Source organism: Eleutherodactylus coqui, chromosome 10 (assembly GCF_035609145.1).
Source record: "Eleutherodactylus coqui strain aEleCoq1 chromosome 10, aEleCoq1.hap1, whole genome shotgun sequence".
Taxonomy (NCBI): Eukaryota; Metazoa; Chordata; class Amphibia; order Anura; family Eleutherodactylidae; genus Eleutherodactylus; species Eleutherodactylus coqui.
Genome location: NC_089846.1, coordinates 54,082,422 through 54,154,510, shown reverse-complemented (window position 1 = coordinate 54,154,510; position 72,089 = coordinate 54,082,422). Strand labels below are relative to the sequence as shown.

Here is a 72,089-nt window from a genome sequence, read left to right as displayed (position 1 = left end):
ACGCTGGACACGTGACGCGACACCCCGCCCCCCGTTGTCAAAGGGCTTCCTGGAGCGCCACGCTGTGACTATAGGAGGAGGAGGGGGGCTGAGGCTCCCGCTTTGTACCCCCCATGGGCCGCCGCGGGAGGAACCTGGCCCGGGGGCTACCACCCCATGTGGCGTCCCGGGAGTCGTCTGGCTGGGAAGGGAGGGCAGGCTGACCCACTGCCCTCCGATCCGCCCGATCTGCTTTGGCTGGCTTCTCCACCAGCCCCTCTCAGAGATCCTGCCTCCTGGCAGGACAGGAAGACACTGAGGAAAGTGGGGAAGGGGGGGAGCTTTTAACCTCTCAGTATGTTCCTTTCCTATCAGGAGGAGGCAATCTCTCAATTGGTGCTGTCGTGGAGACGACTGGGGAATATGATGATTGCAGTAAACATTTTTGTGTTGTAATAGCTGGTCATCAATATGTCAGTTTTAATCCTTGGGAGGTGAGCAGGCTACTTGAGAGTCTAGACAAATGGAAACCTCTTCTGGGAAATCATAGAATCTGACTTGGCTGCCCTCTACCACAAGTATTCTAGAAGGTTATAGGATTGTGTATTTTAGGTTTACTGTTAGCAGATGTGTCTTAACATCTCAAAATTGGGCTTTTCTGTGGAGATTTGCAGGGTTCCTTGTTCAAAGGCAACACGCAGAACCTTGTGATTCGAGAATTATGCTCTGAAAGTTCTGGGAGGAGCCCCTTCTAATGCAAATTAGGTGAAATTCGGTGAGCTCTGTCAACCACAATATCGCCTGAAAATGGGTTGCAATGAAATGGTGTTATAAGGTGTTCCAGGAATGTAGAGAGGTTCTACCTCTCTACTCTCGAGGGTCCCCACAAATCGCAAGTTACATGTGAAGCCTGTTCTCTGGGTCTTCCATCTTTAGGTGGAGTCTGTAAAGACAGGAGGTCACTTCAGCGAGTGTAGCTTGCATGAGGTTTTGGCGATCTTCCAGGTCACTCACATGTTGCACTACCTCAGTGACCCTCCCTCTCGAGTATGTTAGGCACTGGTTTGTAATTAGATAAATAAATTCTATAAAAATAAACAGCCACAGTAGTTCTTAGGATCACTTCTGGAGGGCTGTTTCAATAGAATATTTTTTGCTGGTTTAACCCTTTGCAATCCAATTTTGGATTCAAGGTTTCCTAGGGGGCCTTCTCTTTCTGCCATTATACAATGGCGCCATCTACTGGCAGTATGTGACATACTGGAGAGGCCCCCGAAAACAGAGTGGCCAGTAGTATACAGTCAGAATACCCTGCTGGATGTCTTCCGACTTCAGAGCTGTACAGCCTTCAATCAGAATGTCTTTAGACGTCAGACAGCAGATTGGAAAGGGTTAATAGGGCCTATGGACAATGGGTTGTCTTTGAGAGACATATTTTAGTAGCACTGCATATCTCTGATGTAAACTTCTTTAAAACATTTCTATGCCTACTATAATCTCCCTGTATAATTCTCTCCAGATGATGTAGACCGTGGAACTAGGGACGTCAGCTTACACTTGGAAGACATCATGGAAAAGTTAAGAAATGCTTTTCCAAGTACAAGAGATAAGGAATTATGTGGTATGTATACATTTGTATTAATGTTCATAAAATAAATAAGTTCAAAGGGGGGTTCCTGTTTTTTGATATTGATGGGCTATCCTTATGATAAGTCATCAATATCAGATCGCTTTGTCTGCCTCCTGCCACCATCACCAATAACCATGTCTCCATTGTTTACAAGTCACAGCATCATACTGCAGCTCTATTCCGTTGAAGTGGAGTCTGTTGGCCATAGTGGTTCTCATTGTGGAGAGCACCATGACTAGGGATGCAAACCAATCCAGAATACTCATGTACAAACAGCTGTTTGGGCGTTTTTAATCCCTCATCAGTGTGCAGTAGAGTTTTCATTGGCTGGGTAAGAGGCCATTAATATGAGTCCAGAGGAGTAGTGTTTCTCCTTGTGGAGAACACCAGGAGGATGTAAGAAGGTCTATATAGGCCATGCAATGCTCTCTGGGAAAAAGCTATGCAAATCAACATTGGAATAATTACTCTCACAGCACCTTTTATTGGATAGTAGCTACCCTATCTGAGCTTTTAAAAAGGCCTTGGAACATGACCAGGACTGTAAGCCAAAGCAGAAGACTCATGTTCAAACAACTGTTTCAAGGTTTTTCAAGAATCTGTATAAAAAGATGATTAACTACCATCCAATAGGTGGCGCTTTGCAGTTTATTCATTGATGGGATAATTCCTCCAACCAGCTGCAGTAGCAGTCTGCGGTACAGCAGAGCTGTGGTTGGTTAACAGCTAAGGAAATGTTAGTGTTCACCAAAGCACTGCAGTTCCCACAATACGCTGATTGGTAAGGGGTCAAAGAGTCAGACCCCCTACTAATCTGATATTAATGGATAGACTTGAACATCAAACTCCAGGAAAACCTCTTTATTTAAACCTTACATAACGACCTTGTACTTGTCTGCGTTAGGCTGCATTCACACAAGTATGGATGCAACCCATTGTTTTTAGCTGACCCCAGCTAGAGGTTTCCAAAGCCAGACCTACAGTGATTATTACTGTTATTAAAGTGCTTGTCCTGAGACACCTTTTAAAGGGCATCTGTCACTTACTTTTAGCCTTGTAGGTTAAGCGTATAGATTGAAATTAGGTGAACCTCTGAGCTCAGGGATGTAAGGTGTTCTACTTGCCTTCCCTGTCGTTTCCCCAATGTGAATGCTGAAAGCACAGCGCATTGAGTGGTGCGCTAAATAGTCCCCCACCCCCATGCTAAATAGTCCCCCCCCCCCCTCATTGTAATTAATGGGTGGACTACTTATCAACTCCGCTCAATGCACTGTAGCGGCGGCTTCCAGGGATCACACTGGGGGAACGATGGGGAGGTAGGTATAACACTTTTAGTCCTATAAACTAAGCCTACAGGCTGCAAGTAGATGATCTACTTATGGGGCTACAAGTAGGTGACAGGGCCTCTTTAAGAATGTAAGATTTAGTTTGGGGTTCTTACTAATCTTTTTTTCATATTGCAGATGCTGACTCTGAAAACCACGAATCTCCAACCCTGAATTCGTGACACTGGACCTCCTTTCTACACATCGGACAGAAGTATTGTTTGGCTTAAGAAGAACTAACGTTTGCACTTCCCGGTCGATGAAAAGGTGCATGAGAGATCAAAAACTGACAATTTTTACAATTTAAAACAATGATTTATTACGTATATTTTTCAGAGATGTGGAGAAGAGAAACACTTAGTGCGGGCAACACATGGGCAATCTTCTTATTCAGCCTTTACAAGAAGTAGGAAGGCTTTCCTGTGTTACTGAATGCATTTAACAGTCTCAAACAGCTTAATAAAATGCTAGCAGTAGAAGCCTGGATTCACAAACGGCGTTTGCTGCATTTTTTGTGGCATTTGATTTTTTTTTCTTTTAGCTTAAAGACCCTGCAGCCAGATGTTACATTTAAAGTCTACAGTAAAATACTGAAAATCCTACATACACACAGCGTTTTGGGTGTTTTTGTTACATTTTTGAGGTCAGTGGGATTTTTTTTTCAAAAACGCTCTGAACTCTACGTATGGCCCAGAAAAGCCCGTACAAAATGTTATAAAAAAAAACAAAAAACACCATGAACATTTCAATTCATGGTGTTTTTTTACACAGCCTGAAAAAGAGCTGTATGAAGTGGCTCAGTATAACAGCCATCATCCAGTACTAGGCGACCTATGGGGACTTCAATAAAATGTTTTATAACTACTATTCCATGTTTTTGTATAAAGGTAAATCTGTCTTTGGACATTGTACATCTGTTTACTCGAAGAAAGTCCTATTAATAAAGTGCCAGGTCCAATCAGTCCACATGCCTAACAGTTTAACAACTATAACCCCTCTCCTCTTTACTGGTTTAAGTCATTACTGGCTAATTTTGCTAAAATTTAAATTGTTACACCCATTTTCTGAGTTTGTGTGTTATTTCTCAGAAATGAGAAGCGCTGAATGTCATTTCTGCTCATTACTGGCATAACTATAGGGGATGCGGTTGCACCCGGGCCCAGGAGCCCATAAGGCCTCTTCTCTTCATATAGGGAGCCCAGTACTATGAATAAAGAATTACAGTTAGGGGCCCTGTTACAGGTTTTGCATTGAGGCCCAGGAGCTGCAAGTTACACCTCTGCATTTAGTTACGCCCCTGCTGCTCATAATATTTTTGTAAAAGGCCTGCCATATCCAGACCTACAATAGCCAAATAGGCTAATCGCAAATACCATTTTCTCCCGTGGGCAGGACAGTGTGTGCTATTCGGGTCCATTTTTTTAACAGATTAAAAGAGCCTATTCAATTTATAGCAGATCCCCAAATACTAGACTGTCTGGGTGCTGGCCGATGTGATTTGCAACCGCTTTTTAAGCTTGTCAACACGACCATAGGAATAAGCTCTAAGAAATTATATTGGGTTGTACACCATTGTAATACAGAAAACACCGACTGATGTCCCTTTTTTGAATTTCAGACATTTTAACCTGTTCGTTTGTGTTCTTTTCTGCTTTCCTTTCTTAACTGTAAAGGGAACAAACATGATATCTGGCAGAGAGAGAAGGAGCCGAGTCTTGTGGAAGAAGATTCAGTATACATTTTAATTAATTGATTGAAGTCTTTGCTTCACGGTGGGCTTGGAGTTCACTGGGCAGTCATATAAGGGGACTGAGCTGAAATGTATTGATCTGAAAGCTCTGCTCAGTGACAACAATATTCTCATCAGAAATCGGCTGTTAGATTTGTAACACATCCATAATATGGATCTGTGTTACAGATGGCATTACAACCCTCCATCAGCAGGAGTAGGTCAGCAGTATTTACGGTCATTGGCTTCAGTTTTTACTGGACAAATACTGATCTGTATTTGCCCAAAAGAAAAAAAATACCAACACAGAGGAGAGAACAAAAGTCATTATGCATAAAAAAAAACGAAGGCCATGTGGATACATAGATTTACATTAGCTTTGCATTAAGCCCCATTTAGACGGAACGACTGTTGGGCAAACGATGCCCGACACTCGTCCCCGCATGTACTAGCTCCCGTCCTTTTGCACAGCAGCGAGTATCGTTGCTTCACAGCGGGGTGGCAGGAGATTGTAAGGAGAATTTATGTGTTTATCAAAGAGAAGACGATCCCAGATCCCGTGCAGAAGTCTGGGCCCAGGAGAAATACACATCACACCAGCCTGTGCGGTATCAGATGATTTCTAATTTATTCTAAGGTGGTCAAGCTAATATATATCATAAATGACATCACAGCAAAAGTATATACCTCCAAGATTAATAAGGATACATAATAGGCTAAAACATAAGTTACACCTCCCTTAGTGTATCTATTACATACAATAAGACCGTCATAAATTCAGGAGAAAGGAAGGCATGGGAAGGCGCCCTACAGTCTAGTCACTTTTCCCTGTATATGTTATTCTATAAACATACATGGGTGATTTAATAGACTGTCTTATCTTCTAATCTTTCTTCCTCAGAAGACATGCAGGCCTATAGAAGGGTTTCGTTTAACCCTTTCACTACTTATACTAGCAGCAGGCTATATCTTTCTAGTCTACAATGCAATATAGAATAATTAACTGATACATTGATCTACAATTTTCTTAACATTCCCCACTTTAGATCAATACATCAACTCATAATAATAGTAAATACACATATAAAATGACTCTACCACAGACCCCCTGGCTTCATCAGGCCCAAAACTTTATTGCCAGAAGATCCGGGTTCACACTTCAAAACTAAGTATGTAATTATTTCATATAAAAATATTTCATTGATGCAAATATATCTTTATAAAGTTCTTCCACCAATTGTACCCACAATTAGGCCCGCCTCCAAGAGAAGCTTGGCCTTGATTTATTATCCAATTGATGCTTCTTTCTTCATATGTAAATGATTGTCCATCATGATATAAAATCTTACTCATTGAAGTGTCAATCAGTTATTTAGCGCAATCCTCCGGTACAATCAGGACACACTGGAATCAAAATGTCACACTTTAAAATCATCAAAGTAAAATGGCGCTTGCTTTTACCCATCACTTGTCAGACAGAGGTGGTCACCTGACCCAGTAAGCCATCTTGTTCTTCGTCATCTTGTATATTTTGGAACATCGTTTTGGTGATGGAAGTGTTAATAAGGTTTTGTAACAGTCCTCGGATACACGGAATACAGCAGCAACCACAGAGTACTAGAATGGAGGCACATACTGACATAGAGACTAACGTGGAGTATATGACTTGTGACCAATGTCCGAACAAGCTTTCAACCAGTCCCTGAATGGATCGTCTATGCCAGAGTTATCAGCTAGGTCATTTTATTATGCATTGGTGCAGTGTTATTAGGAATGATAGTACAACAATGTCCTCCAATCATTTTACAAACTCTGCTAGTAACATATAACAAGAGTCATTCTATTTTGCCATGCAATAAGTGTAAGGTGTGTCCTAGTTGTTCCTCTAGGCCCCTGATTGCATCTCTTGTATAATTAACAAATCTCTGTTGGTTATAATATATATATAATCCAGTCTACATCTTTATTCACTGTTACCCACCATACGAGAAGAGACTCAAACCCCCTGCAGCCATCTGATTTCTCGCCCCATACTCGTCCGGTACCCCCCTTGGGACCCCGATGGGTCAGAGGAACTTTTGGGGAAGGCGTTCCTAGTTCTCCAGACACGGCCCTTGCTGTTGCCCTAGGAGGTCATGAGGTGCATAGGCATTATCAGTTGTACCAAGCACAATCCCGTTAGGGGCTGTACCTGGCACCTTTTCTAGGCCCGGTCACCACACAACCATCACACGTCTGTGCGTGCTTTCTGTAGCTCAGGCTATATCCCAGAGACAGCGTGCCCTTACGGTTCTCCTCTCCGCACAGCATCCCTCAGGCAGTCTCCCGTAGTCTGCCTTAGTCTCATTACCAGGTAGCGCGAAGCAAGTATAACCCCAGGATCAGAGGCAACAGCAGGTATTTGGTCCCTGCTCACAGGTGGAAACAGCAAACTCAATGTATAACATGGATCACTTATCTGTGGGGTGTAGGTACAGTTAAGAAGCTTAATCACACATTTTACGTTCATCACAGCTTGAAGACTTGTCATTAACTTTTATCTATCGTGGGATCAAGTCTTTCTACCTCATATAATTATTAACATTATCTATACACAATATTTACTGCATAACATTAAGATTCACACAACTACTACTACTCCAATCATCTGCAGTCGCTTGATCCTCCAACCTTAACACCCCCCCTCAGGAATTTCTCTTATCAGGGAGAGGTGATGGAGTAAGATAAACAGAGCTTTAGCTGTGTCTGGACTCCTACAGATAACTGCAGCATCCTTGTGCTATCCTTCCCGTAATAGGGACACTCAGCTCTCACATTATCAACAACTTCATTATTATTTTTCTCTTAATGACATTATCACATTGAAAACACCATTTAACAATCAAAATCACTGCAAACCAATCACAGAACGGACATGTACACAAATAACAGCAAGAATGGACGTTCCCTATTCACACAGGTTTATACTAAACTTCATTCCTGATCATCTTCATTACAGGTCTATTCATATCAAGCAAGCAGAGCATTGCTAGTCAGTCACACTCCCCCTCCCTTCTTCTCACGGAACTCTAAAGCTGAAAGGTGGGGGTGAAAAAGCATTCCAGTGTAACAGATGATGTAACCATTTGTGAGCTGACCCCAGCACACAGAGCAGCACTCAGGCCGTTGTCATCTTCATCTAATACTACTGTAAACCTCCATTCCCTCACTGTCTGATCCCAGGACTGTCTGCATCATGTAATCATCCCTTCTGTCCTGCTGCCTACTATCCCTGATCCTTGTCAGCAATACCGTCACCCATAGCAACCTGTCGCCTCACTACCGTCACCCATAGCAACCTGTCGCCTCACTACAGTCACCCATAGCACCCCGTTCCCTCACTACCTGACACTTATCTGAAGGAGACCGTACATATTCCTCGCTATCCTGCAGTATCATACTGACCCTATCTTATAGCTCACACTTAATAAGGTAGACAACATATCATCAACACACAGAAGACAGTGATGGAGGCTTCTGACTATTCCTATGCAGTTCAGAGAAGGCACTAATCACTGGTGTTGTGTACTACAAGTGCAAGCATTGGGATGCCAGGTAGAAGGTACAGCTATGGGATGTAAGGAGCCAAGATGGCACCTGGGCGGCGGCTGAAGGTATTACAGCAGGTACTAAAATGGCTGCAGGCCATGACTGGCACTAAGATGGCCGCCAGGGACGTGGCCTGACTAGGAGTACTATCAAGCCGGGCAAGCATCTAGCCACGCCTTACCCCTTTGTGTGCAATGCCAACAAGTCCCTCATCTGACACACATCTATAATAATCTTTGTGTATAATGCCAACATATCCCGCAGCGCTTACATAGACAGGGGGGATACAGAAAGACAAACATTACAGAACCACGGTTGCATAGTAATCAGCTGATGCGAACAGTAGGGGTGAGGGTCCTGCTCCAACGAGCTTACATACTACAAGTAATGGGGGGTACAGGAGGTAAAGGGGCTGGAGATGTGCGCGGTATGGGAAGGTGGAGATGTGCACGGTATGGTGGGGTGGAGATGTGCACGGTATGGCGAAGTAGAGAGTGAGAGATGCTATACACATAGACAATGGTCAGACATTTAGCCGTGTGACGGCAGAAACTGTGTGACTGCAGGAGCGGTTTATGATGGGTAGCAGGGATTGCAGTCAGTAGGTCAGGGAGCAGATCTACCAGTATGGCGCTCGTCACTCCTTCTATAGAAGTTACACTCCGCGCTCTCCCAGCATCCCCCATGTGTAGGATCGGGTCCCCTGCTGGTCTTATACTCCCTTCTGCATTGTTTAGCACAAATAATACAAAACAGAAAAAAAAATTTAGAGTAGTTTGTAAACCCCTAGGCTGTGAATACTGTCCATATGAGTGCTACCATCCCCCCTGTTGAGACATGACGCAGGCCATGGCTCAAAACTGCTGCACATCTGAAGAACGATTTAGGTAAGATTGTTTTTTTTTTGTTTTGTTTTTTTTTTCTCTACGGAGATGTACAGTCCATCTACAAAGAGTGTATTCAGCATCCACAAGAGATACCTCCTGCAGATCTGGTCTGAGTAACACCTCATGTGCCATCTCTCCTAGACAGTTGTATGGAGGACCGTCTGAAGAAATAGGCAGTAAGGTAGATGGATGGAGCGTAGTACATCCCTAGGTTATCAGGTGTGGCTGTGAGAGCAGTAGTGTCCTGCAGGGGGATGTCTAGAAGGACTAAGATGTGAGTATAACTGTATGCGGTACTCAGTGTGTGGGGGGACAGCACTATAGTGGCAGAAGGTCTGACTACCGCTTGTACACAGGGTGGGAGCGTTCGGCCACTGGATCTAGTCTGCAGAGTAGTATGCCAGCGGTCTGCTTCCCACCGTGTTCCTGAGTTAACACAGAGGTGATATATCCATCTCCTGAGTCAACAGTTAGCACAAAGGGCTTGCTGTAGTTCAGCAGCCCCCCAGACTGATGTGCCCACCAGAGTCTCGTAAGAAGCGCTGTCAGAGATGCAGAATTTGGGATCCAGGAGCTGCAGAAGTTTGTCTGTTACGATCGTGTGGGCAGGCAAAACACGGAACCCACATGATCATGACCAAAGGGGACGCACACGGGTATCACCAGGGTCACACGGGACTCACACCGGTTTCAGGCAACTGACCCTGTGCTACAAGGGAGGATGACAGTGGCCCTACCTAAGCGGGGACATTGCCCTAATAAGGGCAGCCCAGCGGTCTTCGGATCTGGGCCCTAGCTGATCCTAAGAGCCACACACCAGAACAGGATGCATTCACATGCCACATGACAGACCCAGAATACACTGCACACAACATGCAACCACTAGTAACAGATTGGAAGCTGAATATAAATACCAGGTATTGGTTGACATGTTGTACAATATGTTGAAACTAGCAGGCCACTTCACGGCTCCTGGTTATACTGCTAGTCCCTACACTAACCAGGAGTCCAGCAGAACCGGACACCGTTCACACCGCACGCTGCAACCGGACAGGACACAGATAGCAGGACACACAGCAAACTAACACAAAACTGACAGAATATAAACGTACAAACGGACATAAACCAGATCACACTGCAAACCTCGCCAGACAAGCATTCATGACTGCTCACCTGAGGGGCCATACAGGCTGACCAGGGGATTGGCTAGCAGACAGCACAACACCCAGCCAGCTCAATCATTAACCCTGTGAGTGCTGTGCTGCTGGAAACACAATAGAACAACTTATCTCAGCAGCACACGTAACATTGTCATTCCCCAAGAGGACATCATTTGCTCATAGTTTTGGGACCTCCAGAATTGCTTGCCTACCATCATCTGACAGGTTATACCCCAAATATTTAACCGTTTGCTGACCGTATTGGAGTTTCTACATGTTTACTTTATGGCCTTGCTCATAAATAAACCTCAAGAGTACGACTGTGTCCCCCCCACAATTCTCTCCACTGTCTGCTGCTGGCTACCAACATACAGTAGTAGCTGACTACCTCTAAGAGGCTGGAACTGGGCTAAGTGTGCTGACATAGCATGGGAGAAAATTGTTGGAGATTCACAGCAGCCCTGAGGTACTCTGGTGAAGGTATACCTAATTTTATCATAATATCTCATTACAACACATTTACTGGACATATTCGGGACTATATAATCTGACATTCACAGGCTTATTTGTCTCTAGGTCTGTTAAAACTGGTTCCGAGAGGGATTCCCTGTGGGTCCTGCCATTAACCCCTCTTACCATGATATGACTATTACTACATTTAACATTGGCTACATATTGGGATGTATTAATGTCCTGGTGGCTCCTTAGCCCACCAGGAAAGTAATCATCCGCCCATTCACCTGGAGATCTATCTCAGGCAGTGGAAATTGCCATGAGATCCTCCAAGTGTTGTACATCGACCCCTCCTAGTCATTTTTCCCCAATGTGCCTGAGAACATTGTTTCTCAGGGCACTCTCGGGCAAAATCACTAGACTTCCCATAATTCCAACACACATTTAAATCCCCGAGCTGCATCCCACCTCTGCTTCTTCTTCTGTCTCTACTTTCACATCCTCTCGCTGTCCAATGACCTCTCTGACTTTCTTGAACCATCATATCACATTCTTCTCCCCATATAAAAACCTCACTTTCTCACCCTTTTCTTTGTAACACTTTTCTGCATGTTTTGCATATTCTGCAAAACATCCTGCAAGGATCCCATCCTCAGGGTAACCATGTATCTCATTATATAACCTCCTATTTCCTTCTTTACTGTACTTACTAACGTGTTCCTTAATGGCTGATTATATGCAGCATTAGGATCATCTGTCATTCCCCCTGATTATACTATGGAAGGGGTCTACCATCTCCTCCCCTCCCATTCTAATTTCCTTCTACAGAACTCCAATCTGGCCATAGAATTCTTCTATCTGCTCTCTCTATTTTTCATTCTATTGTTCATCAAACTGTCGGGGGTCTATTTTTATATGGGCGTGACAGTTTGGGGCTTCTTTTAACCAGACTTCAGCAGCGGATAATCCGTATTTTATCACATAATTCTTTACAACTAGGAACTCTTAATTTATTTATTTATTCCACTCATCTCAATCACTCACACATTCGCTTCATGCAATATAAGACAGCAATACAAATAGTACATTATGTTAGTAGGCGGCCGCCCTCTTCATATTCTTAGTTACTCTATAACACAATATCAAAGAAAAAGTAATAGAAAGATAAGAAGTAAAGTTCCTGGACACCCCTGTGTCCCATGACGTCATCTAACCACTTTTTACGTGTCGCACGGAGTTAATTCTTTCCTGTAGCCTTCTCACAATGGCTATGGTCTCACATAGACTACTGCTATTGCCCCTTTGGCAACCCATTCGTCTATACTTCTCATTTACCTTACACATTTCACATAGACTACTGCTATTGTCCCTTGACAACCCATTCGTCTATACTTGCCTCTCATTTACAATACACATTGTAAATTCTACTAACACTAAAGTATACAGAAGAAGAGGAAGAGAGAAGAGAAGTTTAACCATTGTTATACTTACTACACGTTATCTGGGAGGCTTCCAAATTCTCCGGCTAGTTCGGAAAAACGTCACTGTTTCAGACAGGATGCCCGACTGGCCTCTAATGACGTCTAAGCAAGACGGAGGTCTTTTAATGATCGGAGAGTACTTCAGACCCACCTTTTCACAGCCAGGCTGTCCTCTCCCTCTGCAGTGAGTCTTTCCGGCTCGAAGGACCAAAAATGTAAGGAGAATTTATGTGTTTATCAAAGAGAAGACGATCCCAGATCCCGTGCAGAAGTCTGGGTCCAGGAGAAATACACATCACACCAGCCTGTGCGGTATCAGATGATTTCTAATTTATTCTAAGGTGGTCAAGCTAATATATATCATAAATGACATCACAGCAAAAGTATATACCTCCAAGATTAATAAGGATACATAATAGGCTAAAACATAAGTTACACCTCCCTTAGTGTATCTATTACATACAATAAGACCGTCATAAATTCAGGAGAAAGGAAGGCATGGGAAGGCGCCCTACAGTCTAGTCACTTTTCCCTGTATATGTCATTCTATAAACATACATGGGTGATTTAATAGACTGTCTTATCTTCTAATCTTTCTTCCTCAGAAGACATGCAGGCCTATAGAAGGGTTTCATTTAACCCTTTCACTACTTATACTAGCAGCAGGCTATATCTTTCTAGTCTACAATGCAATATAGAATAATTAACTGATACATTGATCTACAATTTTGTTAACAGAGATTTCACTTCTTACTCTCCCACGCCCCTCTCCATTCACTTAACACTGCGGTGGTTCAGTAGTGAACAGCTGCTATTTACACTGAGCAATCAGCGGTCAGGATTTTATGCGGCTGTGAAGCAACGATACTCACTCAGGGTTCAGACTGTTTTATTTTACGCTCTGTTTTACAGTCCCAGGGTTCCATTTGATTAGTCAAATACGACATTCAGAGGGAATCCAAAATGGAACTATTTACTTTGGAGAATCAGGGTAAAAGATGCAAACTTTGGTCTACGTTTGACTGGCTTTAATGTAGTCTTTTTGGAGGATAATAACATGGTTAACTGCTTGTTAAAGGGGTTATTTCACCAAGATCCAATGTTCCCCAGGTAAAACCGTATGACCAAAAAATAAATAAAAAAGGGAAAACTAGTATTACATGTAGGCCATTCAAATGAACGGACGTCCATATGACCTAATAAGGAGCTTCTCTTATCACCTTCCCAACATGTACATCATATCGAAGGGAAGTATGTGGAGTGAGCTCAGGAGTGGAGCATGCTCCATAGGTAACTGCATATTACAGTCAGCACCTGCTAACCCCTGCTTGATCCTGGCCATTTAACCCTTTCCAATCCACTGTCTGACCTGTTAAGACATTATGATTTAAGGCTGCACAGCTCTGATGTTAAAAGACGTCCGTCGGGGTTCTCTTACTGTATATTGCCAGCCTCTCTGCTGTTCGAGCCTACCCAATGTATCACCTCATGCAGTACTGGCTTTGGCCAGCAGATAGCGCTGTTGTATAATTGCAGAAAAAGAGGAAGCCCCCTAGGAAAACCAGGATACAAATTGGATTGGAAAGGGTTAGCCCACAGATACTAGTGTCAAGAGCGACTGCAATATCTAAGCAGAGACAGAGGGAGGTGGTTCCCTTTATTACCCAATCACCCGCTAGCTGACAGGCATAATATATTGCAATACAAAGGTATTGCAGTGTATTATACAACTGATTGCATGTTCCACTTCTCTGGGATTAAGACATATACATGTAATATTTACAAAATAGTGCTTAAAAAAACAAACAAAATGGTTACAAACCCCACCCACCCCTTTTTACATTTGTTATGCAGAGAATATAAATAAACGTAATTGCTATCGCTGTGCCCATAAAGTCTGAACAACTGAAATAGCACGCTATGTATCCCCATATGGTGAATGCCGATAAGTAAAGCACACAATGCCAGAATTGCTGTTTGTTTGGTCACCTTACCACCCCAAAAGAGCAGAATAAAAAGTCATCAAAAAGTTGTGCATGCCAATTAAAACTACAGCTTGCTTCACAAAAAACAAACCCTCACACGGCTCCATTGAGGAAAATAATAAGTTATGAATCGGAGACCATAAAAGGTGGAAAGCCAAATTTTATTTTGTAAAATATAAAAAAAATTCAAAGTTGTCAAGCAGAATTAAAGGGGTTGTCCCGCGGCAGCAAATGGGTCTATACACTTCTGTATGGCCATATTAATGCACTTTGTAATGTACATTGTGCATTAATTATGAGCCATACAGAAGTTATCAAAAGTTTTATACTTACCTGCTCCGTTGCTGGCGTCCTCGTCTCCATGGTGCGGACTAATTTTCGGCCTCCGATGGCCAAATTAGCCGCGCTTGCGCAGTCCGGGTCTTTTCCTGTCTTCAATGGGGCCGCTCGTGCAGAATGCCGGATCCGTGTAGCTCCGCCCCGTCACGTGCCGATTCTAGCCAATCAGGAGGCTGGAATCGGCAATGGACCGCACAGAAGAGCTGCGGTCCACGGAGGAAGAGGATCCCGGCGGCCATCTTCAGCCGGTAAGTATAGAAGTCACCGGAGCGCGGGATTAAGGTAAGCGCTGAGCGTTTTTTTTTTTTACGTCCCTGCATCGGGGTTGTCTCGCGCCGAACGGGGGGGGGGGGGGGTTGAAAAAAAAAAAAACCGTTTCGGCGCGGGACAACCCCTTTAAGTTAACATGACAACTTCACTGTACGGCAAAACACAAATAACAATGGACAATTGTATTGTTTCCCCCATCTACCCCCTAAACATTATTTTAAACATTTTTAGTACATTAAGTGAGAAAAATTGGCTTCTACCTCATTGGGGGGTTTTGGCCTTCCTCTGGATCAAGGTCTTTTTTCGGCCTTACATTCTATGTTATTAAACTGATAAGATATAAGAATTGTATTCTGGTTGGATTTACAGCCTTTGGATAAGTTTATCCTACAATGCCTACTTTGTATTCATTAGTGGAACAGGCAAGACTACTGAAAGGTCTTGCTCACAGTGGGCAATAGTTTGGCGGTTCATTACTATCCAAGCAAAGGAAAAAAAATTGGCAAAAAATATTTCTATTAAAAGGTTGCTAAAATGGTCTTTATGAAAATGCATGTATTGCAGTTTTCCAAATGAAGCAGTGAAGTTAGTTCAAATCAGAAACTTTGCTATTAACCCTTTGCAATCCAATTTTGGATTCAGGGTTTCCTAGGGGGCTCTCTCTTTCTGCCATTATACAATGGCACCATCTGCTGGCTAGAGCCAGTACTGCGGTATGGGACATGCTGGAGAGACCCCCAACAGAGCAGCCGGTAATATACAGTAAGAATACCCTGCCGGACGACTTCTGACATTGACATCTGAAGACATTCAGATTGAAGGCTGTACAGCTTCAGACAGTGGATTGGCAAGGGTTAAAGTAATACTAAAAACATATTCACTTAACATAGCGGCCGTTCAGTGTTGAATGTATCAAGTATAGGCCTTTTTAGGTCACTGCTAAAAAATGTTTGATTTTGTAATGATATAGTGGATCTTTGACGGGTGGTTTTATATTCTTAAGTGAATTAAATGTTTGAGGCCCTTTTACACGCAAAGATAATCTTTCAGACCAATGAAAGCTTTAGCAATTTGCATAACGTCTTAATGGCCATTAACACTTTATCATCTTCATTTGCATGTAAAAGGTCCTCTACAAGTTGTTTGCAGAGCCCAGCATGTTTAAAAGCGTGCCCAGCTGTGCAAACAGCTGCCAGAACATTCCATTGTTCTCCTCCAGGCTGCTGGCAGATTGCCTTGTTCTCCTATTGGTTAGTATAAACATGCCACAGGGAGAACATCCTGCAGTCTATTGAAAGATGAACGAAATACAATCACATGGAATGTATTTGCTCAGTCTTTCAGCGGCTGAACGATGGATTTTAAGTGAACCAAAATCCATTGTTCAAAACAAGAAGTGAACAAGGCCTGTGTTTACATGGGACAATTATGGCTCATGTTCAGCTGCTTGGACGAATGGGGAGCGATAATCGTTGCGTCTAAAAGGGCCTTAAAGGGGTTGTCCGGCCATAAACATTAGGTCTCATTACTTCTGTTTGCCCAATACAATGCACTTTGTAATATACATTGTGCATTGTAAATTAGGCAAACAGAAGTTATTCACTTACCTCTTGGCTGCCCCCCCCCTGTGTTGCTCCTCGGTTGCCATGGTTCCTGGTTCCGACAAGTCTCTTCTCCTCTTCTTGTCGGGACGACCGGGGACGCGCCTCTCCAGCACAGCTCTGCGCATGTGCAGAAGAACTTCAGCCTGGGAAGCTGCCTGCAGGGGAGGCGTGTCTGCTGGCTCTTCAACTCCAAGGTAAGAATGAGAGGAGGGGCGGGCTCTCGTGGGGGGGGGGGGAGGAGGGAGGGAGGGGGGAGGATGGATGGATGGATGTGTGTGTGCAAGTGGCTGTCAGAAGTCCCGGGAGGGGGGGGTGCGGGAGCGAGCGAGCGGCAGTGATGTGTGTGTGTGTACAATGTCCAGGAGACCGGCTGTCAGAAGTCCCGGGGGGAGGGGGGAGGGGGGGGGGTGCTGTTAGTGTACTTGTGTGTGGGCACTGTAAAGGGGGACTCTGTGGGGGAGGTCACAGGGGGGGCACTGTATAGGGACGCTGTGGATGGGGGGCATGTGGAGGGGGGCTACTTTGGAGTGCAGTGGGGGGGACAGTGGGGGGGTGGCATGTGTAGGGGGGGTACTGCGGAGGGCACTGTGGGGGGGGAATACTGGGGGGGCACTGTTGAGGGGGGACTGTGGAGAATGCTGTGGTTGGGGGGAATGAGGGGGGCTACTTTGGAGGGCACCGTAGGGGTGACACTGGGGGGCATGTGTAGGGGGTACTGTAGAGGGCACTGTTTGTGGCACTGTGGGGGATCATTAGGGGGGCACTGTGGGAGAGTGCACTGTGGGGGGGGGGTCATTGTGAGGGGGGGGGTCGCTGTGGGAGGGGGACTATGAGGGCATGTGTGTGGGGGGAAATGTTTTGTTTCACTTTAGCAGGGTGGGGGGGAAGTAGGTAGCCTTGCAGTGGGGGGCTGCAGGAGAGTTCTCTCTGGGCTCTCCCCAGCCCCTCTCAATTCACTTTACACAGTGCTAGTGTTTACAGTCATGCCAGGATTTTATCCTGACATGAGTGTATAACGCAGTCTCCCCTGGCCACACCCCCTCTGATTATAGTATGCAGCAGGGGGCGGGGCCTGGGCGGGGAGAGACTGTAGAGCAGTTCAATAGAGGTGGGCGTGTCGTGGGCGGGGCTAGGACGAGAGCTGTGGGAGGCCATGAAATCCTGCCTTTTCATGTCTCTTACTACCATTGGGAGCGCGCACACAGAAGAGGGAGAGCGCAGAGAGGCGCCATCTTTGAAAGCTGCAGTGAAGATCAGAATCTAAGGTAAGAAACTGACATTGCAGCTGATCCGCCGGCCGGTTTGAGCCCCTGTATGCTGTCTGTTACTATCCTTACTGAAAGGAAAGCAGCAGCATTATAAAAATTTTTACCCTGTGTGGCCGGACAACTCCTTTAAGTCTTAATGTAGATTTGCTAATAAGACTTGTTCTTCAGTGATATGCGTTCAATGTAACAGTAACACTGAATAAACCTGGAGCCGTGCAGCAGACATGCTATTAGATCCAATGTGGTGTTATAGAAAGCTGTCATACAAACAAATGACTAAAATTGCCTCTACCAACACTCTGTCCACATCAGCGTTGTAGCTTCCAGTTTTAATTGGAGCCACAATACTGTGCCGGACTAGGACAGCTACTCTTTCTATTGAATGTGACGGACTCTGCAGTAGAGGCTCTGAACCAAACCTTCGGCATAGATGTGAACAGTCTAAAGCCCAATTTACATGCAAAGATGATCACTTAAAATTCGTTCAAAAGAATGGGAGAATGATAGCTTGAGCGATCATTTTGCATAAGCTGCTAATGGGCACAAATGCTCATTAGTAGCTTATTAGCTTCTTTTGCATGCAAATGAGCCTCCCTTCACTGTATGCAGACAACAGCAGGTGGTCTGTTATCTGCATACAGCCCCTTCGTTCTGCCACAGAACTGCAGCTGAAAACAAGGTCATCATCGCTCCCGTGGAGAATCAGAGCGTGCGGTCCCTGCCATCAGCTGCCCGGCCAAATGATGGATTTTAATCTTAACATAAAATCATCGATCGGCTGAAAAGCAAACGATCACTACTCAAAAAATTGTTTGAGCGACTTTTGAGTCATAATCATCCCATGTAAATGGGGCTTAAGACATGTAGGGGGGTTAAAGAGCATTTTGTTATTTCAGTGTGCTGCCTACAGACGCTACGCATCGAGCTGCCATGCTCTTTTCACTAATGTGTAATTTTTGAGTTTTGAGATTGTACAAACAATATGCCGGTTTGTGCAGGGAATTTGGAGATCTGAATCGGAAAAAAATGAAGTTTTGAAAGCTATAAAGATATATTAAAGGGGTTGTCTCACGCCGAAACGGTTTTTTTTTTTATTCAATAGGCCCCCGTTCGGCGCGAGACAAACCCGATGCATGTGTTAAAAAAAAAAAACGGGTAGTACTTACCCGAATCCCCGCGCTGCGGCGACTTCTTCCTTCTTCTTACTTACCTTAGTAAGATGGCCGCCGGGATCTTCACTGTGAGGTCCATTGCCGATTCCAGCCTCCTGATTGGCTGGAATCGGCACACGTGACGGGGCGGAGCTACAAGGAGCAGCTCTCCGGCACGAGCGGCCCCATTCAGAAGGGAGAAGACCACACAGCGCAAGCGCGTCTAAAATCGCCAGAAGAGGTGATTTTAGACGGATCCATGGAGACGAGGATGCCAGCAACGGAACAGGTAAGTGAATAACTTCTGTATGGCTCATAATTAATGCACGATGTACATTACAAAGTGCATTAATATGGCCATATAGAAGTGCTGAACCCCACATGCTTTCATGAGACAACCCCTTTAAGTAACTAAAGCAAAAAATTGTGGACCTAAAAAACAAAAACATATGGTGTTAGAAGGTGGGCAACCACTTTAAAAGTGTTATCTGGGGCCAAAAAGTATCTTAATACTAGCCATACTCACCTCTCCAGCCCCCTCCACTCCTGTTCTGCCAGTGCCGGGGCTTCCTGCTGGTCGTCTCTTCTGACTGCAAAGAGCCATCAATGGCATTACAGACACCAGGAACTTGTGACCACTACAGCCAGGCACCTGCTTATTTTGGCCAATGATTAGCTGTGCAGCGGTCACATGTCCTATTGTTCGGAAGTCATCGCTGCTGCAGGTGGAAGTGAAGCTAGCATAGGGCTAGGTACTGGTGGCACATAAGTGGCAGGCGATCAGGTGAGAAGACTATTGCTTGTTTTATAGCATTGTGAACAGTTTTTTAAAAATTCTGTCCCTGGATAACCCTTTTAAATGCAGAAGGCTATTGTAAGTTGGACAGGAAGGTTATCGCAGGTGATTGTTTACGGATACAGAAGCGTTTACTGGAAGAAAACTCAAAAATCAGAGCAAAATTAAAAGCATTTTTAATGATTAAAAGATAGATTGAAACTACTAGTTTCAGACGTTTAACATAAAAATGTCTGTTCTTGATTTGCTGACATTAAAGGGATTATTAGAACTCCATTTTCTTTTATTGTAAAAACAGGTTCACCATGCTGGAAAGTAACAAACGAGCTTATACTCCCCTCCTGACCGACAGAGCCAGCGCTCAATTGTTGTGCTCTGTGATTGGCTGCAGCAGCCTGTAAACAGTACATCATAGCAGAGATCTGGCGCTGTGGGCAGGGCAATGCGGGGAGAAGCGAATAGGAGCTTGTTTTTTTTTTTTATCTCCAACATGGAGAACCTGTTCTTACAGTAAAAGTGTATCATGGAAAACCCTCTTTACTTGTGGAATTGTCACATAGCAAAACATGTATAAATGACGTACAGGAATGCAGTCTTCACTCAATATTTAAGTAGTTGCGCCTCACAAATATATTTCCATCTAATCTTTATTGGGAATCAGTTATTTCTTAAATGAGTCAACATGTATCAGCCATCATCTTCCAACCCATCTGCCTGAAGATCACCCGGTACTTGAGAGATTACAGAGCTTTGCTGTGTTATTCCGTAGTTTGTTCCTCATTTCTCTATTAGGGCCTCAAGCTGCTCCTGCAATGATGTCACCTAAGAAGAAAACATACAATTATTAGCGGTGCACGAAATATACCTCTAACTGTTTTGCACATGTTGAGGTCAAAAGTAGGGTACGGTTAGAGAAGATCTGTCACCTACTTTTAGCCCTATAAGCCAAGCTAAGTTGATGGGCTAAATGTAGATGAAGCGCCAAGTCCAGGGATGTAAGGACTATACCGTAATTCACCCCGATGTCTGCGGTGGAAGTCGCCGCTCAATGCATTGCGCGGTGCTGTTAAGTAGTCCGCCTGTTCTCATACTACTACTGAGCAGCGCTGTTCAATGCACTGAGTGGTGACTTCCATCGCTCACACCGGGGGTATAACTGGGAAAGCAAGTATAACAATTAGATCTCCGGACTCAGGGCTTCACCTACTTTAAGCCCATAAACTTAGCTTGTAGTGCTAGTAGGTGAGAGTCTCTCTATGAAAAGCACCCTCAAAGAGATAAAAGAAAAATATTAGATGTTTCACTCTAACAATCAGTAATACACATCTGTTTTTGAATTACATGTGTTGTCTTTTGTGAAAATTATTTATCACTAACCCATAAATAAAGATTGAAGGAAGTGGGGTTTGAGAATCCCAACGCACCCTTGCCTCTTCGTTCAGTTGCCAGTTTGGCGGTGAGCTGGGGATCCGGATGTCGTACACATCCAATTATACATTTCTTCCATTTAAATCAATCATCAGAAATCCCTGCAGAATTTCACACACAAACCCCCTTTGTAGCATTATTCTTATTTACGGCTACTATTAGACACCCATTAGGCTGCGTCTGTATGGTGCTTGCGCGCCATCTTTTCCTGGGGCCCTTTGATTCCCCACTTCATACGCTCTGAAGCAATGTCTTGCCTACTTTCCTCAAGAGCCATAGGTTCTGCTCGTATGTAAAAGTAAACATCTTACTGTGTTCTGAGAACATACGAGAGAGCAGGCAGGCTCTGCATTTAGAAGCATCCCTTACATCTGCCAAGAGATTATGTCATTGAGATAGTGTCTCTCTGACACTCACAAGAAATGAGTGTCAGAACAGCAATGTACATACAACAGGGAGTGGATCGTGTAGAGCAGTTGTGCCTTACACTCAGCGGACATAACATTTAGGAAACAGTGAATGAAGTGATGTCCTGGAGCCATACAATACGTATATCCAACAATTATAGCAGTTCCGTGCCAAGACAAACTGGCTGCTAGGGTTGCACTGCTGTCTGCTTTAGCTGCTTGGCATTATGCCCTAGCAACCAGCTGGACTAGCACCATCATGCCAGCAAAGGGGAGAAGCAATTAATCATGTCAGATTTTCCATTGAGAACCTCCCACTAATTGATAACAATGCTAATAATGCCAGTACTAGTCTTCTATTGATTCTGTTCTATAATAAATTTCCTTCTTTCCTCTTAACTTCGTGTTGCCCGTTACGTAATACAAACATATCGCATTTCACAATCAGTAAGACTTAATTTTATAGTAACCGCTAGGTTGTATTTATTGGGCAAAATAATGATGGAAAAATATTGGAAACCCGTACTTTGCTATTTTTTACCTGTTTAATGCTTTTATTGCGCTGTATAATCAATAAAGAGTTGGCTTCACAACTCTATCATTATATAGACATCTGTCTAAAACATTGATTTGTACATTCCAAGGTATGTGAAACATGCACCTCATCATTCTACTATCCGCATGATAACCGAGTTCTGATCTGTGTCCAATCGCAGGGATACCGACGTCTACATGCTGGTTTTTCACAATCACTCACTTAATCTAGACAAAGTATCAAGCTGCAGTTTTTAGTCCCAGAGAATAATTTAAACCATGTACACGGCTGGTGTAAGAGGCTCATGGAAAGCTCAATGGAAAAAATAAGGAAAAGGTACTACATGAGTAAAATGAGAAAAAAAAGTTTGGTACCAAGTTAGCCTGTAGAGCAACATGTGATTGTTCTCAGTAAGGAAAACCAAGTAATGTTGTCGATATGATACATTTTAATGGCTAACAAACATACATTATGTTATAGGGAGCTTTCGGATCTTCTATGGACACTTCCTCAGATTAAGCCTGAGGAAGGGTCCATAGAAGATCTGAAAGCTCACACTAACAGCATGTATATTTGTTAGCTATTAAAAGGTATCATATCTACAAGATTATTGGTTTCTCTTACCGAGAATAATCACACTTTCATAGTGAGTGTTCCCGCAGGACTCAGTCACACGGGCGCATCCGGGCGCCGATGCGCCCGTGTTACTGCAGGATAAGACGGCCGCACTGCAGGTGCGGACGACTCTCTGCACCACCGGAAGAGCATCTATAAATATTGCATCTATCAATATTGCACCTGCCCGTGTTTAGGAAGCCTTACAGTGAGAGCAAAAGGATTAAGGGCCTGCAAGAAGCACATCTCATGCAAAATGTAATTGCCCATCCTATTGGGATTGTAGCCCCCACACTTAATAGTGTAACAAAGCTAATACAGCTATGGAGTGCTACAACTACACCAACAACAGGATAAAGCATCATGTTTTAGCCATACACATCTTATATAACTGAAGTCCTATGAAGACATGGACCTCCAATTCTCTCCAAGAAATAGTTGAAAGGCAATGAAAAAACTTCAGAGGAATGGTAATGTGAAAATCATCATTAGGACTTTGAAATTAAGAAAACAAAATCTGATATCAGCCCTCTAAAAGTTGACCATGGAAAATTTAAAGCGGTTATGTCATTAGAAGAAAAAAAAAACAAAAAACCTATACTTACCTATTCCTCCCCAGGTAGCCTCCTTACCAGATCTTCACCTCACCGATCTTCTCCTTGCTCCTCCAGTCCCTCGGATCACCTCACCTTCAGCCGCCCGGATCCTCTTCTTCCTGTGACGGAACGTACATTGCCGGCATTCTGCTTCCTGCAGGACAATGTACCCGGTCACTAGTGACATAGCATTCGCTGCCTAGCAGGGAATGCAGAATCCATGGCAGTCAGTTTTAACACGGCTGCGCATGTACGATGTCTCGCCACTAGCATTTCATATGCTATATGAAACACTAGCGGGAAGATATCAAGCATGCATACTAAAGCAGGCTGCCGAGGGTTTGGCATTCCCTTCTAGGCAATGAATGCTATGTCATTGAAGTGAACTGCAGGTAATGGACGCCCAAAACAGAAGAAGAGGATCCGGCTAGCAACAGGTGACAGGAAAAGATCGGTGAGGAGAAGATCTGGTAAGGTGGCTGCCTGGGAAAGAATAGGCAAGTATTGATTATTTTTTTCTAAAGACAAACTCCCTTTAATAGTCGACAAGGTGGAGACCGAGGGGCTGATCTCTAGCAGGTATTTTTTTGAAATGTGGGCAAAACATGGTTTTCCTCACAAATACATATCGTCAAGATAGCGCAACGTGTGCTGATGTCTTTATTGTTCAAATCACAGCCCCTCCACACGACCAGCCTTCTGGACGGCGCCAGTTTTAGTACTGTAACCAACATGTCATCATGACCCCTCCATAGATGCAGTGTGCCTTCTGTCTGTGCATGAGCAAGTCCTGGACATAGGAGTCGCACATCTATGGAGTAAACATGATGCCGAAGGCTGGCCTTGCGAAGGTGGACAGAGCCATAACATGCATTTAAATATTTTTTTAAAATGTCCGCAAATGGGGTCCATAACATTTAAAGGTGTGTGGCACAAAACCACCTCCTGCCCTATTTACATGATAGAAAAGAAGCATCTGATTGGTGGGGAACCACTGGGAATGTACACACTACCACTCCATTCATTTCTATGGGACTGCCAGAAATAGCAAAGCACAAGTGCTTAGCTATCTGCAACTTGCCCACAGAACTGAATGGACTAGTAGTGCACACACATGACCACTGCTCTGTTCATTCGAGGACCCCAGGGACTCCAGTTCTTCCAAATCAGTAAGGGTTCCAGCAAACGGACCCCCCAATGATCAGATATCTATCCCCTATCTTAAGTTGACCCAATCCTCTCTCACCTCATCCCCAATCCCACCACCTTACCCATGTGCATCCTGGGGTATTCTGATTAAATAAGCTGTACTTAATGTCTAGCAGCAGCTGCAAAGCCAATAAGATTTTAGCATGGGAGATTTCTCATAATGTGAAGCTAGAAAAAGTGGACTTGTTTAGCTTGGAAGAAAGATGCCTTAAAGGTGGATCGTATTTACACTTATATGTGTGGCCAATACAAAGAACTGTATGAAGGAATGAGGAAGATTCCTTACGCTTTAAGGAAAGCCATCAGACACGAAGGGTTCCTTACAGTTTAGCGTAGTCAAATTATAAAATGTTCTACCCTGAAAAGTAGTAATGTCAGATTCTATAGCAGCATTCAAAAAGGCCCGGAGCCAATAAACTGTAGTGGGAGTTAATAATGATAGTGCATAAAGTTGCAATTGGAGAGATATGTTGCTCAGCCCAAGTAATTATGTTACTATGTAAAACCTGCTGATATCATCAGAAAATTATTTAAATCATGTATTTATTAAAACTGCTCGAGAATAGAACACAAATAAGCACTTGGAATGTAGAAAGGTAAGACGACCAACATCGAATATAAAAAAGCCTACAGGCTTTTTTTTTTGCCCCACACTTTGACCCCTTTATGTGACCTTTGGTGGAAGATTTTGGCGTCATTAGATTTGTTACATCCTCACCACCGCCATAAAATCATACAATGTGAGTTTGATACATGGAGTCACCTATCAGACAAGGTCAAAGTTCCTATGTTAATTCTAGTGGCGGTGTTGTGCTTCAGCCAACAGCGCTGCTAGAGAGAGTAGGGCTCCTTTACACTGACAAGGGCATTATGGGGCCGTGAATCATGGCCTGATCGCCCTCGCGATCCATGTGGAAACCTGTGGATGCGAGGAGTTTTCACATGAAAACAGACTCGTATCCCTACGGGGCTGAAGGAATTCCCCGGCGCAGCTGTCACAGCCATGGCAGGGGATCGCATGCTCTCCCATTGTTATCAATGCAGTCAGCGCTGCTGCCGCCGGCCCCATTGGGAACACTGGGCAATAATCGCAAAAAGAAAGGACATGCTGCGATTCTTTCCCTGCATAGCATCGCAATGCGGTGTCATGCAGGGAAACCTCACAAATGTGAATGCACCCATTTTATGTTCGCGTAGGGAACATCGCGTCAATCTGGTTTTGTAGAATATTTCTGTTGTTTCTCACGGTCTTCCTGCTGCCTGAATTCATCAAGGACTGCTTGTAAACGTGTCTGAGGGGTTACAGATGATAAAGAAAGGTGAGAATACTATTCTAACACCATTATGACCTCTCACAAATACGGGGTAGTAGCAATACTCCTTTCTCCTCACCTTAAGAGCGACATTCTCCACTTTCATGATCAGCTCTTCCTGACGTTTCCTTCTTTCTTGAGTCTCCCGTAGTTTCTTCTGTAAATTTTCTACTTGTTTCTGCAGTTCTAGCACTAAAGGGAAATAAAAAATAAAATATGTATTCAGAAACAAATCAGCACAAAACTGATTCCACAGCATACGAGGGGGTACCCAAAAGAAACGGGAATCTTCTGGTGGGCGGGGCGCTACTAGTACTGGATTCTATTGCTGGGTGAATATCTGTGGAGCCCTTCTGAAGCGGTATGTATTTGGCTATAGAGATTTTTTTTTTTGACAAGTTCTTTAGTCTTTGGCCTACTTTGTGCATATGAATTGGCCATCACAACGTGCAGCTGGGAATTTTTTTTTTCTTCATAAAAAAGTCATAAAAATAAATACATTTAAAATTTTTTTTACAGAATATAAAAATTCCATGCAAACGACCCACCGCCGACCAGAACAATGGCCATACGCACCCTGTAATCCAAAACTATACATAATATACTGTACATCAAAACGTACGAAAGAAAATGAGGATCTCATTTCACATACTTCATTTTAGAGTAAATAGATTAATTTAAAAAACAAAACAACTATAAACGTTAGAAAAATTGTTTGTTTCTAGCTTTTTACCCCCAATAGTTAGTGAAAAAAGATAAAGATACAGATATATATATATATATATATATATTTATTATGGGGGGGGGCACAGTAAAAATAATTTTGGTTGCTGAAAAGAAAAAAAAAATAGGCCAGTAAAAGCCACATGGGTAAAATCCCTAAAAAGTGTCTGGTCCTTTAGGACCAAAACAGCCTGGTCTTTAAGGGGTTAAAAACTGAATTGGCAACATGCCAACATGGTTTTTGGACGCTTCACAATGTCGTTGGTGGATGTCATGTCTAAATCGTAAATTTGTAAGTAATGAGCTCCACTAGTACTGACTGCGGCACCAGTAATTTTATGATTTAAAACCCTGTTTATACTTGGGTAAAAAAAGCTGAAGAGCCAGACTGTTATCCATTATCCAGCACAACAAACCTAATGGACCAATTATAATCCTCTGTGAGGGGCGGATAATGCATCATAAAGGATCGCGACAGATGTCTCATGGATTCCATAAAAGCAGAAGTCATGGCTCTAGTATGAACATAACCATGCTTCTATAGCGGCATTGACTCATTGTTTTTTATGCATACTGTATATCTAAGTTCATAATGGTAAATTGTTGTGGAAGCACTGATTGCATATTCAAAACCCTAAGGCTGGGGTCACACAGGACCGAAATCCCACGGAAATCTCGCGGAATGACCGCATGGAAATACCGCGAGATTCTCGTGGCAGAAATGCAACTTCAAAACCCGTGGATTTTTAAGCGGCTTGGCCACCTGCATTCCGCTGCGGCCATCTCTCCCCATAGAAAGGAAAGCGGCCACCGTGAAAACGGGGAAAGCATTGACATGCCGTGGCTTTGAATTCCGCGTGGCATGTCAGTTTCAGCGCAGCTTGGCCGCAGCATGTGAATGAGATTTTTGCAAATGTTCTCCACTTTGCTGCTTCTTTTACCCGGGATAAGAAGCCGCAGGAGGGATTTCCGTGCAGAAAGTCTGCATGGAAATTCCGCCCAGAGGGAACTCAGCCTAATACCTCCTGCCGCCATGCTCACAGACACAGAAATACCCACTGCAAGTACTAAAATGGTCCCTTCCCTGAGCAGTACATGTGTGTGGAAGAGGTTAGCTGACAATCGTGTACGTCATGCAGTATGTACAACTATTTCAATTGTTAACATTCACCTATCTGGTTGGTTCCCCCATCCTGGCCATTTTGACGGCCTCTTTGCTCATCTTCCGTTTCCATAATGTTCAAGTCTTCTTCTTCTTGCCGTTCCTCTTCCTCTCCATCACTGCTGCTACTAATGTCATTAAAGATCTCACGGAGTTCATCTCGTTCCACTGAAAAGGTTTAGGAAAGCAAATGGAATTAATCAATATAAAATAAAGGCATTGATGAACCTATTCTAAAGGCTCTTTCCCGCAAGCGTATATCGGCCTGCTGTTTTCACAGACGGCTGATATACGCGGTGATCTTATGCACTGGATTCCAATGCATCAGATCACATGGCCGTATTCATGATATGTAAAAGCGACCGGCCAATATAACGCCAGGCGTTTTTAGGTCGGGCCAAAAAGATAGTCCTGGAACTATCTTTTGGGCTGGAATGCGTCGGCCACTGCATAGGCTCCTATGGAAGCCCATGGCAGTAGCCGGAGGGAGTTTAGCAGCGTGGCTGCTAAACTCCTTCCCTCTGCTCTCCTCGCTCAGTGCAGACTTGCCTCTGCTCTCCTCCCCGCTGGCTCTTTGCAATGGGAGGGGGCGGGAAAAGGGCAGAGTTAAGTGCCATCCTGTCTCCTCCAATTGCTGGCTGAAGACAAGGGGCAGGATGTGGGCGGAGCTTAGATCCCGCTCTCTCCCCGCCCCTTGTCCATAGCCATCAATGGGAGGAGACGGGATAACGCTTAGCTCCGCCCCTCCCCTCGCAAAGAACGAGAGGGGAGGAGAGCAGAGGTGAGCCTGCGATGGGGAGGGAGGGGAAAGAGGCAACAGCATGGTAGTCTTGGCGTATATACGCCGGGACCCATGCCGTCTGAATGGGCGCACAAACGTTTGATTTGTGCGCCCATTCACCAGTTTTATCTCTCCCAACATAGCGTATATTGGCCGGCCATGAAAACGGCGGCCGATATACGCTTGTGGGAAAGAAGCCTCAAAGCCTGTGCAAAGGTAATAATAGTGTAGATTTTCATCAACTTCACTATGGAAAAATATGGAAAAAAATAAAGGGCTTCTATTGCATATCCTGAAAAAACAGCCATTTTAATTTACTGTAAATGAAGAATTTAGGTAATTTGCTAAAGGGAATTGGTGATAACAAAAAGGTCAGCACTTAGAAACACATTAAATGTGAAAGCTCATGTAAGCCATGGCTGCAACAAATACAGTAACAGAAAGGCGCACTTCAGCACTCGTACACATTTAATATCTGATTAAAATTGCCCAACTATTGTTTATACTAACCCTATAAAAATGCAAGATTCTTAGCACACATTTTGATCAAAATGTGGGCCCATCTGTCATGTCCCGCTGAACCTTATTGGATGGGTTGGGCTCCTAATTCTAAAAGACACCTCTTTTTTTTTTTTATTGTAATAGTTTTTATTGAGATTATTAATACATTACAAAAAATTAGCAATGGAACAGATAGCAGTACAATAAGTCATAGACGTTGCGAGCAGCTTTACAAGAAATTGGATAACAAAGAAAGTCATGACGCAACACCGATTATTTATGGTGGATCTGTCTATGGAAATTGCATTGGTAAACATAGTATCGTAGACGTCAATAAAAATCATAGCAGAATATAATGAGATAAGCATAGTGTACTGAAATGTATATTCGTGTTTATATCTATAAGGTGTAAACAATAAACATTGAACGTTGAACAATAAACATGGCATCTGCGAGTATATTGTATTGTCAATGATCATATTTAGATCTCCACAACTCCCACTGTGCGTCAAACTGTTTAATCGTATTGTTACGAAACGCTAGCCATTTTTCACTAGCGTATTGTTCTGCCAATCGGTGTTTGAACTCCTCTATTTCTGGGGGTTCTGGTTTCCTCCAATACTTTGCAATTATAGTTTTAGCTGTCATTAAGGAGTGCGCTAGCAGAGGTCTTATTTGTCTTGGGAGGTCTTCGGATCCCACCAGTAGTAGAGCTAATGTTGCTCTTCTAGGTATAGTGATTGCAAATGTGTGTTCCAGGAAAGTGAATATCTTGTCCCAATACGGTTTTAGCTTGGGGCAAGACCAAAAAATATGAGCAAGTGTTCCCTTTTGACCGCACTCCCTCCAACACAAACCGTTTCCTATCTTCGATCTGTTGTAAACTAATGAAGGTGTGTAGTACCATCTTAATGATAGTTTGGTTTGGGTTTCTAGTATACCAAAACCTTTTGTGGATTTGGAGGCCAGCGACAGAGCTCTAGCCCATGAGTTTTCTGGTATGTTTGCTTTCAATTCTTTTTCCCAACTTATCATAAATGATTTTTTTTTCAAGAATGTATTGTTAGTCATAATGTCGTAAAATATTCTTGTTTCAGACTTTCTTTTTAAGCCTGATAGATTAATTATGCTTATTAGTGACGCCGGGAGTGCGATTTTATGTAAAGATGTGTCTTTCAAGAAGGAGCTTATCTTCAAATGGTTGAAGATTTCACTTATTGGGAGGTCGTAGTTAAGCTGTAGTTCATTAAAACTTTTGGTTTTATTTGAGACTGCCAGGTCCCCAATTCGCTTAATACCTCTGACTATCCAAGGCTTCAAATCCATGTCTGGCAGGTATAGGTTTAATATTTCTATGGGTAGTGAAGGTCTGCTCATGTTATCCTCCGACCCAATTTTGTCCGAAAGCCCTCCCCACATATCAATTGAGGTACGCAAAGTCACGGGTGTCTCGGAAATTTGTAGTTTTCATTTTTTTGGGTATAAATATTTTTCGACTGAGATAGCATACATTAAAGCCTGGCCTGAGATGTTTTTTAAAAAAACCTCTCTCTATGGTAGGCCAACCCAAGTCGCCGCTGGTAGGCAGCAACTGTCTTGATTGGTTCAATACAGTAGCTTTGTAATATGCGTTTATGTTGGGTATATCCGCGCCTCCATTTCTTCTGTGCAAGGACAGAACCGATAAGGCTATGCGAGGCTTCTTCCCATTCCATATGAATGCGCTCAGCTGTCTTTGGAATTTGTTTAAGGTAAAGTTGGATATAGAAATAGGCAGGACTCTAAAGTAGTATAGTATTAGAGGTAGGATTTTCATCTTATAGGCCATGATCTTTCCAAACCATGCCAAGTTTAACTTAGCAAGGTGGTCTATCTCTTTTTGAGTAGTATTTAGTAGTTTGGGATAGTTTTCATTTTCTATATTTTTAAGTAGCGGTGTCAAGACTATTCCCAAATATGGGATGCTTTTTTCTCGCCACACAAATGGGAACTCCGCTTGAATCTCCTCTCTTAGATTTCTTGGCAGGTTCATGACTAGTATGAGAGACTTGTCCACGTTTAGCTTATACATAGAGACCCTATTGAAGTGCTCCAGTATCGCACAGGCAGAACGCAGTGAACCCAAGGGATGAGTCAATGACAAAATTACATCGTCAGCGAACAGTCCCAATTTGTACTGCCTGTGGTTCACCGGAACACCCCTCACATTCGGGTCAACGCGAATCAGTTCCGCCAGAGGCTCAATAGCCATTACATACAAAAGTGGGGACAGCGGACACCCCTGCCTTGTACCGTTGGTAATTGACAACGGGTCAGAAAGCACACCGTCCACCAGGACCCTTGCAGTTGGGGAGGAATACAAAGCCCGGACAGCACATGTGATTTTTTCACCAAATCCAAATTTCTCTAGCGTTTTAAAGATATACCCCCAATGGACCCTATCAAAAGCCTTTTCGGCATCTAATGTTAACAATATAGTTGGGGTTTGTGTTTTTTCTATCAAGTGTAATAAGTTTAGAATTTTTCGGGTGCTGTCCAAGGCCTGTCTGCCCTTTACGAATCCCATCTGATCCGAATGGATTATATATGGAAGAACATGAAGAATGCGTTGTGCAAGAGTCTTAGCATATATTTTAATGTCAGTATTTAACAAGGATATAGGTCTAAAATTCTTTGGGAAGTTCGGTTCTTTCCCGGGTTTTGGTAGCACTACAATTGTAGCCTGTAACATTTCTTGGGGAAAAGTGCCCTTTTGCATGGCCTCTACGAACATACCCGTCATATATTTTGTTAATGGCTTTGAGAAATTTTTAAAGTATTCCGCAGAATACCCGTCTGGGCCAGGTGCTTTATTATTTTTCAAAGAGTTTAGAACCTTGGATACCTCGGCAATGGTAATTGGTTCGTCCATCATCTCCGCCTGTTTTTGGTTTAAAGATGGTAGGTTCACCAATTTGAGAAAGTTTTGAATTGAGGTGTTATTAGGCTGGACCGTTTGGGCGTCCTCTTTTAAATTGTACAAGCTGCTGTAGTACGACGAGAATGCGTTCGCTATTTGCTTTGGATGAGTCAGTTTAGTTTTTTTGTTTTGGTGACTCCAAATATAAGGAATATTAGCTTTTATAGTTTTTTTCTTTAATAGGTTGGCCATCCAACGTGAGGGTCTGTTTAATGATGTGTATACGTTAGCTCTTTGAGCATTTACTTCTTTCTCAAAGTCGCCCAGCAGGTATCTACGAAGGTCTAGTCTAATTTTGTGCATGTCGTCATGCGTTTTTTTAGAGGGGTTAGTTTGGAGTTCTCTTTCTTTAAGGTGAAGATTTGTAAGTAACTCATCTATTTTCTTTGATTTGTCTTTTTTATATTTGGACCCCAATTTTATCAGAATGCCTCTTATGAACGCTTTATGGGCATTCCATAGTATAATTGGATTCGTCTGTGGGACATCGTTAAATTCAAAATATTCCGATATGGCTTCTTGAATTTCTTTTTTGTATTTTGGAATAGTCATCAGATATACATTATTTCTCCATGTTTTGTTGGGTTTGTTAGGGCAGTCTATATTTAGATGTATGGCTAGTGGGGCGTGATCGGTCCACGTAGCGGTACCAATTTCTACTTTTGTAACTGATGATAGTAGTGGTTTCTCCACCAAGCACAAGTCTATTCTGGAGAAAGTCCTGTGTCTCGGCGAGTAGTACGAGTACTCTCTCGCCGAAGCATTAAAGCATCTAAATGAATCATACAACGCGTTTCTATACAACCAGTTATTCAATGTGGCGTTTCTTTTGACTGTAGGGTTGGTAGTGTCCATGTCTTTATCCGGGATTAAGTTAAAATCCCCAATCATTAGTATTGGCCCTTGTGCAATTTTGTTTGTTTTTTTCATTAATTTATTGAGGAAACTTATCTGCTTCGTATTGGGTACGTATGTGTTAACCAAGGTTACTTTTTGATTTTTAAAGGTACCTGTTAAAATTATAAAACGTCCCCTTGGGTCACAAATTTGTTTTTCTATGGTGAACGATGTGCCCTCTTTAAAAGCTAACATCACTCCCGCATGTTTTTTCTTTGCGCATGCAAAGATGACCTGTGGGTAGGATCTATGTGACATTCTACTACAATCATTATCTAACAGGTGCGTCTCCTGAATACATACTATTTCCGCGTTATGGGTAGACGGTTCTTTCCAAACGCTTCTTCTCTTGAAGGGCGAGTTCAGACCGTTGACATTTAACGATAATAGCTTCACAGTCATGATGGTGGAGACTGGAGAAAATGCTGTGGGTGTGGGAGATCCAGAAATCTGAAGATGCCTGTAAAAACAATACAAAAAAACAAGACAGAGTCCTCCATGTATGGTGGTCTGCAGAGCAGCCACGGAAGGTGGCTGAAAGCTGCAACGTGGAAGACCCAGAACAGTAACAGAACGAACTGGTTACGGCAAGATTGAACTTGCATATTTCGTGGGGGAGAAAGTCCAGCTTCAATAGGCAGGCACTACAATGGATAGAGAGATAAATTTACCGGTGGTTTCTTGAAAACGTTTCATTTCAGGACGTGGGAGTCTTGTTTGTTGGCTTGTTGACGCGCTTTAGGATCCCGTTTGGGCTGTGGTTTTGGTGGTGCTTGGAGGGGTATTCCCCATGATGCTAAAGCTTCTGTGGCGGCTTTGGGGTTGAGAAAAATGTAGTATTTGCCATCTTTATTTGTAATTATTTTGGTTGGAAAACCCCACTTATAAGGTATTTTTGCTTTCCTCATGGCTGAGGTTATTTCTGCGTATTTTCTTCTTTCTTCTAATGTAGCTTGTGATAGATCTATGAATAATCGCAGTTCGGAATACGGATGCGGAAAAGGTTGGAATTTTCTTGCCGCGTTCATAAGCTCCTCTTTTGTCTTGAAATAATGGATACGAGCTATCGCATCCCTGGGGACATTCTCATCCAGAAATTTCGGACGCGGCAATCTGTGGGCCCTGTCAATTCTTAGATCATGTTCTGGCGTGTTAGGGAGAAGAGCTTGCATGAAGTGCGTAATATAATTTGCTAATTCTGCATTAGATATTTTTTCTGGTATACCTCTTATCTTTACGTTATTGCACCTATTACGATCCTCCAAATCTGTCAGTTTGAGCTGAAGTTTGTTTACTTTGTCTTCTAGATCGTTATGCGCATCAATTAAGGAATTATGTGAGACGACAATCTCCTCCATCTTCTTGTCACTCTTTTCTATTTTGTTATTGATTTCTTGGACTGAGGAATTGACTTTTGATGTTAACATAAGCATGTCAGTTTGGATGGTGTCCCTGAGGGCCATTATTGCCTCTTTAATGTAAATCTCAGTGGCTGGCCTGTTGGTTGCTGCAAGGCTAGTTAACCCTTTTTCTGCTATATTTTCATTAGCAGTGATCATGTCATCTGCTCCCTCCGTTTCAGCAGACATTCTCTGCTTTTGCTTAGCAGGGCTGCTAGTTGGAGATCTGGTGATGGGAAGCGGCATGGCCGGCGCCATCTTAGGTGGGGACATCTTTGCATTATTCTTCCCCCCCTGGACTGACCTTGCAGCATCTGAAGAGCTGATGCTGTGCTGGGAGCTGTCGCTTGCTTCATCAGGTGTCTACAGCTGTCTCCCTGCCGCTTCATCCTCCGCTGGGGCTCCGCTGCTTTCCCTCAGCTCCGGCTCCGATATTGCAGGGACCGATGCCTCCTCGGCGGCCATTACAGGAGCGGAGCCTGCGCGCTGCAAAGAAGGACTCCAGTCTCACCGGAGCCTGCTTGAAGTCTCTCCTTCTGGGCATCTCTGGTGTCTTGGGACCCTCCTGCTGCTTTGGAATGCAGTGAAGCCTCCGGTAAGTGCTTTTAGAAGGTAAAAAGTGCCTTGGCCGAACGGAGCCTAGGAGTTTGCTGCCGTTCCGGTGCCTTGTCAAGCCACGCCCCTCAAAGACACCTCTTTTTGAGCTAAAAGCCTAAAATGAACCTAGGGAAATCAGGATATGTGGCTATATACTCTCTCCACTGATCCACCGAAGCATGAGGAACAAATAGTCAGCACTTACAAAAAATTAAATAAGAAGGTACACGCAAGCCATGACTGAAACAAATACAGTAACAGAAACACATGCTTCAACACTCGTACACATGGAATAGCTGATTAAAATTCTACAACTGTTTATACTAACCACATAAAAATGCAATGCTCCTAGTGCTTATTTTGATCAAAACATGGGCCTATCTGCCATGACTCTTGCATAGGAGGCCTTTGGCCACAGAGTGGTGTTTATTAGAGTTAGGAACGCGTCCAACAAGGTTTGCCTGGATATGGCAGATGGGCCGACATGTTTTGATGAAAATATGTGCCAAGAACCTTCCATTTTTATGCAGTTAGTATAAAAAAAAATAGTTGTGCGATTTTAGTCAGATATTAAATGTGTATGAGTGATGAAGCAAGAGCTTATTTTTTAATTTCAATGTCAAAAATTAAATATATAAAAAAATCCAGCAGCTTTCACACTGACCACTAGGCCTAATAGGCAGACTAACTGTTCAGTAGAGAAAACTTTTCAGTTCTTGCATTATCATGACAATTTAAAGAAGAAAAGGCATAATTGTAGGGAATCCATGGAGTACTTTAACCTGGTGTGCAGAACTAGAGAATCCTTTTCTATGCCAAGTGTCATTTCCAATAATAAATTACTATATAACAACCTAAATGCTTACAAACAATAAAAGTCAACAAAAACAATAAAAAAAACTTTAATTACTTGAAGATCCATGTACTTGCTTCATTCCTGACATTCCAGGGGAACCATCCAGGCCGGTCAGATTTTCATTTTCTTTGGACTCATCTTCAGCAATCACCTCCCATCCTAAACGTTGGTGTCAAGGAAAAAGACTAGAACTGCCCACCAATCAGAGAAGGCTAAGCAATAAACAAGTCATATACATAACATATACTTCTATCTATGGATCCACGCTGACCATTGGCCATCCGTCAGTTCAATCATCAGTGGTTACACAATGGTACAACAGGGGTCCTCTCACTAGACTTCATTTAGTAACATCCTTCCACGCCTTCCTTTTCCTAACCCCTTTCACACAACAGTACGGGCTCGTTGTGCAGATGTATGTATTTTCTAACACGTGAATAAGGATATATTGGAACATGCAGCGCACTGAAAACAAAGCAATACACATTCAAAATATAGAAATAGCGGCAATAATAAAAATGGAATTAATATGGATCCATAACGCACAAGTGGGAATGAGCCCCAACCCTGCTGATACCGCAGATGTGTTCTATTTAGAGATGAGCGAACCTACTCGTTTCGAGTAATTACTCGATCGAGCACCGCGATTTTCGAGTACTTCAGTACTCGGGTGAAAAGATCCGGGGGGTAGCAGCGGGGAACAAGGGGGAGCCCTCTCTCTCTCCCTCTCCCCCCCCCCCCCCCCACTCCCCGCTGTAACCCCCCACTCACCCACGGCGCCCCCCGAATCTTTTTGCCAGAGTATGGAAGTACTCGAAAATCGCGGCGCTCGGGCGAAAAAGGGGCGTGGCCGAGTAGGCTCGCTCATCTCTAGTTCCAGTGATGCTACACAGCCTATGAAAAGCTTAGGTTTTCTACCGTACGTGTTATTGATGTCAGAAAGACCTTGTGTGTTCAAAATTAGTTACCTGCATACATAGATACACACAATGGACACCGTTCTAGCAAGTGATCATAGTTCAGCATTGACAATGGGTATTTAACCCCTTTACGACCTATGGCAGATCGATCTGGATCAGAGCCCGCTTCATACTTGGCGCCTATCAGCTGTTTCTGACAGCCGACAACCACCAGCAATGGCCACAATCAGAGCAAGGTACAACTGGAGGCGTTTAACTGCTTAAATGCCACAGTCAATGCAGACATTGGTGTCTAAGCAACAGGCTACAGCGCCCTCTAGCTTCCCATCGGCATACAGTTGGAAAGCAATTGGGGTTACATGACAGTTTACATTTGTTGTGTTAGAATACAATTACCGTGAAGCCCAGAGCCTTTTGAACGCTCCCAGGGCTGTCATGTCTTTCAGCCTATTAAGGCCCAATGTCCACGGGTGAATGTGATTTGCAGGAGATCCGCAAATCAAGCCACCCATAAGGATGCATTAGTACCTGCAGAACAGTAAAAAGCATGCGTAAGGAGAAATAACAGTATGCTCCATTTTCTGTGAATCTCACAGGAAGTCAATGGAAGCCGTCGGCTCCACAGCACAGCCACAGCTGTCCGTGGACGTGCCGCGGATTTGCGGAAAAGCCGGAGATTTAAAAAAAAAAAAAAAAAAGTTGCACTGCGCATGAGTCTGCCGTGCTGAAGAAACAAGACTCGGCCGGCATGGAGGAAACCAGAGCTGGATCTGAACAGGTAAAAAAAAGGGTTTTTTTGTCCATGTATGCGGGCACCGCTGGATTCCACTGCGGGATGCAGCAGATGGAATCCATGCGTGCAAGTGGACATTGGCCCTAAGCCTTGCCTGTAGGAGGGCTTAATCAGCGCCGGTAAAATTACAACATACTCCAGCACTGTAGTGTATTATTAAAGCAAGCATATAAAAACATTTATATGTTCAACCCTCCTTTTCCCAGTTTTCACATAAAAAAGGCTTAAAAAAAACAACAAAAAAAACCATTATTTGCATTGATGTCCAAAATATGTAATAAAGACAACCCAAAGGGTCCGACTTTGATCTTTTAACAGGTCCTGTAATACGACTGGGATATGTGCCAGACATTGACTTGCAGGAATGCTGTCTTCTAATAGGTGGCGCTGCAGAGGCTTGTACCATGTACCAAATTTCCCAGAGGAGCATGTGTGGCCTTATAAGGCTCCTCACACCTTCTGGCTGCTCTCCACAAGGAGAATGTAACTGGTCTATAAAATACACAGACAGCACATGAACGGAGAATACGCCCGTGTGAATAAGCCCCGGACTATTAAGGTTTCTTCCCCATCACATTCCTATGTGGTAGATAAACACACCAGTAAAATAGTTTAAGAAAACAATAGACATAAAAAGGATACGGACACTGACCGCCTCCGCGTCTGTGCTCAGAAGACGTTTCACTTCTTTCTCTACATCTGGTGACTCGATGTACTGCGGATGCAGGAGTCACAATTTAGCAGTATTTTCGACACTCAAAAGTAAAAAGTTCCCTGCAGCACCCAAAAAATCTGAGAACATCACAGCCACGTACCTTTTTTTTGGCGGTTTTCCTGAAGCGTCTTTTGCGCACATTCTTTAGTGGTAGTGTTACTAAAAGAAGAGGATAAACAGGATTAAATGGGAACATGTATAACGTAGAAGGAACTGTGATACGGTACCAGAGCCAAGGAGGGAAGAATGATGCTTTTTATTAAAGGACGAAATAATAAAAAAAGGTAAATAAAAAGGTAGGTGTTTCACTGCCAAGGCCCGGCAATAATGGAGCGGCAAGTTAGAAACTATTACCGCCGACCGCTGGGAATGTGACTTCTAATGTGAACCAAGTGGTGTGCAGTGACTATATCCCCAAGAATTGTAGTAGCAGGTCTGAAGTGCGCTTACACATACAGCTAGATTTTCAGTGTGACAATTTCTTTAACCCCTTAGGTACACGGCCTATTTTGGAACTTCGAATAAAACTATTTTTGGGGATTTTCATTTTCCCTTTTCAAAAGCTGTAACCATTTTTCCAGGGACATATGAGGGCTTGCATTTCGCATGGCGACTTGTAGTTTTTATTAGTACCAAAAAACTTGTATAACTGTTAGTCATTTTTTTGGAGAGCAGGATGAAAAAAAAAAAAAAGTATGTTATTTTTTTTTTACAGCATTCACTATGCAGTATAAATGACATAACTTTAGAATGAATACAATACCAAAATTCTATATCCTTTTGATTTTTTTTTCACGTTTTTGGGGGCAAATGTGTGATTACTGGTAATCAGGTTTTCTTGAATCCATAAGGAGAGGATCCTCCACTGCTGGACAGCAAACCCAAGTTGATAAAAGTGGGGCACACCTCTCCCTTCCTCAGTTCTTGTCCGCTTTTGCTGGCCTCATTGAAAACAATGGGTGATGTGTTCCGAAGGTACGCTTGAAAATAGGACATGCCGGGTTTGTTGTCCACACCATGATGCTATCTAGTGGGGAAGGATGGTGGCCAGGGGGAGAATCACTCATGTGTATGACCCCATTCAAAAGTGGCCTAAGACAGATAGATATCCCTTTTTTTGCCCACCCATGACAGCACCGCTGAAGTAGTAAGTCAGGAACAGACTATAAAGCTGGGGTCACATGGGATGGAAATGCTGTGGAATTTCCGTGCAGACCCTCCGCATGGGAGTTCCGCATCCATTTTTAAAACTGAGACTAAGAAGCAAAGCAGATGAGATTTGCAAAAATCTTGGCCACATGCTGTCGACAGTCCGCGCAGAAACTGACATGCGGCACGGAATTCAAATCCGTGACATATCAATTTTGGCAACGTTTCCACTGCGGACTCTCTTCTCTCTATGGGGAAAGATTTCTGCAGTGGAATACAGGCTGAAAATTGTGCACGTTTTGTAGCAGCTAGAGATGAGCGAACACCAAAATGTTCGGGTGTTCGTTATTCGAAACGAACTTCCCGCGATGTTCGAGGGTTCGTTTCGAATAACGAACCCCATTGAAGTCAATGGGCGACCAGAGCATTTTTGTATTTCGCCGATGCTCGCTAAGGTTTTCATGTGTGAAAATCTGGGCAATTCAAGAAAGTGATGGGAATGACACAGAAACGGATAGGGCAGGCGAGGGGTTACATGTTGGGCTGCATCTCAAGTTCACAGGTCCCACTATTAAGCCACAATACCGGCAAGAGTGGGCCCCCCCCCCCCCCCTCCCAACAACTTTTACTTCTGAAAAGCCATCATTAGCATGGCATACCTTTGCTAAGCACCACACTAGCTACAACAAAGCACAATCACTGCCTGGATGACACTCCGCTGCCACTTCTCCTGGGTTACATGCTGCCCAACCGCCCCCCCCTCCCCCCCACAGCGCACACCAAAGTGTCCCTGCGCAGCCTTCAGCTGCCCTCATGCCACGCCACACTCATGTCTATTTAGAAGTGCGTCTGCCATGAGGAGGAACCGCAGGCACACACTGCAGAGGGTTGGCACGGCTAGGCAGCGACCCTCTTTAAAAGGGGCGGGCGATAGCCCACAATGCTGTACAGAAGCAATGAGAAATCCAATCCTGTGTCACCTCCATCTGGAGCTACACACGTGGGCATAGCAATGGGGAACCTATGTGCCACACACTATTCATTCTGTCAAGGTGTCTGCATGCCCCAGTTAGACCGCGGTTTTTTATAAATAGTCACAGCCAGGTACAACTCCGCAATGGGAATTCCATGTGCACCCACAGCATGGGTGGCTCCCTGGAACCCACTGGCTGTACATAAACGTATCCCATTGCAGTGCCCATCACAGCTGAGGTAACGTCCGATTAAATGCAGGTGGGCTTCGGCCCACACTGCATGCCCCAGTCAGACTGAGGTTCTTTAGAAGTGGACACATGCAGTTACAACTCCCTGTGGACCCACAGCATGGGTGGGTGCCAGGAAGCCACCGGCGGTACATAAATATATCCCATTGCAGTGCCCAACACAGCTGATGTAACGTCAGCTGTAATGCAGGTGGGCTAAAAATTGATTTGATTACACTGTAGGCGAGGGCCCCCAAAAATTGGTGTACCAACAGTACTAATGTACCTCAGAAAAATTGCCCATGCCCAACCAAGCGGGCAGGTGAAACCCATTAATCGCTTTGGTTAATGTGGCTTAATTGGTAACTAACTAGGCCTGGAGGCAGCCCAGTTAAAATAAAAATTGGTTGAGGTGAAAGTTTCAACGCTTTAATGAGCATTGAAACGTATAAAAATTGTTTAGAAAAATTATATGACTGAGCCTTGTGGGCCTGAGAAAAATTGCCCGTTCGGCGTGATTACATGAGGTTTCAGGAGGAGGAGCAGGAGGAGGAGGAGGAATATTGTACACAGATTGATGAAGCAGAAATGTCCCCGTTTTGGATGGTGAGAGAGAACGTAGCTTCCATCCGCGGGTACAGCCTACGTATTGCTTACGTATCGCTGCTGTCCGCTGGTGGAGAACAGAAGTCTGGGGAAATCCAGCCTTTGTTCATCTTGATGAGTGTTAGCCTGTCGGCACTGTCGGTTGACAAGCGGCTACGCTTATCTGTGATGATTCCCCCAGCCGCACTAAACACCCTCTCCGACAACACGCTAGCCGCAGGACAAGCAAGCACCTCCAGGGCATACAGCGCTAGTTCAGGCCACGTGTCCAGCTTCGACACCCAGTAGTTGTAGGGGGCAGAGGCGTCACCGAGGATGGTCGTGCGATCGGCTACGTACTCTCTCACCATCCTTTTACAGTGCTCCCGCCAACTCAGCCTTGACTGGGGAGCGGTGACACAGTCTTGGTGGGGAGCCATAAAGCTGGCCAGGCCCTTAAAGACTGTTGCACTGCCTGGGATGTACATGCTGCTCGATCTCCGCACCTCCCCTGCTACCTTGCCCTCGGTACTGCGCCTTCTGCCACTAGCGCTGTCGGCTGGGAATTTTACCATCAGCTTGTCCGCAAGGGTCCTGTGGTATAGCAACACTCTCGAACCCCTTTCCTCTTCGGGAATGAGAGTGGGCAGGTTCTCCTTATAGCGTGGGTCGAGCAGTGTGTACACCCAGTAATCCGTTGTGGCCAGAATGCGTGCAACGCGAGGGTCACGAGAAAGGCATCCTAACATGAAGTCAGCCATGTGTGCCAGGGTACCAGTACGCAACACATGGCTGTCTTCACTAGGAAGATCACTTTCAGGATCCTCCTCCTCCTCCTCCTCCTCAGGCCATACACGCTGAAAGGATGACAGGCAATCAGCCGGTGTACCGTCAGCAGCGGGCCAAGCTGTCTCTTCCCCCTCCTCCTCATCCTCCTCATGCTCCTCCTCCTCCTCCTGTACGCGCTGAGAAATAGACAGGAGGGTGCCCTGACTATCCAGCGGCATACTGTCTTCCCCCGCCCCCGTTTCCGAGCGCAAAGCAGCTGCCTTTATGGTTTGCAGGGAATTTCTCAAGATGCATAGCAGAGGAATGGTGACGCTAATGATTGTAGCATCGCCGCTCACCACCTGGGTAGACTCCTCAAAATTACCAAGGACATGGCAGATGTCTGACAACCAGGCCCACTCTTCTGAAAGGAATTGAGGAAGCTGACTCCCACTGCGCCGCCCATGTTGGAGTTGGTATTCGACTATAGCTCTACGTTGTTCATAGAGCCTGGCCAACATGTGGAGCGTAGAGTTCCACCGTGTGGGCACATCGCACAGCAGTCGGTGCACTGGTAGCTTAAAGTGATGTTGCAGGGTGCGCAGGGTGGCAGCGTCCGTGTGGGACTTGCGGAAATGTGCGCAGAGCCGGCGCGCCTTTACGAGCAGGTCTGACAAGCGTGGGTAGCTTTTCAGAAAGCGCTGAACCACCAAATTAAAGACGTGGGCCAGGCATGGCACGTGCGTGAGGCTGCCGAGCTGCAGAGCCGCCACCAGGTTACGGCCGTTGTCACACACGACCATGCCCGGTTGGAGGCTCAGCGGCGCAAGCCAGCGGTCGGTCTGCTGTGTCAGACCCTGCAGCAGTTCGTGGGCCGTGTGCCTCTTATCGCCTAAGCTGAGTAGTTTCAGCACGGCCTGCTGACGCTTGCCCACCGCTGTGCTGCCACACCGCGCGACACCGACTGCTGGCGACATGCTGCTGCTAACACATCTTGATTGCGAGTCAGAGGAGGAGGAGGAGGAGGGTGCTTTAGTGGAGGAAGCATACACCTCCGCAGATACCACCACCGAGCTGGGGCCCGCAATTCTGGGGGTGGGTAGGACGTGAGCGGTCCCAGGCTCTGACTCTGTCCCAGCCTCCACTAAATTCACCCAATGTGCCGTCAGGGAGATGTAGTGGCCCTGCCCGCCTGTGCTTGTCCACGTGTCCGTTGTTAAGTGGACCGTGGCAGTAACCGCGTTGGTGAGGGCGCGTACAATGTTGCGGGAGACGTGGTCGTGCAGGGCTGGGACGGCACATCGGGAAAAGTAGTGGCGACTGGGAACTGAGTAGCGCGGGGCCGCCGCCTCCATGATACTTTTGAAGGACTCCGTTTCCACAACCCTATACGGCAGCATCTCAAGGCTGATGAATTTTGCTACGCGGACGGTTAACGTTTGAGCGTGCGGGTGCGTGGCGGCGTACTTGCGCTTGCGCTCCAACAGTTGCGCAAGCGACGGCTGGACGGTGCGCTGAACTACACTGCTGGATGGGGCCGAGGACAGCGGAGATGAGGGTGTGGGTGCAGGCCATGAGGCGGTAGTGCCTGTGTCCTGAGAGGGGGGTTGCATCTCAGTGGCAGGTTGGGGCACAGGGGGAGAGGCAGGGGTGCAAACCGGAGGCGCTGAACGGCCTTCGTCCCACCTTGTGGGGTGCTTAGCCATCATATGTCTGCGCATGGTGGTGGTGGTGAGGCTGTTGGTGTTGGCTCCCCGGCTGAGCTTTGCGCGACAAAGGTTGCACACCACTGTTCGTCGGTCGTCAGGCGTCTCTGTGGAAAACTGCCAGACCTTAGAGCACCTCGGCCTCTGCAGGGTGGCATGGCGCGAGGGGGCGCTTTGGGAAACAGTTGGTGGATTATTCGGTCTGGCCCTGCCTCTACCCCTGGCCACCGCACTGCCTCTTGCAACCTGCCCTGCTGATGCCCTTGACTCCCCCTCTGAAGACCTGTCCTCCTGAGTAAGCGTTGCACACCAGGTGGGGTCAGTCACCTCATCGTCCTGCTGCTCTTCCTCCGAATCCTCTGTGCGCTGCTCTCTCGGACTTACTGCCCTTACTACTACCTCACTGCAAGACAACTGTGTCTCATCGTCATCGTCCTCCTCACCCACTGAAAGGTCTTGAGGCAGTTGCCTGAAGTCCCCAGCCTCATCCCCCGGACCCCGGGAACTTTCCAATGGTTGGGCATCAGTGACGATAAACTCCTCTGGTGGGAGAGGAACCACTGCTGCCCAATCTGAGCAGGGGCCCGAGAACAGTTCCTGGGAGTCTTCCCGCTCCTGAGCATGTGTCATTGTAGTGGAGTGAGGAGGCTGGGAGGAAGGAGGAGCAGCAGACAGAGGATTCGGATTTGCAGCAGTGGACGGCGCAGAACTGCGTGTTGACGATAGGTTGCTCGAAGCACTTTCTGCCATCCAGGACAGGACCTGCTCACACTGCTCATTTTCTAATAACCGTCTCCCGCGTGGACCCATTAATTGGGCGATGAATGTGGGGACGCCAGAAACGTGCCTCTCTCCTAATCGCGCAGCAGTCGGCTGCGACACACCTGGATCAGGAGCTCGGCCTGTGCCCACACCCTGACTTGGCCCTCCGCGTCCTCGGCCGCGTCCACGTCCTCTAGGCCTACCCCTACCCCTCAGCATGCTGTATTACCAGTGATTTGATTTCACAGGCAGGAAATAAATTGGCGCAAGACTGCAGCCAAATATAATTTTTTCCCTTTTTTGAAAACGAAAGGCCCCACTGCCTCTAGTGAATGAATAATCTAAGTTTAATAACTGTGCTGTGTCCCTGCTAATGTGTCACAGAACGTGAGGGTAGCAGAGTTATTAACTCTGGCAGAGCAGGTATTTTTTTTCCCAATTAAGGAAAGCAAATGGCGAAGCCAGGAGTAAAACGTAGCTGGTTGCGACTGATTTTTAAACGTTGCACACGCAGCCGACACGTGTCCACCGCCCTTAGGACGGACAGAGGCAGGACAAATAGAATTATTTTCAGTTTTTTTCCACCAAAAGGCAGCACTGCGTATATTCAATGAACATGAGAAGTTTAATAACTGTGCTGTGGCCCTGCTAATGTGGCACAGAACGTGAGGGTAGCAGAGTTATTAACTCTGGCAGAGCAGGTATTTTTTTTCCCAATTAAGGAAAGCAAATGGCGAAGCCAGGAGTAAAACGTAGCTGGGTGCGTCTGATTTTTAAACGTTGCACACGCAGCCGACACGTGTCCACCGCCCTTAGGACGGACAGAGGCAGGACAAATAGAATTATTTTCAGTTTTTTTCCACCAAAAGGCAGCACTGCGTATATTCAATGAACATGAGAAGTTTAATAACTGTGCTGTGGCCCTGCTAATGTGGCACAGAACGTGAGGGTAGCAGAGTTATTATAACTCTGGCAGAGCAGGGTTTTTTTTTCCCAATTAAGGAAAGCAAATGGCGAAGCCAGGAGTAAAACGTAGCTGGTTGCGACTGATTTTTAAACGTTGCACACGCAGCCGACACGTGTCCACCGCCCTTAGGACGGACAGAGGCAGGACAAATAGAATTATTTTCAGTTTTTTTCCACCAAAAGGCAGCACTGCGTATATTCAATGAACATGAGAAGTTTAATAACTGTGCTGTGTCCCTGCTAATGTGTCACAGAACGTGAGGGTAGCAGAGTTATTAACTCTGGCAGAGCAGGTATTTTTTTTCCCAATTAAGGAAAGCAAATGGCGAAGCCAGGAGTAAACCGTAGCTGGGTGCGTCTGATTTTTAAACGTTGCACACGCAGCCGACACGTGTCCACCGCCCTTAGGACGGACAGAGGCAGGACAAATAGAATTATTTTCAGTTTTTTTCCACCAAAAGGCAGCACTGTGTATATTCAATGAACATGAGAAGTTTAATAACTGTGCTGTGGCCCTGCTAATGTGGCACAGAACGTGAGGGTAGCAGAGTTATTAACTCTGGCAGAGCAGGTATTTTTTTTCCCAATTAAGGAAAGCAAATGGCGAAGCCAGGAGTAAAACGTAGCTGGGTGCGTCTGATTTTTAAACGTTGCACACGCAGCCGACACGTGTCCACCGCCCTTAGGACGGACAGAGGCAGGACAAATAGAATTATTTTCAGTTTTTTTCCACCAAAAGGCAGCACTGCGTATATTCAATGAATAATAACTGTGTTGTGGCCCTGCCTACACAATTCTTTCCCTGCAGTATCAATGGAGGGTGCAATGCTCTGCAGAGGCGATTTTGAGAAGAAAAAAAAAATGCAGCACAGCTAACAGCAGCCAGCACAGTACTGCACACGGTTAAATATGGCCCTAGAAAGGACCGTTGAGGTTCTTGAAGGCTACACTCACTCCTAACACTCTCCCTGCCTATGCAGCACTTCTGTCCCTAATGCCGGGTGCAACGCTCTGCAGAGGCGATTTTGAGAAAAAAAATAATTGCCACTGCTAACAGCAGCCAACACACAGCTATCAGTGGCCCTAATAAGGACCTTTGGGGGTCTTGAAGCCTACACTAACTACCAATTCTTTCCCTACAGCAGCTCCGGTACAAACAGCACTGTCCCTCATCTAACTCACACGGCATCTGAGGCGAGCCGCGGGAGGGGCCGACTTTTATATTCGGCGGACACCTGATCACCCCAGCCACTCACAGCAGGGGGGTGGTATAGGGCTGGAACAACACAGGGGGAAGTTGTAATGTCTTCCCTGTCTTTCAATTGGCCAGAAAAGCGCGCTAACGTCTCAGGGAAGGAAGTGAAAGTAACCCGAACACCGCATGGTGTTCGTTACGAATAACGAACATCCCGAATACCCTAATATTCGCACGAATATCAAGCTCGGACGAACACGTTCGCTCATCTCTAGTAGCAGCCTTTCCACTGCAGAAATCGCAAGGAATTTCCGTTTGGTCCCACTGCGGACTTTCCACAAGATTTCTGTTCGGTGTGTCCTAGCCTGAAGGGGGTATGGCAGCCTGCTAAACTTGTTATCAAAAGAATTAATCTGATACTGGGTTCAGCTGGAGCCTATGAGGTTTACAGAAGGTGTGCGTAGAACTGCAGGTAGTTGCCCTACAAATTTCATCAAGAGAGACCTCTCTAATGTCCAATATTTTATTAGGGGCTGGCCGTTGCAGATGGTCTCGGACGCCAGAGACCAAGCTTTATCTGTAGCGCTCCACTGTCCTGGGGTAGGAGGGCGACACAAGGACCAGTCTCCTGAGGAGCCCTCTAAAATAATTATAGCACCACGTGCAGAAAAAAAGGGGCGCCTGGAAACCATGCCACCACTCAGAACCACCTCCAGTAACAGCATGAGAGGCTGTTTCAAAATGGCACTGACATGAAGTGACGCCACTCTGAATCACCGCACTTCTAAGCCCCACAAGACTTTGCCATGCCGGAAATTATGTGGCACCTGCTGTTAATGCCTTTGGCATTTATTTTCACTTTAAGCTGCACCGAAAAGCGTCGAAAGACTAAAATGACCAGCCTTCGCCCTGACATAAAAATGGAGACACTTACTTCCATGATTCCAAATAAACTTCTTTTCTCTGTCCCGGTCTTTCTTTTTGATGGCCTTTGGGTCACTTGTTCCAGTTGGTCCTCTAGAGGAGGGTAAAGGTCTCCATCAAGGGTACAAACTAACATCTAAAATAAATTAAGAAAATTAATCAGTACAAATTGAAATCCTATTTACAGATGCATTAAAGGAGCCATCTAGGTATTAAAAAAAATGCCATCATCATAGAATAAAAAAACAAAAGCTATTTATGTCTTCAATCATGTGCCATTACTTAAAGGGGTATTCCAGCACAGACTAACATTATAACATTTAGTGTACATCACAATAAGTCCTCTGTAATAGGTTTACTGGTCTGGCTACTTTCTTAATTTTCTATGCCCTGTAACCCTCCGTCTGAAAAATATCTCCACTTCCTCTGACATCTTGTCCCCATTTGCTACTTCCTCCCTTGTCCATAGCCTCCAACATATCCTGTGAGCAGTGCATGATGGGAGGACAGGAGCGGAAGTACTGCACTGTATTGCTCATGTGCAGTTCAGAGTGCTGGAAGGTCCGGTCTGTTGGATTCAGCAGGCTTTCCCTGAATGAGTGGGAGGTTGGTGCTGGTAAGTTGTAGGACCTGAGAGCTGGGGGCGGAGCTGGCCGGTAAACAAGCTCTATGTATGATGGAAGTTGTAGGGAACAGTCTGCTGTTGTGCATACTGCAGAAGTGATACATGTAAGCACAGCAGCCGATCTGCGGCTGCACGGGATGAAGAAGTGGGTCCAAAGGAGCAGATAAGGTACAGGTTGCCGCTACTTAGCTGTACCTTCTAGATTTCAGCATTTTCTGAATTTCCATGGCTCAGTAGTATGACATGTGAACACCAAGGCAGTTGATAAACAAAGACCAACAGGGACTACAGGAGGATCTGCACTCGATCGGCAGAGGATTAAAGAGTGGAGTAGCATTTTTTGTTGGCTTTTTCCCCATTTTTATATAACATTCGCATCTCTTTTCCTAGAAGCCAAATAACCCCTTTAAAGTCCTTCTGGCAAAAAAAGGCCTTACCTGACAAATGTCAGCAGTCTTGTAGAAAGTCTTCTTGTCAATGGTTTTCAGACACTCTAATACACATGGAACATCAACTAACTTTGCAGCAAGTGGAACCCTATCAACACGCACGATCCCATGACGGCCATCAGCTGTAAAACAGTCACAGTATTTATTATTAACACCTTTATGCTTCACAAATCTTCAGACTTAACCAGACAGCTTTCAGCCATATTCCATTTCTGCTGGTTAAATAGTAGAGATGAGCGAGCATACTCGTTCGAGTATTAGGGTGTTCGAGATGCTCGTTACTCGAGACGAGCACCACGCGGTGCTCGACTCCATTACATTTCGTTCCCTGAGAAATTGGCTTTTCTGGCCAATAGAAACACAGGGAAGGCATTACAACTTCCTCCTGTGACATTCCAGCCCTATCCCACCCCCCTGCAGTGAGTGACTGGGGAGATCAGATGACACCTGAGTATTTAAATGTGCCCCGCCCGCGGCTCACCACAGATGCATGGTGACAGAGATCAGGGAAAGTGCTGTCTTGCTGTAGCTGCTATAGGGAGACTGTTTGGTGTTATATTCGTCTTCAAGAACCCCAACGGTCCTTCTTAGGGCCACATCTGACCGTGTGCAGTACTGTTGAGGCTGCTTTTAGCAGTGTTGCACAATTTTTTATTTTTTTTTGTATATCGGGCGTGCAGACCATAGCGTCCTCAGTCTGCAGTCATTTTTAGAGATGAGCACCACGCGATGTTCGAGTTACTTTCACTTTCATCTCTGAGACGTTAGCGCGCTTTTCTGGCCAATTGAAAGACAGGGAAGGCATTACAACTTCCCCCTGCGACGTTCAAGCCCTATACCACCCCCCTGCAGTGAGTGGCTGGCGAGATCAGGTGTCACCCGAGTATAAAAATCGGCATCTCCCGCGGCTCGCCACAGATGCGTTCTGACTTAGCTGAGGGAAAGTGCTGTTGTGTTGGAGCTGGTATAGGGAGAGTGTTAGGAGTGATTGTAGGCTTCAAGAACCCCAACGGTCCTTCTTAGGGCCACATCTAACCGTGTGCAGTACTGTGGAGGCTGCTTTTTGCAGTGTTGCACTTTTTTTTTTTTCCAAATCGGCCGTGCAGAGCATTGCGCCCTGCAGTAATACTCCAGGGACAGAAGTGGTGGTTAGGCAGGGAGAGTGTTAGGAGTGATTGTAGGCTTCAAGAACCCCAACGGTCCTTCTTAAGGCCACATCTAACCGTGTGCAGTACTGTGGAGGCTGCTTTTTGCAGTGTTGCACTTTTTTTTTTTTTTTCAAATCGGCTGTGCAGAGCATTGCGCCCTGCAGTAATACTCCAGGGACAGAAGTGGTGGTTAGGCAGGGACAGAAGACATATAAATATTATTGATTGAATATAGGCAGTGGGTCTTTTCCAAAAAATATTGGGCAAAAAATCTATTTGGCCTGCCTGTCACTGTGCTCAGTGTTCTGGGACTGTGTGTGCTGGGTGTAGTAGTTCTACAGCAAAATCATACGCAGCCTGCTAAGTGTTACAGCAGGCTTGCGCCAAATTATTTCCTGGCTCTGTCTGGGCTCTGAAATTACTGCAGTATTGCAGTCCACAGTGCAACACTCTGCAGTTCAGTGAAATACTCCAGGGACAGAAGACATATATTCCTTGAATATAGGCAGTGGGTCTTTTCCAAAAAATATTGGGCAAAAAATCTATTTGGCCTGCCTGTCACTGTGCTCATTGTTCTGGGTCTGTGTGTGCTGCGTGTAGTAGTTCTACAACAAAATCATACGCAGCCAGCTAAGTGTTACAGCAGGCTTGCGCCAAATTATTTCCTGGCGTTCCGTAAACGAAGTCAGCCTCCAACCACAGGCCAATAAGCGGCACATTAAATTACAACGTTCTGTTTCTGCACTACTGGTAATACAGCATGCTGAGGGGTAGGGGTAGGCCTAGAGGACGCGGGCGAGGACACCGAGGCCCAAGTCAGGGTGTGGGCACAGGCCGAGCCAGTGCATTGGCCAGGGGTAGAGGCAGGGCCAGACCGAATAATCCACCAACTGTTTCCCAAACCGCCCCCTCGCGCCATGCGACCCTGCAGAGGTCAAGGTGCTCTACGGTGTGGCAGTTTTTCACAGAGACGCCTGACGACCGACGAACAGTGGTGTGCAACCTTTGTCGCGCCAAGATCAGCTGGGGAGGCACCACCACCAGCATGCGCAGGCATATGATGGCCAAGCACCCCACAAGGTGGGACGATGCCCGTTCACCGCCTCCGGTTTGCACCACTGCCTCTCCCCCTGTGCCCCAACCTGCCACTGAGATCCAACCCCCCTCTGAAGACACAGGCACTACCGTCTCCTGGCCTGCACCCACACCATCACCTCCGCTGTCCTCGGCCCCATCCAGCAATGTCTCTCAGTGCAGCGTCCAGACGTCGCTAGCGCCACTGTTTGAGCGCGAGCGCAAGTACGCCGCCACGCACCCGCACGCTCAAGCGTTAACCGTGCACATTGCCAAATTGATCAGCGTGGAGATGCTGCCTTATAGGCTTGTGGAAACGGAGGCTTTCAAAAGCATGATGGCGGCGGCGGCCCCGCGCTACTTGGTTCCCAGTCGCCACTACTTTTCCCGATGTGCCGTCCCAGGCCTGCACGACCACGTCTCCCGCAACATTGTACGCGCCCTCACCAGCGCGCTTACTGCCAAGGTCCACTTAACAACAGACACGTGGACAAGCACAGGCAGGCAGCCTCCAATTTAGTGGAGGCTGGGACAGAGTCAGAGCCTGGGACCGCTCACGTCCTACCCACCCCCCGAATTGCGTGCCCCAGCTCGGTGGTGGTATCTGCGGCGGTGTATGCTTCCTCCACTAAACCACCCTCCTCCTCCTCCTCCTCCTCCTACGCAACCGCTGTCTCGCAATCAAGATGTGTCAGCAGCAGCACGTCGTCAGCAGTCGGTGTCATGCGGCGTTGCAGCACACCGGTGGGCAAGCGTCAGCAGGCCGTGCTGAAACTACTCAGCTTAGGAGATAAGAGGCACGCGGCCCACGAACTGCTGCAGGATCTGATAGAGCAGACCGACCGCTCGTAACCTGGTGGCGGCTCTGCAGCTCGGCAGCCTCATGCACGTGCCATGCCTGGCCCATGTCTTTAATTTGGTGGTTCAGCGCTTTCTGAAAAGCTACCCACACTTGTCATACCTGCTCGGAAAAGTGCGCCGGGTCAGCGCACATTTCCGCAACTCCAAGACGGACGCTGCCACCCTGCGGACCCTGCAACATCGGTTTAATCTGCCAGTGCACCGACTGCTGTGCGACGTGCCCACACGGTGGAACTCTACGCTCCACATGTTGGCCAGGCTCTATGAGCAGCGTAGAACTATTGTGGAATACCAACTCCAACATGGGCGGCGTAGTGGGAGTCAGCCTCCTCAATTCTTTACAGAAGAGTGAACCTGGTTGGCAGACATCTGCCAGGTCCTTGGGAACTTTGAGGAGTCTACCCAGATGCTGAACGGGGATGCTGCAATCATTAGCGTCACCATTCCTCTGCTATGCCTCTTGAGAAGTTCCCTGCAAAGCATAAAGGCAGACGCTTTGCACTCGGAAACGGGGGCGGGGGAAGACAGTATGTCGCTGGATAGTCAGAGCAACCTCATGTCTATATCTCAGCGCGTTGAGGAGGAGGGGGAGGAGCATGAGGAGGAGGGGGAAGAGACAGCTTGGCCCACTGCTGAGGGGACAGATGCTGCTTGCCTGTCATCCTTTTAGCGTGTATGGCCAGAGGCGGAGGAGGAGGAGGAGGAGGGGGAGGAGCATGAGGAGGAGGGGGAAGAGACAGCTTGGCCCACTGCTGAGGGGACAGATGCTGCTTGCCTGTCATCCTTTTAGCGTGTATGGCCAGAGGAGGAGGAGGAGGGGGAGGAGCATGAGGAGGAGGGGGAAGAGACAGCTTGGCCCACTGCTGAGGGGACAGATGCTGCTTGCCTGTCATCCTTTCAGCGTGTATGGCCAGAGGAGGAGGAGGAGGGGGAGGAGGAGGAGGAGGATCCTGAAAGTGATCTTCCGAGTGAGGACAGCCATGTGTTGTGTACAGGTACCCTGGCACACATGGCTGACTTCATGTTAGGATGCCTTTCTCGTGACCCTCGTGTTACACGCATTCTGGCCACTACGGATTACTGGGTGTACACACTGCTTGACCCACGGTATAAGGAGAGCCTTTCCACTCTCATTCCCGAAGAGGAAAGGGGTTCCAGAATGATGCTATACCACAGGGCGCTGGTGGACAAACTGTTGGTAAACTTCCCATCCGACAGCGCTAGTGGCCGAAGTCGCAGTTCCGAGGGCCAGGTAGCAGGGGAGGCGCAGAGATCAGGAAGCATGTACAGTGCAGGCAGGGGAACATTATCCAAGACCTTTGCCAGCCTTATGGCTCTCCAGCAAGACTGTGTCACCGGTCCCCAGTCAAGGCTGAGTCGGCGGGAGCACTGTGAAAGGATGGTGAGGCAGTACGTAGCCAATCGCACAATCGTCCTCCGTGACGCCTCTGCCCCCTACAACTACTGGGTGTCGAAGCTGGACACGTGGCCTGAACTCGCGCTGTATGCCCTGGAGGTGCTTGCTTGTCCTGCGGCTAGCGTCTTGTCAGAGAGTGTGTTTAGTGTGGCTGGGGGAATCATCACGGATAAGCGTACCCACCTGTCAACCGACAGTGCCGACAGGCTTACACTCATCAAGATGAACAAAGCCTGGATTTCCCCAGACTTCTCTTCTCCACCAGCGGACAGCAGCGATACCTAAACAATACGTAGGCTGCACCCGCGGATGGAAGCATCGTTCTCTATCACCATCCAAAACGGTGACCTTTTTGGTTCATCAATCTGTGTACAATATTCCTCCTCCTCCTCCGGCTCCTCCTCCTGAAACCTCACATAATCACGCCGAACGGGCAATTTTTCTCAGGCCCACAACGCTCAGTCATATAATTTTTCTAAACAATTTTTATACGTTTCAATGCTCATTAAAGCGTTGAAACTTTCACCTCAACCAATTTTTATTTTAACTGGGCTGCCTCCAGGCCTAGTTAGTTACCAATTAAGCCACATTAACCAAAGCGATTAATGGGTTTCACCTGCCCGCTTGGTTGGGCATGGGCAATTTTTCTGAGGTACATTAGTACTGTTGGTACACCAATTTTTGGGGGCCCTCGCCTACAGTGTAATCAAATCAATTTTTAGCCCACCTGCATTACAGCTGACGTTACATCAGCTGTGTTGGGCACTGCAATGGGATATATTTATGTACCGCCGGTGGCTTCCTGGCACCCACCCATGCTGTGGGTCCACAGGGAGTTGTAACTGCATGTGTCCACTTCTAAAGAACCTCAGTCTGACTGGGGCATGCAGTGTGGGCCGAAGCCCACCTGCATTTAATCGGACGTTACCTCAGCTGTGATGGGCACTGCAATGGGATACGTTTATGTACAGCCAGTGGGTTCCAGGGAGCCACCCATGCTGTGGGTGCACATGGAATTCCCATTGCGGAGTTGTACCTGGCTGTGACTATTTATAAAAAACCGCGGTCTAACTGGGGCATGCAGACACCTTGACAGAATGAATAGTGTGTGGCACATAGGTTCCCCATTGCTATGCCCACGTGTGTAGCTCCAGATGGAGGTGACACAGGATTGGATTTCTCATTGCTTCTGTACAGCATTGTGGGCTATCGCCCGTCCCTTTTAAAGAGGGTCGCTGCCTAGCCGTGCCAACCCTCTGCAGTGTGTGCCTGCTTTTCCTCTGGCAGACGGACTTATAAATAGACATGAGGGTGGCGTGGCATGAGGGCAGCTGAAGGCTGGGCAGGGACAGTTTGGTGTGCGCTGTGGACACTGGGTCGTGCGGGGGGGGGGCGGTTGGGCAGCATGTAACCCAGGAGAAGTGGCAGCAGAGTGTCATGCAGGCAGTGATTGTGCTTTGTTGGAGGTAGTGTGGTGCTTAGCTAAGGTATGCATTGCTAATGAGGGCTTTTCAGAAGTAAAAGTTGTTCGGAGGGGGGGGGGCCCACTCTTGCCGCTAATGTGGCTTAATAGTGGGACCTGTGAACTTGAGATGCAGCCCAACATGTAGCCCCTCGCCTGCCCTATCCGTTGCTGTGTCGTTCCCATCACTTTCTTGAATTGCCCAGATTTTCACAAACGAAAACCTTAGCGAGCATCGGCGATATACAAAAATGCTCGGGTCGCCTATTGACTTCAATGGGGTTCGTTACTCAAAACGAACCCTCGAGCATCGCGAAAATTTCGTCTCGAGTAACGAGCACCCGAGCATTTTGGTGCTCGCTCATCTCTAGTCATTTTACAGAGTATAGGGGCAGTACTGGTGAGGCAGGGAAAGAGGTATACTGGCTATATAGGCAGTGGGCTTTTCCCCAAAACGTTTAAAAATATACTATATTTGGCCTGGCAGTGACCGTCTTCAGTTTACGCCGTGTCTGCTGGGGGGAGTAGTCGCTGATTAATACCCAGCCTTGCGCATAATTATTTCCTGGCTCTGCTGTGCGTTCCGTAAGCGAAGTCAGCCTCCAACAGGGAAATCGAAATACAGTGTATATCAGAGGCAGTGGGCTTTTTCCCAAAAAGTTTAAAAATATACTATATTTGGCCTGGCAGTGACCGTCTTCAGTTTACGCCGTGTCTGCTGGGTGGAGTAGTCGCTGATTAATACCCAGCCTTGCACATAATTGTTTCCTGGCTCTGCAGTGCATTCCGTAAGCGAAGTCAGTCTCCAACAGGGAAATCGAAATACAGTGTATATCAGAGGCAGTGGGCTTTTCCCCAAAAAGTTTAAAAATATACTATATTTGGCCTGGCAGTGACCGTCTTCAGTTTACGCCGTGTCTGCTGGGGGGAGTAGTCGCTGATTAATACCCAGCCTTGTGCATAATTGTTTCCTGGCTCTGCAGTGCGTTCCGTAAGCATAGATAGCCTCCAACAGGGAAATCGAAATACAGTGTATATCAGAGGCAGTGGGCTTTTTCCCAAAAAGTTTAAAAATATACTATATTTGACCTGGCAGTGACCGTCTTCAGTTTACACCGTGTCTGCTGGGGGGAGTAGTCGCTGATTAATACCCAGCCTTGCGCATAATTGTTTCCTGGCTCGGCTGTGCGTTCTGTAAGCGAAGTCAGCCTCCAACAGGGAAATCGAAATACAGTGTATATCAGAGGCAGTGGGCTTTTTCCCAAAAAGTTTAAAAATATACTATATTTGGCCTGGCAGTGACCGTCTTCAGTTTACGCCGTGTCTGCTGGGGGGAGTAGTCGCTGATTAATACCCAGCCTTGCGCATAATTGTTTCCTGGCTCTGCTGTGCGTTCCGTAAGCGAAGTCAGCCTCCAACCACAGGCCAATAAGCGGCACATTTAATTACAGCATTCTGTTTCTGCTCTAATCGTAATACACCATGCTGAGGGGTAGGGGTAGGCCTAGAGGACGTGGACAGGGACAAGGACGTGGAGACCCAAGTCAGGGTGTGGGCACAGGCCGAGCTCCTGGTCCAGGTGTATCGCAGCCGACTGCTGCGGGATTTGGAGAGAGGCAAGTTTCTGGGGTCCCCAGATTCATCTCACAATTAATGGGTCCACGCGGTAGACCTTTATTAGAAACTGAGCAGTGTGAGCAGGTCCTGTCGTGGATGGCAGAAAGTGCATCCAGCAATCTATCGACCACCCAGTCTTCTACGCCGTCCACAGCTGAAACTCTGAATTCTCTGGCTGCTGCTCGTCCTTCCTCCCAGCCTCCTCACTCCATTACAATGACACATTCTGAGGAGCAGGCAGACTCCCAGGAACTGTTCTCGGGCCCCTGCCGAGATTGGGCAGCAATGGTTCCTCTCCCACCGGAGGAGTTTGTCGTGACCGATGCCCAACCTTTGGAAAGTTCCCGGGGTGCGGGGGATGAGGCTGGGGACGTCCGGCAACTGTCTCAAGAGTTTTCAGTGGGTGAGGAGGATGATGACGATGAGACACAGTTGTCTATCAGTCAGGTAGTAGTAATTTCAGTAAGTCCGAGGGTGGAGCGCACAGAGGATTCGGAGGAAGAGCAGCTGGACGATGAGGTGACTGTTCCCACCTGGTTTGCTACGCCTACTGAGGACAGGTCTTCAGAGGGGGAGGCAAGTGCAGCAGCAGGGCAGGTTGGAAGAGGCAGTGTGGTGGCCAGGGGTAGAGGCAGGGCCAGACCGAATAATCCACCAACTGTTTCCCAAAGCTCCCCCTCGCGCCATACCACCCTGCAGAGGCCGAGGTGCTCAAAGGTGTGGCAGTTTTTCACTGAGAGTGCAGACGACCAACGAACTGTGGTGTGCAAGGTTTGTCACGCCAAGATCAGCCGGGGAGCCACCACCACCAGCCTCACCACCACCAGCATGCGCAGGCATATGATGGCCAAGCACCCCACAAGGTGGGACGAAGGCCATTCACCGTCTCCGGTTTGCACCACTGCCTCTCCCTCTGTGCCCCAACCTGCCACTGAGATCCAACCCCCCTCTCAGGACACAGGCACGCCCGTCTCCCAGCCTGCACCCACACGCTCACCTCCGCTGTTCTCGGCCCCATCCAGCAATGTCTCTCAGCGCAGCGTCCAGCCGTCGCTAGCGCAACTGTTTGAGCACAAGTGCAAGTACGCCACCACGCACCCGCACGCTCAAGCGTTAAACGTGCACATAGCCAAATTGATCAGCCTGGAGATGCTGCCGTATAGGCTTGTGGAAACGGAGGCTTTCAAAAACATGATGGCGGCGGCGGCCCCGCGCTACTTGGTTCCCAGTCGCCACTACTTTTCCCGATGTGCCGTCCCAGCCCTGCACGACCACGTCTCCCGCAACATTGTACGCGCCCTCACCAACGCGGTTACTGCCAAGGTCCACTTAACAACGGACACGTGGACAAGCACAGGCGGGCAGGGCCACTATATCTCCCTGACGGCACATTGGGTGAATTTAGTGGAGGCTGGGACCGAGTCAGAGCCTGGGACCGCTCACGTCCTACCCACCCCCAGAATTGCGGGCCCCAGCTCAGTGGTGGTATCTGCGGCGGTGTATGCTTCCTCCACTAAACCACCCTCCTCCTCCTCCTCCTACGCAACCTCTGTCTCGCAATCAAGATGTGTCAGCAGCAGCACGTCGCCAGCAGTCGGTGTCACGCGGCGTGGCAGCACAGCGGTGGACAAGCGTCAGCAGGCCGTGCTGAAACCGCTCAGCTTAGGAGAGAAGAGGCACATGGCCCACGAACTGCTGCAGGGTCTGACAGAGCAGACCGACCGCTGGCTTTCGCCGCTGAGCCTCCAACCGGGCATGGTCGTGTGTGACAACGGCCGTAACCTGGTGGCGGCTCTGCAGCTCGGCAGCCTCACGCACGTGCCATGCCTGGCCCACGTCTTTAATTTGGTAGTTCAGCGGTTTCTGAAAAGCTACCCACGCTTGTCAGACCTGCTTGGAAAGGTGCGCCGGCTCAGCACACATTTCCACAAGTCCAACACGGACGCTGCCACCCTGCGGACCCTGCAACATTGGTTTAATCTGCCAGTGCACCGACTGCTATGCGACGTGCCCACACGGTGGAACTCTACGCTCCACATGTTGGCCAGGCTCTATGAGCAGCGTAGAGCTATAGAGGAATACCAACTCCAACATGGGCGGCACAGTGGGAGTCAGCCTCCTCAATTCTTTACAGAAGAGTGGGCCTGGTTGGCAGACATCTACCAGGTCCTTGGAAACTTTGAGGAGTCTACCCAGATGGTGAGCGGCGATGCTGCAATCATTAGCGTCACCATTCCTCTGCTATGCCTCTTGAGAGGTTCTCTGCCTGCAAAGCATGAAGGCAGACGCTTTGCGCTTGGAAACGGAGGTGGGGGAAGACAGTATGTCCCTGGATAGTCAGAGCACCCTCATGTCTATATCTCAGCGTGTTTTGGAGGAGGAGGAGGAGGAGGAGGGGGAGGAGCATGAGGAGGAGGGGGAAGAGACAGCTTGGTCCACTGCTGAGGGTACCCATGTTGCTTGCCTGTCATCCTTTCAGCGTGTAGGAGGAGGAGGCGGAGGAGGAGGATCCTGAAAGTGATCTTTCTAGTGAGGACAGCCATGTGCCAGGTACCCTGGCACACATGGCGGACTTCATGTTAGGATGCCTTTCTCGTGACCCTCGCGTTACACGCATTCTGGCCACTACGGATTACTGGGTGTACACACTGCTCGACCCACGGTATAAGGAGAACCTTTCCACTCTCATACCCGAAGAGGAAAGGGGTTCGAGAGTGATGCTATACCACAGGACCCTGGCGGACAAACTGATGGTAAAATTCCCATCCCACAGCCCTAGTGGCAGAAGGCGCAGTTCCGAGGGCCAGGCAGCAGGGGAGGCGCGGAGATCAGGCAGCATGTACAGCACAGGCAGGGGAACACTCTCCAAGGCCTTTGACAGCTTTATGGCTCCCCAGCAAGACTGTGTCACCGCTCCCCAGTCAAGGCTGAGTCGGCGGGAGCACTGTAAAAGGATGGCGAGGGAGTACGTGGCCAATCGCATGACCATCCTCCGTGACGCCTCTGCTCCGTACAACTACTGGGTGTCGAAGCTGGACACGTGGCCTGAACTCGCGCTGTATGCCCTGGAGGTGCTTGCTTGCCCTGCGGCTAGCGTCTTGTCAGAGAGGGTGTTTAGTGTGGCTGGCGGAATCATCACGGATAAGCGTACCCGCCTGTCAACCGACAGTGCCGACAGGCTTACAATCATAAAGATGAACAAAGCCTAAATTTTCCCAGACTTCTCTTCTCCACCAGCGGACAGCAGCGGTACTTGAACAATACGTAGGCTGCACCCGCAGATGGAAGCATCGTTCTCTATCACCATAAAAAACGGGGGCCTTTTAGCTTCATCAATCTGTGCATTATATTCATCCTCCTGCTCCTCCTCCTGAAACCTCACGTAATCACGCCGAACGGGCAATTTTTCTTAGGCCCACAAGGCTCAGTCATATTACTTTTGTAAACAACGTTTATACGTTTCAATTCTCATTAAAGCGTTGAAAGTTGCACCTGAACCAATTTTTATTTTAACTGGGCTGCCTCCAGGCCTAGTTATAAATTAAGCCACAGTAACCAAAGCGATTAATGGGTTTCACCTACCCTCTTGGTTGGGCATGGGCAATTTTTCTGAGGTACATTTGTACTGTTGGTACACCTATTTTTTTGGGCCCTCGCCTACAGTGTAATCCTAGTAATTGTTATGGGCTTCGCCTGCACTCATGGTACAGCAAGGTGTGTGGGGTTGGCCTAAACTTTTGCTACATAAATGTAACTGGGGCCTTGTCTATACTGCAACTACTGAAATGTGAAAGAGACTGTTATCTCCCTAAACTGCTGCAACGGGAATGTTACTGTGGCCTGTCTTGACTGCTACTACTACTGAAATGGAACTAATACTGTGCTCCCCCTATACTGCTGCTTCGGAATTGTTACTGGGGCCTGTCTTGAGTGCTACTATTACTGAAATGGAACTAAGACTGTGCTCCCCCTATACTGCTGCTTCGGAATTGTTACTGGGGCCTGTCTTGAGTGCTACTATTACTGAAATGGAACTAAGACTGTGCTCCCCCTATACTGCTGCTTCGGAATTGTTACAGGGGCCTGTCTTAAGTGCTACTATTACTGAAATGGAACTAAGACTGTGCTCCCCCTATACTGCTGCTTCGGAATTGTTACTGGGGCCTGTCTTGAGTGCTACTATTACTGAAATGGAACTAATACTGTGCTCCCCTTATACTGCTGCTTCGGAATTGTTACTGGGGCCTGTCTTGAGTGCTACTATTACTGAAATGGAACTAAGACTGTGCTCCCCCTATACTGCTGCTTCGGAATTGTTACTGGGGCCTGTCTTGAGTGCTACTATTACTGGAATGGAACCAAGACTGTTAAGGACCGCTGCGCGGCCACGTAACCTTTCAAGTCTTGAGGTCCAAATTAGTTCGTACCTGGATGCATCAAGGAGGCCAAGAACTTTATAATTTATAGTTATCAGTTCCCACAGATACGTAGAGATGAGCCGCGGCAAGTATACAGCCCACTCTGCTTAAGGCGCGTACACTGGAAGTTTATTCACTTTGGTATAGTTCTAATACAGGAAAGGAATACGTCATTAGTCACGGGGTTAATCTCATTGGGTTAGAAAAACATTAAGCATCATGCATTGTTCAGCAATCAGTGTAGTGAGAATATATCTGTAATGTTTTCAAGTGTCTGTTTCTCCCAGTGTTATCTTGGTCCTCCCTGGTCCTCCCTTGTATTCACTTTGTTATTCAGGTGGCTGTAGCACAGTCAGTTCCTTTGTCCAAGTCTCCGAATGGAGGTGTGGGAGGGCTTCTTCTGATAACAACTGCGTGCTGACTTGGTTCTCATGAAAAAGAACAGAGACACATCATTAGACATTGCACCGAATCTCATGCTCTAAAGCTATTTCTGCTTGAATTATTGTTTCACTACACACAAGCTTATTTACATCTTATAATGCTCCATTTTGTATCTAGCGGCCATTTTGAGACAGATTCTTCCATTTTATGAGCCTGTACTTTCTCAAGACTGTGCTTCCCCTATACTGCTGCTTCGGAATTGTTACTGGGGCCTGTCTGGACTGCTACTACTACTGAAATCGAACTAATACTGTGCTGCCCCTATAATGCTGCTAGTGATATGTTACTGGGGCCTGTCCCTAATGCTACTGCTGAAATGCTACTAATTCTGGGCTCTGCCTATACCGCTGCTAATGCTATGTCACTGGGGTGTGGAAATGGAGGCTTCCCAAAGACATGATGGCGGCGAGGCCATTTCCCACCAACGCGGTTACTGTTAAAGTGCATATAACCACGGACACGTGGAGAGGACACGTAGTGCCTCAAAAACATCCCCCTCCTCCTCCAACAATGAAAACATTCTTGGCAAATACCTTTGCATTGGTCCGTCTGGTGGCAGTCCAAGAATTTCACCTTTACCGACACAACAAGAGAGCCCCCCCACCATCCCCCTGCCACGGCCCACTTAATCCTGGCCACATTCCGAAAACCAACTAAATAAAACCGCTCTACTAGGTCCGCAGTCGCCACCACATTCCCACCAACGCGGTTACTGTTAAGGTACATGGGGGGCATGCACTGTGGGCTGAAGCCCACCTGTATTGTATCTGACGTTAGCTCTGCTGTCCAGGGCACTGCAATGGGATTTGTTTATGTACCGGCGGTGTGTTCCAGGGAGCCACCCATGCTTTGGGTCCACACGGACTTCACATTAGGGATTTGTACCTGCCTGTGTCTATGTATTAAAAACCCCGGTCAGACTGGGGTATGCAGTGTGGGCCGAAGCCCACCTGCATTTAATCTGACGTTACCTCAGCTGTGCTGGGCACTGCAATGGGATTTATTTATGTACCGCCGGTGGCTTCCTGGGACCCACCCATGCTGTCGGTCCAAACGGAGTTGTACCTGCCTGTGTCTACTTATAAAGAACCCCAGTCTGACTGGGGCATGCAGTGTGGGCCAAAGCCCAGCTGTATTTAATCTGACATTAGCTCTACTATCCGGGGCACTGCATTGGGACATACTACAGGATCAATACAGCGCTAAAGAGACGTGCACAGCTACGCTAGCATTGGAGTCCGCTGTAGGCACGCGATTGCTGAGGGTTTGTGCAGAGGCCTATGTCCTGGGTGCAGTGAAAGTCCGCTTCCTGCTTAGGATTGCTGAAGCTGTGGGCCGAGGCCTATGTCGTGGGCGCGGTGCAAGTCTGCCATGTTTGGCCGCCCAGATCAATTTTTGGTTCATGCCTTGGGTTTCCTAGGACCCACCTATGCTGTTGGTGCAAACTTAGTTCCCATTGCGGTGTTTGACCTGTCTGGCACAAAGGCACTGACTGACTTGGGTAGGGGGCAGAGCGCTGACGGCTTTCCCCTTGCAGTGTGGATTGAGCTATGCGACACCTTGACAGAATGAATAGTGTGTGGCTAATGGATTCCCCATTGCTATGCCCACGTTTGCAGATCCTGATGGAGGTGGCACAGGATTGGAGTTCTCATTGCTTCTGTACAGCATTGTGGGCTATCGCCCCCGCCCCCTTTAAAGAGGGTCGCTGCCTGGCTCTGCCAACCCTCTGCAGTGTGTGCCTCCGGTTCCTCCTCATAGCACACGCACTTATAAATAGACATGAGGATGGAGTGCCTATGAGGCCAGCGTGTGGCATGAGGGCAGCTGAAGGCTGCGCAGGGACACTTTGGTCTGCGCTGTGGACACTGTGTCGTGCGCGGGGGGGTTGGGCAGCATGTAACCCAGGAGAAGTGGCAGCGGAGTGTCATGCAGGCAGTGATTGTGCTTGGTTGGAGGTAGTGTGGTGCTTAGCTGAGGTATGCCTTGCTAATGAGGGTTTCTCAGAAGTAAAAAGTTGGGAGGGGGGGCACTCTTGCCGCTATTGTGGCTTAATAGCGGGACCTTGGAACTTGAGATGCAGCCCAACATGTAGTCCCTTGCCTGCCCTATCTGTTTCTGTGTCGTTCCCATCACTTTCTTGAATTTCTCAGATTTTCACAAATGAAAACCTTAGCGAGCATCGGCGATATACAAAAATGCTCGAGTCGCCCATTGACTTCAATGGGGTTCGTTACTCGAAACGAACCCTCGAGCATCGCGAAAAGTTCGACTCGAGTAACGAGCACCCGAGCATTTTGGTGCTCGCTCATCTCTATTAAATAGCAAAAACTTTGTGGCTGATAAAAATAGTATAAAATACCGTATTGTATAGAAAGACTTGAAATGTTTCCCCTTCTTATGCCTCTAATCATGTGCCTGGTGTATAGTCAATATGGTTTATAACTCAAAAAGTACCGTATTATGGACACATTGAAAGAAATGAAGCATCCTATGTCTTTCACCTTCTGAGACTAACTAGTATTTGGTAGGATGAATACAAATGTGACGAGTATAAAATCACTTTCAATAAACTATTCTTGCGTTTCTGTTTTTACTTACGATGCAACTCAATCGATAGTCTGTCTTTTGCATTGACGTTGCCGGACTGCACCATCCTTCTCACCGTCGATGCGTATTCCTAGAAGGCGAAATAAGGTGGTACATAAAGTTATCAAACAGGCCCTGACAAATAACACCTTAAATAAGTATTTCCTTCTTATTGGAATATAGACCAAAACAGCAATGAAAATAATAATAAATCAACAAACACCAAAAGAGCAGAGAAAGTGTCACCAAATTAGGACTATTCTTCTATAAATTTCCAATACAGTTTCTGGAATCACTTTCTTAAAGATCTCTGACTGCGAGCATTAGATGTGAACCTTTATTTTTATACGTTCTTTAGAAAAACAAGTTTGAAATCGAGGCCACTGCTTCCACTGGAAGTAAATAATAAAGAAGAAGAACTGCAACATTTTACAGTCTGGGGGCTTATTCGTCGTCTGAATAAGCCCTTGTACACAGAGATGTAATAATTACATTAAAGCTTTAAAGGGCCACTCCAGCGAAAACACATTTTTCCATCCCTGCACCCTAAACATGATTGGCTGTCACACTCTGGAAGTCTTCTATGTATATTACAGTCACTTCCATGTGACCGATTCTTAGCAAACACCATCCTGATGCTGAAATTTATCACCGCTTTCTATTTCACTGTTCTGTGCCATCAATCCCAAAATGCTTCAGCACATCACATGAGGAGCTAGAGATTGTACCATCTCTGCCTGTTGGGAGAATAGTGTGATTATCATTACCTTCTATATTCTGCTAAATAAGCTACAGACCATCAGTATACAGATGGGAAGATGAGCTGTGACAACCTTCATCATCATTATATGACAGCAGAGTAATCATCAGCACTGCCTATGCTAGAAGTTTGTGTCCTCCTCTAAAAAGCTTGCAGGTAGGGTTCATCATACAGGAAATATGCTGATTGAAAAAAACTACTTTTTGAGAGGAATATAAACTAAAGTAAGGGATAACTAAACAGGTTAAAGGGGTTGTCTCGCGAAAGCAAGTGGGGTTAAGTACTTCTGTATGGCCATATTAATGCACTTTGTAATATACATCGTGCATTAAATATGACCCATACAGAAGTTATTCACTTACCTGCTCCGTTGCTGGCGTCCCCGTCTCCATGGCTCCGTCTAATTTCGGCGGCGTCTTGCTTTTTTAGACGCGCTTGCGCAGATGGGTCTTCTCCCTTCGGCTCGGTAGCAGCGACTTTTTGGCTCCGCCCCCTTGTACGCGTCATCGCGTAGCTCCGCCCCGTCACATGTGCCGATTCCAGCCAATCAAGAGGCTGGAACATAACAGTACCGCAAGTCAGAAAGATTAAGATGTGGAAGCCTTCCATCGCCCCACAAGGGAGTTTCAGCAGGGAGCTCCCTATGACCGGTTATTCCCCATCAAGTGGATAGCTTTATGCTTGGTGGAGGTCTGACTGCTGGGACTCCAACCGAGCCCACCAACAGGGGTCCATGCAGTCCCCAAGTAAAGGGAGTGGAAGTCGCACAGGCACACTGCCAATACATTCAATTCAATGACAGTGCCAGAGATTACACAGTTCAAGCACTTTGCCAATCTGTGGCGCTGTCATTAAGGTGGAAGCAGCCACAGCGCGCCTGCGCATCATTCACTCTGGGACAGACTGGAATCTCGTTCTCGGGATCCAAGGGGAGTCGCAGCTGTTGCACCCCCACCGATCATAAAGCTATCCCCTATCCTGTGCATAGGCTATAAGTTTATAAGGTGGCACAACCTCTTCAGCCTTTGGTATTGGATCCAGCCAGTGCTGTATGTATCTCAGTAGACCCACTATGTAATAGTAATAATAGTCTAATAATTTGAAATCATGCAGGGCCACAGCTGCCATATCTTTATGGCGCAGCAAGGTTTCTATACATAACTGATTATGTAAATTTTCCACAATAAATGACATTAAGACATTTACTGTAGAGAAGACATTTTGCTGTACCACAATAGCTTTACGTCCCAGCAGCCGTATGTCCAAAACACTGTACAACCATTCATTTCAATAGGGCTGCTCACACAAGCAGCAAATGGCAGAGCCTTCAACGCTGTTCTATCTTTGGCTGTTTTCAGCCATGCGTCGCCCATTGAAATGAATATGTAGCAGTTTCAGCGCTGCTGAAAACGTGCCACAACTTGGTACCAGGTTTTTGGCAGCGCTAAACGCAAGCCCTAGCTGCACCACCTAAAAAAGAAACAAACAAACAAAAAAACAATACACACCTAGCTGGTGCCTTTCGGGTCCCTTCCGCTGCTCTCTGAAGCTCTGGGCTGGCTGCCGGGCACTTGCCATTGTCGACAGAGCATCTTTTGTTAGTGACTGTGTTTGCAGACCCCGCCTCCAGCAAGAGATTGCTCTGATTCGTTCCTCAAGCGCTGGCTGAGCCAATCAGAGCCAGCGCTCGATGAACCAATCATGGCCATTCAATGAATGGCTCTAATTTATCCATCCAGCGCTGACTCTGATTGGCTGAGCTTGCTGGAGGCGGGGTCTTCAAACCCTGTTACTAGCAAACGATGATCTGTCAGCACTGACAAGTGCCTGGAAGCCTGCCCAGAAATCAGGAGAACAGCGGCAGGGACCCGGAGGGTGCCAGCTAGGCGAGTATCTTTCTTTTTCCAGCTTCCTTGGCTGCATTTTTAGCTGGGCTGAAAATGCAGCCAAAACCCTGGCAAAATGCATGCCAGCGCTGCGGAAACCGCAGTAAGTGCAGCATTTAAAAGCGCTGCGTTTCTGCAAATGTCTGTGTGAGGGAGGCCTTAGGCTACCTACGCATGGGCAAGTGCAACATCAGGCTGTGAAACTCGGCCCGATATTGCACTCGTGAATGTGTGATTTACCCGCGGATGCGAGGAGTTTTTCAGGGAAATTCCGATCCTCACGTGAGAAGTGTTTCCAACTGATTTCAATGGAAAAACCTCACATTGCACTTGCATGCACATTACATGGCATGCGATGGCCGTGCGAGGCATTAAAGCTCTCATTGAAATCAATGGGTGATGCATTCAGAGGAACATGAAAAATTAGAGAATGCCACAATTTTTACATGGCTCGTGTATATGACTTCAATCAAAAGAATGGGGTTCATATTCGCGCAAGATTTGGGAGTTTATCCTGGCCGTATGAAATCGGCCTCAAGGGGTTAGAGGCTGTTTTGGTCATATGACTGATAAACAACTGCAGGATCGCTTACAGTTATAAGAAATGTGTCATGTAACGAGTTATGATCATGTGACCAGATCAGATTTTTATCACCTGGGTGTAAACAATGAAGCTTCACATTTATTAGCAAAAAGCTGGATCAACATTGGGAGATAACAGGCCGAACTGGATGGACATATGTCTTTTCTCGGCCATACATACTATGTTATTAAGCAGAGATCTTGACAACATAGAGGAATTGACACAAGAAGCATATTGGAAAGTTATGTGACTTTTCATTAAGCAAAGAATAACTTTGAACAGCTCTAAACGAGTTGTCCCACCGGGGGGTTTCACCCCTGGAACCATCACTAAGTTATGGTAGCGGTGGCTGCATGCGCACCGCCACTCCATTCATTTCAATGGATCCACCAGAGATATCCCATTGAAGTGAATGTTGTGGTGGCCACTACTGTCAAAAGTTCAGAACACACCAGGGGTGATATCTCAGGATCAATGGAGGTCACAGCAGTTGGACCACCACTGATAGCAAGTCATTCCCTATTCTTTTGATATGTGATAACTTGCTAAGTTGGGAATACCCCTTTAAGAAACTCGGAAGGTGATCCTGTGTTGGGAGAAAAGACATACAACATTTTTTCACAAGATTCAATATAAATTTGTCATAAATAGATGTAATAGGAACCATGAAGAACCCAAGCTGATAATAGCAGCCCGTTGTCATTTGCAGGCTAAACTGTATAGTGAGATTTTGCACAATGTCCAATACCAAACCAAATGATGTAATGCCACGAGCATCATACCTGGGGAAGCCGCAAAACAAACTGTTTCTCTAATTCATGGGGAGCATCATCTTTGCTACTTGAAGTCTTTTGTTCTGCAAGGAAGAAATAAAATGCTGTTTACTGAGTGACCGGTCTACAAATCCGCAAAATGTATCACTGTTGACAATAGCAACCAATCACATTCCAGCTTTTATTTTTCCAGCAAAGGCTGAAAACGTAGTGACCTGATAGGATGCTATGGGCAATAATGACACTTATTTTATTAAAGGGCCACACCAATGAAAATGTTCTCATTAAATATGTACAGTAGCTAGACCCCCTGTGTGTGTATATATTACACATACATATATACACACACACAGTGTGTGTTAACTAGGTTGGTTATTCTAACCAAGACTCCTGGCCTCTTTCTCCTTAGATGGTCGTGTGATCTCAATTCTGGCCAGTCAAATTTACTTGGATTTAAGTGTTCATTTCCTAGTCAGTTTCTCAGTCTGTGTGCTGATGTTACATGGTCCCTACCTCAGAAACTGTTAAGAGGGGCATACAGACACAGTTACTGATGATGATTAGAGGCTTCTGTCACACAGTTATAAAAGAGGAGATGACAGCTCATCTTGCTGACTGTATACCTGTAGCTTATTTAGAGGAATATAGGTCATTTACTGCTATATGTTTGTCTTGGCTGATATATTTGGTAAAATAGAAGACTCCATTCACACCTCGTTTTTGACTCTGCCCAGGGGTCCCGTCAAGGTGTCTGTTTAAAATCCCGAAAATGAAACCCCTGGATGAAACCTATCTTGGCCATTATATAAAACTACTGAAGTAAGAGACCAATAGGATCCCCCTGGGCAGAGCTGAACATAAGATCTGAATGGAGAACAACATGACATGATCTCAGGACCCCTAAAAACATTATGTTAGTAAGAATACTAGCAGCACAAACGTGAATAATGTTACACTTTTTTAAAGTTTGTGCTGCTATTTCTATTCATTTATTCGTATACAGAAGGGTTCCCACAAGAGGGTCCTGGGATCCTTTCATTGAACATTTTAGATAAGGCCAATTTGGCTAAAGTCGACAACTGAGACACACATAACATGGAAGGAGTGCACTACGTTTCTAAACAAAATATGGCCCATCTATAGAGCACCAGGATGGCAAGTTACTTAGACCGCCGTTTTTTTATGCTGGTGTAAGTAAGGAGTGCTTCAGAGCGATGTGCACCAAGTGTTTTGATGAACTTTATTTATACCCAGTGCTGTGACTGTAACAAGAGGACATCCTCTATATCTATAGAAGGGGGTTCTTTACTGTAAGAGCAGTGAGACTATGGAACTCTCTGCCTGAGGTCAGTGATCCATGGATTATTCCGATTCCCAGATTTAGAGTCAGAAAATGAGGATAATTGGCTTCTACCTCATGGGGGGCGTTTGGCCTTCCTCTGGATCAACATTGCAGGATAATATGTTATACTGGATGGGCATGTGTCTTTTTCAGCCCAAGGCCGGGCTCATACAGCCCAAGCGCAAAACACTTTGGGGGTTTACAGTGCTTTTTGCAACTGTGGTGTGCACAGAAACACCGCACAACAGACGCTGCAGGCAAGTGTAGCACCCCAGATCTCAACACTCCTGTCCTAACCATTTAGGCTGGGTTCACACGAGGCGGAATTGCTGGGGAATTTCCAATCTTAAATCGAAGCCCAAGCAGCAAATTGGATGAGATTTGCAAAAAACTCTCGTCCACACACTGCGAACAAGTCGCTGCGGCCAAGCCACGCGGAAGCTGACATGCCACGCGGAATTCAAAGCCACGGCATGTTAATTTCATCACCGTTTCCACTGTAGGCACTCTCCTCTCTATGGGGAAAGAAAGCCACAGAAGAATACAGGCACTGAAGCCGCTTCAAAACCTGGGTTCTGAAGCTACCTTTCTGCCACGGAAATCTCACAGAATGTATGTACAGTCCCGCTGCGGTCATTTCGGTGAGATTTCGATGGGATTTATGCCCAGTAGGACCGCAGCCTTACAGTCTCAAGGAAAAATGGCTACTGTTCTCTATGGGAGTCCCCGCACACTGACTGAAGTCAGGAGCGCCGACTTCCACTGGTGACAGCGCAGGAACAGGCAGCTGGGTAAGTATACGAAGCATACCCCTGGTACTTGTTCCCAGTCCTATGAGTGCCATAGCTTTGTTCCTGGTTCTTGTAGTACCTAACAGGTTCCCTCTAACAAGTATGCATTTATTTTTCATACATGTAATATATTTCTTACTTGTAGACATCATCTCGATTTCTGCGTTGTCTTATTCTTCAGTATCTGGAAGAGAAAATAAAGGAAACATTAAACAAACGTTTCAAAACAGATCATTCTAAACCCAAATCTGCCCATATGGGCATAAGGCCGGGGTCACAAGAACAGGTCGGCAGCGGAGGACCTATGTACGACCGCGGAAGTGAGTGCATGGCCGCGTATGCACGTGGTTTTCCGCATAGGTGTACAGCTTTTGACAACGTATTGTCCATGTGGAAGAATGAACGCAAGCAGGGAATGACATCAGAAATTTGGCCAACTGCCTGGAAATACACCCCCATCACTCAGGCGACTTTCTTTCGTGCTGTCGTGGCAAGTGCTGCTCTGATACTGCTCTCCAGGCTCGGCAGGTTTATACTACTTATTTTGTAAGTAGTATACACCATTTTTTTTAAAAAACACCTTTTGGAAGAAGAGCCCAGAAGAACAAGTGGAGGTTGCAGACAGCAGGCTAGATAGTGTGTTGCTCCCCCCGACTCCATCCTGCATTGTCTGACCACAAATTCCTGCTTTCTTTATATCATTTAAGACCATCTGGACTTCTAGCAACATCTATACAAATCCGCAATGTTAATTGTGTATGCACTGCTGATCAAACGCATCCATAGAGATCAATGGAGCTTATACCTGCGGAATCCGTGGTAAAATACAGCATGCTGTGATTTTTCTTCCGCTTGCGGAACCGTCGAAAATCAGTGCATTTGATATATTGTGCAGACAGCGATTGTGAAAAACTATGTATGAAACCACATGCCAATTTATACGGCACGGAATACCTTTAACGAGGTTCTCAGGAACTCCACTACTGATGAGCGAACCTCAGAATGGGCCATCAATAGTTGATCAGTGGTGTTCCTCCTTTCCCTTTGGGCAACCAGTGGATATTGATGTAGCGGACAGTAAGGACCTAGCCCTATCTTATTAGGTCACTGACAATGGAGGCTGCAATACCGTGTGACCTCTTGTCAGAGCACAACCAGAAGTGGCGGATCCAACTCTGCGCGTTAGGTAAGAAATTTACAGCAATAGCTAACCAGTTTAATGACTCCACAGAACTGCAAGTGTACAAGCACAAGAGTGCAACAACATGGGCACCGTTATGGTGGATTCACATGTGGCGGATTTGCGCAATTAAGATTGGCAGCGGAGTACAGAGCGAGCTGCGCACATTATACGAGCTGCAGTACACAGCCTGCTCATTCTGTTGTCGATTTATATTGGATTGTCGCTTTGCTGCAAAACCCGGCATGCAGTTACATCTCAGGCAGATATGCAAATTAGCGTTGTGGCGGGATTATATGAACAGTCTTGCCAGCCGAGGCCCTAGAAATGGTTCAATTTGCAGTGGTGTCATGAACAAGTAACCTGGACTATTACAGAGTGGAAAAGGGTTGTTTTCAATGACAAAGCCAGCTTTAGTTTGGGCACCGATGACGGCCTTGCTCGTGTCTGGAGACCTCGGGGTGAGCGCCTCAATCCTGCCTTTGCTGTGGAGCGGCACACTGCCCCCACTGCTGTTGTGGTGGCCTGGGGGGCATCGCATACAACAATCGGTCACCCCTAGTAGTGGGGGCAATGACAGCTCAGCAATATGTTCAGGGCATCCTGCAGCCACATGTGTTCCTCTCATGGCGGCTTCCAAGAGGCAGCAGGATAATGCTCGGCCGCACACAGCAAGGGGGTCACAGGAAGCCCCCACATCATTGTCACACTTTGCCCAGTTGCCAGATTTATGGCCAATAGAACATATATGGGACCATCTGGGACACCAACTTCTACAGCCAACAAGCTTGCACGATCGCACATAGAAAGTTTTATTCGATCCCGACAACTTCTGGGGGATGGATGGTTTTTGATTTATAGCGAGATCTGCAGCAGAAATATTCCACAGCAATACAGGAACGCCAAAGAGTTCACACAATGGAAATTGCACGTCTGCTGTGTCCGGGCGGTGGTCGGCTCTTGCGGAAATTTCTGCAACTGAAAATCAGTTCTATTTATTGAAGTGGAGTTGTTTCTGCAACAAGTGCACAAACTTCTGCCAGCCCAACTTAGGGTCACGTTTTAGAAAGATGTACTTACTGCTGTGGGAGGTCGCCCTCATGGAGACCCCCTAAAAGGCCGAGCTCAGGCAAAAGAAGAGTCTTTGCCTTAGTAATGCGAAAAAAACTTTTAATATTTCAAATGAAGCACTGGCGGCAAGGGAGGGAGGGGAACCCCCCCAAAAGTATAGCAGCGAAGCTGACAGAAGCAGGAGGCCAACAGAGGCAGTCTAGCTAGCATACTGAGGGAAACCAATAACTGGCAGTGATTGCAAGTTTAAACAAAAGCCTCCACCCAGGGGCGGAGGGAGGGGGACAGCC

The 72,089-nt window shown here is 46.4% G+C and overlaps 1 pseudogene; it reads right to left on the bottom strand.

Moving 5' to 3' along the window:
• Positions 1–20,278: 20,278 nt before the first annotated feature.
• Positions 20,279–69,715, bottom strand: LOC136580436 (transcription initiation factor TFIID subunit 7-like; annotated as a pseudogene).
• Positions 69,716–72,089: the final 2,374 nt, after the last annotated feature.